Source organism: Tachyglossus aculeatus, unplaced genomic scaffold (assembly GCF_015852505.1).
Source record: "Tachyglossus aculeatus isolate mTacAcu1 unplaced genomic scaffold, mTacAcu1.pri scaffold_100_arrow_ctg1, whole genome shotgun sequence".
Classification (NCBI taxonomy): Eukaryota; Metazoa; Chordata; class Mammalia; order Monotremata; family Tachyglossidae; genus Tachyglossus; species Tachyglossus aculeatus.
In genome coordinates, this window is record NW_024044841.1 from 239,405 (window position 1) to 311,493 (window position 72,089).

General features: G+C 42.5%; 3 pseudogenes; all 3 read right to left on the minus strand.

Moving 5' to 3' along the window:
* Positions 1 to 11,229: 11,229 nt before the first annotated feature.
* On the minus strand, positions 11,230 to 12,330 carry LOC119922174 (annotated as a pseudogene).
* A 16,826-nt stretch (positions 12,331 to 29,156) lies between these two features.
* LOC119922186 lies at positions 29,157 to 38,659 on the minus strand (annotated as a pseudogene).
* Positions 38,660 to 38,851: 192 nt separating this feature from the next.
* On the minus strand, positions 38,852 to 51,415 carry LOC119922187 (annotated as a pseudogene).
* Positions 51,416 to 72,089: the final 20,674 nt, after the last annotated feature.

The window sequence follows — 72,089 nt, forward strand, 5'->3', positions numbered from 1 at the left end:
GGCTGGGCTGTAGAAGGAGAGAAGGGAGGTGAGGTAGGAGGGGGCGAGGTGATGGACAGCCTTGAAGCCCAGGGTGAGGAGTTTCTGCCTGATGCACAGATTGGTAGCCACTGGAGATTTTTGAGGAGGGGAGTAACATGCCCAGAGCGTTTCTGGACAAAGACAATCCGGGCAGCAGCATGAAGTATGGATTGAAGTGGGGAGAGATACGAGGATGGGAGATCAGAGAGAAGGCTGATGCAGTAGTCCAGACGGGATAGGATGAGAGCTTGAATGAGCAGGGTAGTGGTATGGATGGAGAGGAAAGGACGGATCTTGGTAATGTTGCGGAGTTGACACCGGCAGATTTTGGTGACGGCTTTGATGTGAGGGGTGAATGAGAGAGCGGGGTCGAGGATGACACCAAGTTTGCGGGCTTGTGAGGTGGGAAGGATGGTAGTTCCGTCAACAGAGATGAGAAAGTCAGGGAGAGGGCAGCGTTTGGGAGGGAAGACAAGGAGTTCGGTCTTGGGCATGTTGAGTTTTAGGTGGCAGGCAGACATCCAGATGGAGATGTCCTGAAGGCAGGAGGAGATGCGAGCCTGGAGAGAGGGGGAGAGAGCAGGGGCAGATATGTAGATCTGGGTGTCATCAGCATAGAGATGATAGTTGAAGCCGTGGGAGCGAATGAGGTCACCAAGTGAGTGCGTGTAGATCGAGAACAGAAGGGGACCAAGCACTGAACCTTGGGGAACCCCCACAGTAAGGGGGTGGGAGGGGGAGGAGGAGCCTGCAAAAGAGACTGAGAATGAACGACTGGAGAGATAAGAGGAGAACCAGGAGATGACGGAGTCTGTGAAGCCAAGGTCAGATAGCGTGTTGAGGAGAAGCGGGTGGTCCACAGTGTCGAAGGCAGCTGAGAGGTCGAGGAGGATTAGGATAGAGTATGAGCCGTTGGATTTGGCAAGCAGGAGGTCATTGGTGACCTTTGAGAGGACAGTTTCCGTGGAATGTAGGGGACGGAAGCCAGACTGGAGGGGGTCGAGGAGAGAGTTGGTGTTGAGGAATTTGAGGCAGCGCATGTAGACAACTCGTTCAAGGATTTTGGAAAGGAATGGTAGGAGGGATATGGGGCGATAACTAGAAGGTGAGGTGGGGTCAAGAGAGGGTTTTTTTTTAGGATGGGAGAGACATGGGCATGTTTGAAGGCAGAGGGGAAGGAACCAGTGGAGAGTGAGCAGTTGAAGATGGAAGTTAAGGAGGGGAGAAGGGATGGAGCGAGAGATTTCATGAGATGAGAGGGAATGGGGTCAGAAGCACAGGTGGCCGGAGTTGCACTTGAGAGGAGGGAGGAGTGCTCCTCTGAGGATACTGCTGGGAAGGATGGGAGAGTAGCAGAGAGTGTTGAGAGCCGGAGGGATAGAGAAGGGGGGGACGTGACTTTAGGGAGGTTGGACCTGATGGATTTAATTTTGTTAATGAAGTAAGAGGCCAGGGGGAGGAGGAGCCCGCAAAGTAGACTGAGAATGGATGGCTGGAGAGATAAGAGGAGAACCAGGAGAGGACGGAGTCTGCAAAGCCAAGGTTGGATAGCATGTTGAAGGGAAGTGGGTGGTCCACAGTGTCGAAGGCAGCTGAGAGGTCGAGGAGTATTAGGATAGAGTAGAAGCAGTTGGATTTGGCAAGAAGGAGGTCATTGGTGACCTTTGAGAGGGCAGTTTCGGTGGAGTGTAGGGAACAGAATCCAGATTGGAGGGGGCCAAGGAGAGATTTGGCGTCGAGGAATTCGAGGCAGTGGGTGTAGATGACACATTCTAGGAGTTTGGAAAGGAATGGTAGGAGGGAGATAGGGCGATAATTAGAAGGGGAGGTGGGGTCTAAAGGGTTTTTTTTAGGATGGGGGAGACGTGAAGCCAGAGGGGAAGAAACCAGTTGAGACTGAGTGGTTGAAGATGGAATGTAAGGAGGGGAGGAGGGAAACTCCTCACATCATCAGGCAGAAACTCCTCACACTGGGCTTCAAGGCTCTCCATCACCTCGCCCCCTCCTACCTCACCTCCCTTCTCTCCTTCTACAGCCCAGCCCGCACCCTCCGCTCCTCCACCGCTAATCTCCTCACTGTACCTCGTTCTCGCCTGTCCCGCCATCGACCCCCGGCCCACATCATCCCCCGGGCCTGGAATGCCCTCCCTCTGCCCATCCACCAAGATAGCTTCAAGGCCCTCCCTTCCCTCCTCCCTTCAAGGCCCTGCTGAGAGCTCACCTCCTCCAGGAGGCCTTCCCAGACTGAGCCCCTTCTTTCCTCTCCCCCTCGTCCCCCTCTCCATCCCCCCGTCTTACCTCCTTCCCTTCCCCACAGCACCTGTATATATGTATATATGGTTGTACATATTTATTACTCTATTTATTTATTTATTTATTTATTTATTTTACTTGTACATTTCTATTTTGTTGGTATGTTTGGTTCTGTTCTCTGTCTCCCCCTTTTAGACTGTGAGCCCACTGTTGGGTAGGGACTGTCTCTATGTGATGCCAATTTGTACTTCCCAAGCGCTTAGTACAGTGCTCTGCACATAGTAAGCGCTCAATAAATACGATTGATTGATTGATTGATTGATTGATTGATTGAAGGGTGGAGAGATTTCATAAGATGAGAGGGAATGAGGTCTGAAGCACAGGTGGATGGAGTAGCACTTAAGAGGAGGGAGAATAACTCATCTGAAGTTACTGCTGGGAAGGATGGGAGAGTAGCAGAGAGGGTTGAAAGCGGGGGGTTGGAGAAAGTTGAGGGGTGACTTTGGGGAGCTCAAACCTGATGGAGTTCATTTTACTAATGAAGTAGGAGGCCAGATCGTTGGGGATGAGGGATGGAGGTGGGGGAGGAACAAGGGGCCTGAGAAAGGAGTTAAATGTACGGAAGAGCTGATGGGGATGATGGACAAGGGTGTCAATAAGGTAGGAGAAATAGTTTTTCCTGGCAGAGGAGAGGGCAGAGTTAAGGCGGGAAAGGATAAACTTGAAAGTGAACAAGATTGGCCTGGTGTTTAGACTTTCGCCAGCAGCGCTCAACAGCTCCAGCATAGGAGCAAAGGAGGCAGACAGTGGCAGTGATCCAAGGCTGTAGGTTAGTGGTACAAGAGTGGCGAAGGGAGAGGGGAGAGAGTGAGTTTAGTTGAGTAGAGAGGGTAGAGTTGAGAGCAGTAATCTAGTCAAAAAGATTGGGTAGAGAGGAAAGGGAGGCGAGGTGGGGTGTGAGGCGCTGAGAAAGATGGATGTGGTCGAGAGAGCAGAGGTCTCTGTGAGGTAGTAATATGGATTTACAGGGGAGAGGAGTGTGAGTGGGGAGGCAGGTGAGAGGGTTATGATCAGAGAGGGATTTCAGAGTTGGTGAAGGTGGAGATAGTGCTACGGTAGGAGATGATGAGGTTGAGGGTGTGACCAAGTTGGTGAGTGGGCAAGGTGGGGTACAGCAGGAGGTTGGCAGCGTCAAGGAGAGATAAAAGGCAGGTGGCAGAGGAGTCACCAGGGAAATCCATGTGGATGTTGAAATCTCCGAGGATCGGAGTGGGCATGGAAAAGTAGAGAAGGAAGGTGAGAAAGGGGTCGAAATCGTTAAAGAAATTATAGGTGGGGCCGGGGGGGGGGGCGGTTGGTGATGGCTACAAGAATCTGGAGGGGGTAGTAGAGGCAAATAATGTGGGCTTCAAAGGAGGGGAAGGAAAGCGAAGAGGGAGGAGGGATAGTGCAAAAGCGACATTGGGGAGCATAAGGAAATCGACAACTCTTCCTTTTCCGTTGAGTCTGGGTGAGTGGAGAAGAAAAACCCTCCACTGCAGAGAGCAGCAGAAGAGACCGCGTTATCTGGAGAGAGCCATATTTCGGTTAGGGAGAGGAGGATTAGAGCCCTGGAAAGGAATAGGTCCAGGATGAAAGGGAGCTTACCTATAATGGAGAGGGGGTTCCAAAGGCCACACTTGGCAGCACCTGTGGAGGGAGGGGAGGGAGGTGGAGGGTGTGAGGGGTGGGGATGAGAAAGAAGAACTGGGATGGGTTGGGGGCAGGAAGAAGGGGAGGGAGGGGGTTGGAAGGGAGGAGTTGAGAGTTGGCCCTGGTACAGAGGGATTCTGGGGAGGGGGTGAAGGGGAGGCGTCGGGATGGGGGAAAGGGATGGAAAGAACCAGGTGGGAGAGGGGAAGGGAAAGTTGAGGAATGAGAAGGGCAGTTGGGAGCATGGGAATTGATAGTTCAATTGATAGATGAGAGTTGGTTACTGTCTATTACTACGTATGCCTTTATAGGCAACTTTGTGTGTGTGTGACAGTAACCACTACACTGTCCTTCTTTGTCCCTGTATGCTGATTTTTCAATTTCTTTTTCTTCTAGTTCTTTCTCAGTGACTGTTTCCAAGTGTTTTCAACTATTTCTGTCTCATTTTAATACTTCCTGCCTAACTTTAATTTATTCCAGTGACTATCTCCCCATCTAGACTTTAAGATCCTTGAGAGCAAGAATCATGTTTACTAATTCTATTCTACTCTTCCTTGTGCTTAGAACAGTACTCTGTACATAGTAGGCACTCAATAAATACTTTGGATTGATTAATAGATTTCTTCTGTTCCTTTATCTATCTCTATATGTCTGCCTTCCTCAATCTCTCTGTTTATTAGTTGATTGATGGATTCTCTTTTGTTCTGATTGTTTCTGTGTTTATATTAATAATAATGATATTTGTTAAGCACTTACTATGTGCTAGGCACTATACTAAGCACTGGGGTGGATGCAAGCAAATCGCGTTGGACATGTCCCTGTCCCACATGGGATATTTATGTCTTGTAGTTTCTTGACCTCTCCCTGAGAAGATTCATTTCCTATCCAGCTTTGAACTCCATTAATATTCACATTAAGACCTGTAAACAATCAGTATTGCTTCCATTTTATGTTTCAAATTTACATGTGCTATAGGCTTTGTAGCAAAATCGATTGTAAACTCCCATTATATTTTGAAAGCTACAAGGCAGTGAGCCCTCATTTAGTTTAGACTCCTTACACTATATCATACACCTACCATTTTAATGCCTAGCAGGGCAGCAACTAAATTCAATCGTATTTATTGAATGCTTACTATGTGCAGAGCACTGTCTCCTGGAAGGAGTACTATGTGTGAATGAGCTTTCATAAATGTGTTTCCTAGGAAAAAAATAGGTGTGTTGCAGAAATGATTGATTAAATGTTCTCCTGATAGTTCATGCACCTTCCTAAGTCCCCAAAACAGAATTAATTATTAGGCAAGAAAAATCCTCTTGGTCCCACCAAATCTGTTCTATCCTCTCATATATCCTCTACACCCTCTCCTCTCTAACCACCCCTCCTCTTTCTATTGTTCACTACATTATCAGGATAATAATAATAATAATAATAACAATAATAATAATAAAGGCATTTATTAAGCCCAAAGTCACACAGCTGACAAGTGGCAGAGCTGGTATTTGAACCCATGACCTCTGACTCCAAAGTCTGTGCTCTTTCCACTGAGCCACGCTGCTTTGCTGTGTAGGCATAGGCAAGTCTCTGCTGCAAGTCCTTTCAAGAGTTTATTACTAAAAATTATCCCTAAAACCATGGAAATCAATTGATAAAAAGAGGTGAGGATGTTTTCTTTTAGGTTCCCTGGGTAATTTTCTCCATGTCAGGTATCTTAGTGCCATTTTCTTTCTTTTTTTTAGACCCTGCTTTATGTTTTTTCCCATCATTCATTCTTTTATTCATTCAGTCGTTTTTATTGAGCTCTTACTATGTGCAGAACACTGTATTAAGTGCTTGGGGAATACAAATCGGCAACATATATTGACGGTCTTTACCCAATAAGGGGCTCACAGTCTAGAAGGGGGAGACAGACAACAGAACATCTCCATCTGGATGTCTGCCCACCATCTAAAACTCAATATATCCAAGACTGAACTCCTTATCTTCCCTCCCAAACCCTGCCCTCTCCCTGACTTTCCCAACACTATAGATGGCACAGCCATCCTTCCTGTCTCACAAGCTCGCAAACTTGGTGTCATCCTCAACTCTGCTCTCTCGTTCACCCCTCCCATCCAATCCGCCATCAAAACCTGCCGGTCTCACCTCTGCAACATCACCAAGATCCGCTCTTTCTTCTCCATCCAAACTGCTACCTTGCTGGTTCAGTCTCTCATATTATCCCTACTGGATTACTGCATCAGCCTCCTCTCTGATATCCCATCCTCCTGTCTCTCCCTACTTCAGTCTATACTTCATGTTCCTTCCCGGATCTTTTAGACTGTGAGCCCACTGTTGGGTAGGGACTGTCTCTATATGTTGCTAACTTGTACTTCCCAAGCGCTTAGTACAGTGCTCCGCACACAGTAAGCGCTCAATAAATACGATTGATTGATTGATCTTTGTGCAGAACCGTTCTGGGCATGTTACCCCCCTCCTCAAAAATCTCCAGTGGCTGCCTGTCAGCCTACGCATCAAGCAAAAACTCCTCACTCTTGGCTTCAAGGCTATTACCTCGACCCCTCCTACCGTACCTCCCTTCTCTCCTTCTATAGCCCAGCCCTCATCCTCCACTCCTCTGTTGCTAACCTCCTCACTGTACCTCGTTCTTGCTTGTCCCGCCGTCGACCCCTGGCCCATGTTCTCCCCCTAGCCTGGAATGCCCTCCCTCCACACATCTGCCATGCTAGCACTCTTCCACCCTTCAAAGCCCTGATGAGAGCTCACCTCCTTCAAGAGACCTTCCCAGACTGAGCCCCCTTTTTCCTCTCTTCCTCCCCATCCCTCCCCGGCCTACCTCCTTCCCCTCCCCACAGCACCTGTATATATATTTGTACAGATTGATTACTCTATTTATTTTACTTGTACATATTTACTATTCTATGTATTTTGTTAATGATGTGTATTTAGCTTTAATTGTATCTGTTCTGACGACCTGTCCACGTGTTTTGTTTTGTTGTCTGTCTCCCCCTTTTAGACTGTGAGCCCATTGTTGGGTAGGGACCATCTCTATATATTGCCAACTAGTACTTCCCAAGCGCTTAGTATAGTGCTCTTCACACAGTGAGTGCTTAATAAATATGATTGAATGAATGAATCAGGCCCTCAAATTGTCCTTTAAGGTTGAAGAGAAGTAGCATTACCTAATTCAAAGAGCATTGTCCTGGGAGTGGGAGGACTTGGGTTCTAATCCCGGTTCCACCACTTGTCTGCTGCATGACCTTGGGAAAGTCACCTCATTTCTCTGTTCCTTAGTTACCTTAACTGTAAAATGGGGATTTAAAACTGTTCTCCTTCCGTAGGGACTGTGTCTGACCTGATTAGCCTGTATCTACCCCAGGGCTTAGAACAGTGCTGGACACATAGTAAGAACTTTTTAAAATGCCATAAAAATAATCTATAAATTGAGAAAAGTAAAACCAAGTTTGACTTGAATGGATGGGGATCAATTAATCAACCAATAGCATTTATTACCTCTCTCTGGTCGCACCTGGAGAGTTTCCAGTACTCTTCCAGTCTCAACTATGGAAGGGAGAGTCAAGCAGAGACATACCCATTCCATTCCTAGCTTGGATAGTGGCTAGAGAGTGAGAGATAATCCCCTACAACTCAAAACTCACCTGTGCTGGGCAGCAGCAGCATGGGAGAAAGTCAGGAGAAGCAGCGTGGTTCAAGATAAGAAGCGTGGCTCGATGGAAAGAGCCCTGGCTTTGGAGTCAGAGGTCATGGGTTCAAATCCCAGCTCCACCAATTGTCAGCTGTGTGACCTTGGGCAAGTCACTTAACTTCTCTGTGCCTCAGTTATCTCATCTGTAAAATGGGGATTAAGATTGTGAGCCTCATGTTGTACAACCTTATCACCTTGTATCCCCCTCCATCAATTAGAACAGTGCTTTGCACATAGTAAGCACTTAACAAATGCCATCATCATTATCATTACTATTATTGCATGGAAGGAAACAATAGTAAACCACTTCCATATATTTGTACCATGAAAACTCTAAGGACACTCTACCAGAACGATTGCAGATGGAGGTGGGGTGATCTGGGAGAAATGTATCCATGATGCCCCTATGGGGCAGAGACAACTCGAAAGTATAAGACAAGACAAGCATTTATTGAGCCATTACTGTGTAAAGAATAATGCACAAAGAATTTGGAACAGTACAGTGCAAGAGTTAGTTGACACATTCTCTGTCCATAGTGACCTTCCAGACTAGAGATATATTCTTTCTCCAGTTCTGATGACTGTTTTATAATAACAACAACAGTAGTGGTATTTCCTAAGAGCTTACTATGTGCAAAACACTATACTAAGCCCCGGGGTAAATACAAAATACACAGGTCTGACACAGTCCTTGTCCTACATGGATTTTACAGTCTAAGGGGAAGAGTGAACATACACTGAAGCTTCATTTTACAAATGAAGAAGCCGAGGCATAGAGAAATTAAAAGGCTTGCACAGGGTCACACAGCAGGAAAATGAAAGAGCAGGGATTAGAACCTGGGTCTTCTGACTCCCATGCTCTGCTTTCACGTAGCATTTGTTAAACACTTACTACATGCCACATTAATCAAGTTTAGCGAGTTCATTCTGTGTGCAGACCACGGTACTAAGCCAAGCACTGTCTTAAACACCGGGGTAGATACAGTTTAATCAGGCCAAACCCCGTCCCTGGCCCACGTGGGGCTCAAGGTTAAGGGGTATTGGAAAAAGTACCTGAAAGATACTAGTATTTCAGATGAGAGGAATTCCTTTCAAATGAAAGGTCTGATGTCCAAATCCTAACATGGGACCATTTAGAAATGAAATAACCCCTTCAAAACAGGGAGGTCTTAACTTATTTTCCCCCTGAGGAGATGTGTTCCAGCATGCTTCCACAAGGAGGGAGTGAATGCTTCTCCACCTTCTTCCCTCCTCTTCCCAGAGGGATTAGAAGACACCTAAGAATTTCAGCCCTCCTACATGCTTGGAGATACAGACACATACCTCTGACCAAATGCAACTTGTTCTGAGAAAAATATGCCCGAGTGAAAATCCTATGGAGGGTGGCAGGTCTTCCCATCTTCCCTCCTTCTTTTATTCATTCATTGAATTTTATTTATAGCTTACTGTGTACAGAACATTGAACTGAGCACTCGGGAGAGTACAATATAACAATGGACAGACACATTCCCTGCCCACAACAAGATGGGAGACAGAGACCAATATAAATGAATAAATTACATATATGTACATAAGTGTTATGAGGCTGGGAGAGGGAATGAGTAAAGGAAGCAAGGAAGGGTGTAGGAGAAGAGGAAAGGAGAGATTAGTTAGGGAAGTCCTCTTGGAGGAGATGCACCTTCAATAAGGCTTTGAAAGGGGTAGAGTAATTGTCTGTCGGATTTGAAGAGGGAGAGATTCTAGTCCAAAGGAAGGACATGGGCCAGGGGTCAGCGACAAGATAGAAGATATCGAGGTACAGTGGGAAGTTTGACATTGGAGGAGTGAAGTTTGAGAGCTGGGTTGTAGTAGGAGAGTAGTGGGACACTTGCCCCGGCATAAAGCCTATGTAGGGCTGAAGCTCCTGGCATGTTAGAAGTGGGACTGGAGGTAAATCCAAATCTGCATGCAGTCAAGGATAGTACATGAAGAGAGTTCTTTGGGAAAAAAATCTGCCACAGGGAATCTGCCTCGGGAAAACCTGACATTAAGCACCAACCAGAGTCCACATCATTGGAATTAGATTAATTATTTTAATGTCAAGTATTTCTATTCCCACTTACAAACCTGCCCCCAAAAGATTCTACATAACTTCATTGCCTTCGATCTCATGAGGCAGGTCAGCAGCAAGGAAAGGAAAGAAGGAATAGCAGGGTGCTAACTGCAAAATAGGTGGACTTCAGGTCAATCAATTGTATTTATTGAGTGCTCACTGTGTGCAGAGCACTGCACTCAACTCTTGGCAGAGTACAGTATGACAGATTTGGAAGACATGTTCCTTTCCCACAAGGAGCTTAGAGTCTACAGAAGACGTGGCAACATATAGGAAGACATTACCGCCCAGCAAAAATAATCAATTCAACATGCTTTAAAATTACCCACATAATGTTCTGCAGTCTATGCAAAACAATCTTGAGGAAGCTTTTCTTTTTAAGGTAATCTTCAGTTCAAAATAATCACCAGTCTTCATCAGATAATGGGAAGGAAGAGCAGTGAGAACATATTATTCTTTAAAAAGAATGGGAATGAAAATGTAACACTGAAAGAAAACTCCTGCAAAGAAAATTCTCCTGTTTCATCAGAAATAATACAGCACCTTGGAAGTTGCATTTGAAAAGCAAGAGAGTTCCATAAATAAAAAGTTAGGAAAGAAAGGACACATGGAGTATGCAGATAGAAAGTGATTCAACTAACAGGCTTACCCACAAAAGTTCCCCACCAAATAGAAAGAAAGGATTCACTGGAAATGCCATAAAGAGAAAAGTCTGGAGAGTCAGATAATTTGGTAATCTGAATAGAAAAAAAATTGACTCTGTGCTCAGTTGTTACTGAGCAGAGAAGAAATCTTTCACTGAAATTTCTTTCAATAAAGAACTCTCTTTGGCAGTGTTCTGGATAATATTATCCTCTAGACAGTAAGATCGTTGTGGGCAGGGAATGTGATTGTTGTTTTGTACTTTCCCAAGCGCTTAGTACAGTGGTCTGCACAAAATAAGTGCTCAAAGAATATGATTGACTGAATGAGTAATATTGTGGGAAGGGAATGTATCTACCATCTCTGTTAGAGTGTACTCTCCAAAGTGGTTCGTGTAATGTTGTGTACAAAGTTAAGCATTTAATAAATATTACTGATTGATTAATTGATATTTAAGGAGCACGACGTGGAAAACTCAGTGGCAAGTGCTAGGGATCGTAACTACCATCTCTATTGTACTCTCCATAGTGCTTATTACAGTGCTCGTAGCGTAACAGTAAGTGCTCAGTAGTGTATGAAAATTGGAAATACAGTCAAATATCAATATTTCTCCTTTACAAAAGTGTAAAATATCTGTTCATTTTCCCTGCTTATCAGTAGCATTTGCTTTAGACTCTAGCAGGAAACTGATCATTTTCTATTATTGCCCTGAGGTTAATAAAATACCTATTTTCTATAGATATGTTACAGTTCAAATGATTAAGCTGAATTAAGCTTCATCGATACATATTTTACTTTTTTATCATAATGATTAATTCAGTGTTCAGTTTTATTTGGAAAGTGGGTTTTTCCTGAAGATTTTCCAAAAAGCTTCCTTCACATTGTTGTTCCACAGGCTATAGATAAGGGGATTTAGCATGGGACTCACAAAGGTATAGAACACTGCTATTATTTTTGATTGCTCCACAGATTTATCAGTTGGGGGTCTTACATACATTCAGGAAAGAGTTCCATAGAATACAGTCACCACTATCAAATGTGATCCACAGGATGGAGAAGCCTTTCCTCCTTTCCTCAGCAGAGCACATCCTCAAAACGCCTATCAGAATGAAGACATACGAAATGAGGATGATCAGGAGTGAGTTGGAGAGCTTAAAGCTGGCCACTAGAAAACATTGGTATTTCCATGATGAAAGTATTAGAGTAAGCCAGTCTTTTGAGAGGGGTATCAGTGCAATAGAAATGGTTGATTGTGTTGGAGTCACAGAACATTAAGTGATACATCCACATGGTTTTCATCAGCCCGCTAAGAAATCCTTATATATATGGAGCAACCACTAAGTGTAGACATACGGCCCTCTTCATTCTGCTGTGGTAAAGCAGGGGTCTACAGATCAATCAATCAATCAATCGTATTTATTGAGCACTTACTGTGTGCACAGCACCGTACTAAGCGCTTGGGAAGTACAAGATGGCAACATTTAGAGACAGTCCCTACCCAACAGTGGGCTCACAGTCTAAAAGATGTACAAATGGCCATGTACCTGTCATAGGCCATAACAGCCAGCATGTAGCATTCTGTAATCACCATGGCGATGAAGAAATAACATTGAACTAAACAGGAAGCCAAAGAAATGATTTTCTTTTCTGAGAAGAAATCCATCATCATTTTGGGAGTGGTGACATTTGTGGAATAACAAAGATCCAGAAAGGACAAACTCAGGACAAAAATGTACATGGGAATGTGAATCCAAGAATCTATCCAGATCAGCATAAGCAACTCAAGGTTTTTTACTGCTATGATGAGGTAGATAAATAGAAAGAGCACAAATAGTATAGACTGTACCTCTGGACGATCAATTAGCCCCATCAGAATAAATTCCATGACCAGGATGCCATTTCTATGGGACACTTGCTTAGGTGTTGGCATAATGTGTTCCGATTAATTAAAACAGAGAAAAAAGATGAGGATTCTATCAACCTAAGTATTATCTGACTCCTTTCTCTCTTCCACTCAAATGAGAGCACTTCAAGGAGTCTCACTTCATCTTTAAAGACAGGTGATGGCTTGCAAAATTACAGGCTGGAAAAGCCAACTTCATTCATCCATTCGGGCTGAGATAACTATTATAAAAATAATTGTAGTATCTGTTAAGTGCTTACCTTGTGCCAAGGACTGTGCTTAGCTCTGGGAAAGCAGCATGATAGAGTTCCTGTCACATATGGGACTCACTCTCTAACAGGACAGAGAATAGGTATTGACTACCCTTTTTACACATGAAGAGAGTGAAGCACAGGGTAGTTAAGAGACTTGTCCAAGGTCACACAGTTGGCAAGGGGCAGAGCTGGGGTTTGAACCTGGATCCTCTGACTCCCTGACCTATGCTTTTGAGGCTTGGGGCCCATGCCTTTGACACTAAGGCTTGCTACTTCCTTTACCACCATTATATTGAAATTTTCTCCGTGCTATGCCTGATTTTTGAAAGAACCGGTAGAATCCTAGAATTCCCAACGCTAGAATTGTGAAGGGATTCCCTTAAAGCTTAAACTATTCCCAGAGAAAAGGTCAGTATCCCTGTAGGCTGTGTTAGTTCTTCAGGCTAACAGGGCACTAGTTAGCTCAATGTTAATGATAATTATGATATTTCCTAAGTCTTTACTTCATGTCAAGCACTGATAATCAGATCAGATACAGTTTCTGTCCCACAGAAAGCTCACAGTCTGAGTAGAAGGCAGAACAGGCATTGCATTCCCATTTTGCAGCTGAGGAAAATGAGACACAGCAAAGTTAAATGATTTGTCCAAGGTCACACAGCAGGCAAGTAGCAGAGCTGGGATTAGAACTAGGTCATCTGACTCCCAGACCCGTGTTCTTTACACTAAGCTATTCTGCTTCTCAGTGACCCTTTTCCCAATACTCTTCTCCTTATTTTCATTCTCCTTCCTCTAATTTTATCTTCCTCTCCAAGCCTGTATCCAACCTGTTCATGATCAAACTTAGATGTCATCCCTCTCAATCTTCTTTCCATCAGTGTTAGCTAGAGAAGCAGTGTAGCTCAGTGGAAACAGCCGGGGCTTGGGAGTCAGAGGTCATGGGTTCTAATCCCGGCCCTGCCACTTGTCAGCTGTGTGACTTTGGGCAAGTCAGTTAACTTCTCTGTGCCTCAGTTACCTCATCTGTAAAATGGGGATTAAGACTGGGTGCCCCATGTGGGACAACCTGATTACCTTTTATCCCCCCAGCGTTTAGAACAGTGTTTGGCACAAAGTAAGCCATCATTATTATTATCATTATTATTAGCATGCTCTGATGCCAGGAAGAGGCTTGGTAATAAGTAAATCTAAGGTAATCACCACACCAAATTTAGCATGACTTTTTTTCACCTCCCTCCTTCCTATAGTTCAAGTGGAGAAGTAACTCTCAAAGGCTGAACTATCAAAGGCTGATCAAACGCTGAGCAGTCAGGTTGTTGTTGCTGTTGCTTTCTTAGCTCCCTCCTCATTTTCTGGGAAGTACATTCCTTCCTAAGTGAGTAGAGAAGAAAAAGAATGGATGAAGCATGCCATGTCTGAATGTCCCAGCTTCTGTGAGACAGTGGAATTTCTCAATGGATTTTGTTTGTTCCATTAATTACATCTTCACCTGGAAGCTGAGCGAAGAACTAGCAAGATGCTAAAGGATGACTATTTAATCTGCTGGGCAAAGATACTGACCTAGAGTTACGTAAGGACTACAACGATCCCCTTGATTTATTTTTCTTCCACTGACCTTTTGAGGAAAGAACAGCGGAGATTGGTGGAAAAGAACTGACAGGCCAAGAATGGAAATTGTGTAGTGTGCTATATTTTCACACACAGAGGAGAATATTATCTGTTTCCACAATCTCGTCCCTCTTCTAATCTTTACTACCTGCTTTCCTGCTTGTGGCCTCCATTTATATGGCTTCTGTTCTCCCTCTGCCTCCTGTCATTCCTCATATCTTTTTCGAGCTTCCTTCTCCCTTCTCACAAACAGTTCCACCCAGATCCTTCTCCTCTTATCCTCACTTTCATGAGACTTCTCTCTTAATTGCTTCTCTTCTCTGTTTATTTCACAAGACTATTATATTGCTAATAAAATGTCAAGAAAACAAAATCTATTAAAAGCTATAGAGGTGATGATGATGACAATGGAATTTATGAAACACTTAATACATGTCACACACTGTACTAAGTGCTAGGGTAGATACAAGATTATCAGATTAGACTTGCCCCAGTGGGGCTCACAATTTAAGGGACTGGGTGATAACGTCTGTATATTTTAATTCCATCATTCCCTTAAGTAAAATAGAAATGATATTATGTTTCTTCTTGCCTGGATTATTTTTAACCTGCAACTCCTAGAGAGGGAGAACTGCTTTTTATAGTTAATTAGGTTTATAAAAAAATTAAGTTAGTATAATGAAGTAGAGCAATACCATGATCAGATAGGTATATATACAATCCTAATTCAATTTTTGTGGACCAAGCATATTCATGGACATGAAGAGAAGACATTTCATATTGAGGACATGTCATAAATTTAAGGTTCGTAGAGCTCTTAATGTGGGCTAAGTATTGTACTAGACAATACTACAAGATAATCAATGTAGCTACATGTAGCTACAAGATAATCAGGTCAGACACAGTCCTTGTTCCATCTGGGGCTCAGGTCTCATGTATCCACTTCAGACTGATACCAGAGCAGCTGAAAATCCGACTGTCTGGTTATAAAATTGGACATCTGACCACCTACTGAGAACAGAATTGGATCTTTTCTGTCTTAATCACCTACAGTAAATACTACATTGGGCAAGGAACGCATTGTTTCCAAGTATCTCAAGACAATAAAAATGAAAGTCCTGTTCCAAGTCTTGCAGAAATCTATAGCTTTAGAACTACATATGGATAGGTTTTTGAGCACATCCTTTCTAACTCTTTGGACAGGCACTTTTTGAGCGGATATTATTGGAAAGAATATTTGCATTCTTATTCATTATTACAGGATTACATGAAGATGATCATAATAATGGTTTCCACGAACATGACATGGGTACAGCCACACAACAATTATTCTTCAGCCATATGTTTTCAACAGAGTTTGGCAGAACAGTGCCTAGATGAAAACTTCACACACTCATCCCTTTGTCATATCATCTTCCATTCCTCTCATTCCTTCTTTATCGATCACTGAAACTCAACCTAAAGCAACAATGGAGAAGAGAAATGGAAACATTTATGTGGATTTGATACTGGCAAACCTACCTTGGCAAGGAAAAGGTTTTCTCAAGGACACCAAAGGTCAGAGATATGTTCCATAATGGAGGATTTATACTTTGTTTATAATTCATTTCACCAAATCCTTGAAGGAGTTCTTCAATTTACCCCGGGGAAAAAAATAACATTAAAATGTTACTTCTTGAAACACCTCTCTTGAGATATATTAATTGGTTGAATCAAACTTCCTTGAAATGAGCGATTGGAGTGCCAATTAGTGTGATATCATGTGTTCTCCCCACTTTACAAAAACGTTTTTTAAATTTCATGTTGAATCACATCCTTGTGGCCAGGGTAGCATCTAAAAATTCTATTGTATTGTATGCTCCCAAGCACTTAGTGCAGTGCTCTGCACACAGTAAGTGCTCAATTAATGCCATTGGTTGAAGATTGATTGATAGACTTTAATTTTATGAACTATGCAGTAGATTTGTACTATTGATCTTTAATTTAATACAAACACATAATTATGAACCAACACCTCCTAGTGTTTCTTAGTCCTCTACTTTCAGCACTGCCTCATAGAAACAGGACATATACCAATGGCCTCTCTCTCCAGCTGTGAAAGTAATGCATTTAAGTAAAATGTCCTTGGATAGGCACAAGAATCACATGAAAATACTTATGGTCATAAATGACTATATTTAACTCTGAATCATTAATGCAGTAGTATTATTGGGGAATCCAGTGTGATCAGGGGATGTATTAGTAGGTGTATTGACATTCACAACTTGGGCATAATATACCCACAGTATATTTTTTTGATCAGATCCCTAACATTTTAAAAGGGGAGAAACTGGAGAGAGGCCAGTGAATGATAATGACTAAAGAAATATAAAATAGAACCAGTTAGGAACGATTTTGAATTTTTTTGCCCTAGAAATTTCACCACTAAGGATTTTGCTCTGTATCTTAGATTTGTTTTCCTAAATGCATTAACTGGGAAAGTTCATACTGAAACATCTAAGTCAACCCACTCATCTATTAGGAGTCTTTCTGTTGTTAGCAAATTCACAGGGAAGAGAACCATGATATTCAAAGGAGGATATTCAAAGAACATTCCTAACCACGAAGATGGATGGCAAAAAGCAGTGTGGCCTAGTGGATAGAGCACAGGCCTGGAAGTCAGAAGGACCTGGGTTCTAATCCCATCTCTGCCGCTTGCCTGCTGTGTGACCTTAAGCAAGTCACTTAACGTCTCTGTGCCTCAGTTGCCTCATTGGTAAAATGGGGATTAAGACAGTAAGCCCCATGTGGGACATGAACTGTGTCCAACCTTATTACCTTGTATCTATCTACCCCAGCGCTTAGAACAGGGCCTGGCACATAGTAGGTGCTTAATAAAAAACCATTAAAATAAAAAAGAAGGGCAGCCACCCTGTTTACCAAACCCCTTTGGGTGATGGGTCATGGACAGAGGCAGAATGGAAGGCTGGGAGACCATTGGTGTGGTCAATCAATCAATCAATCGTATTTATTGAACACTTACTGTGTGCAGAGCACTGTACTAAGCGCTTGGGAAGTACAAGTTGGCAACATATAGAGACAGTCCCTACCCAACAGTGGGCTCACAGTCTACAAGGGGGAGACAGAGAACAAAACCAAACATATTAACAAAATAAAATAAATAGAATAGACATGTACAAGTAAAATAAATAAATAGAGTAATAAATATGTACAAACATACATACATATATACAGGTGCTGTGGGGAAGGGAAGGAGGTAAGAGGTCCAGTATGACATTGCTTAGGGTCCAAATTCAAAATATAATGGGTCAACTTCCACCTTGCCCTTCCTTTGGAGATAAAGTCACTGTTGTTTTTAAGTCAAATTTATGGCTAGTCTGCAGTCCTGATGCATCTATCCCAGTGCTTAATAATAATTATTATTATTATTATAATGATGGCATTTGTTAAATGCTTACTATGTGTGAAGCAGTGTTCTAAGTGCTGGTGGAATAGAAGGTGATCAGGTTGTCCCACAAGGAGCTCATAATCTTAATCCCCATTTTACAGATGAGGTAGCTGATGCTCAGAGAAGTTACTTGACTTGCCCAAAGTCACACAGCTGACAACTGATGGAGCCGGGATTAGAACCCATGACCTCTGACTCCCAAACCCGTGCTCTTTCCACTGAGCCATGCTGCTTATGTGGAACTTAATAGGTGCTTTAAAAATGCTATGATTGCTATCATTGTTATTATTGAAAGCTACATATGTATGATGCTTGAACAAACCAGTTGTTTTATTTTTTTTATGGTGTTTGTTAAGCACTTTGTATGTGGCAGGTACTGAACTGGGGTAGATATACTGCACAGTAGGTGCTCAATAAATACGTTTGTATATAAACTGATCAGGTTGAACACAGTCCGCATCCCATTCGGGGCAAAGGGCCTTAATCCCCATGTTACAGATAAGGCAACTAAGACACAGAGAAAATAAGTGACTAGCCTAAGGTCACACAGCAGACAAGTGGCAGTGTCAAGATTAGAACCCAGGTCCTCTGACCCCCCAGGCCTGTGATGTTTACAATAGGTCATGCCGCTTCCCAGATTTCTCTGGGAGACTTGTATTTCAAGTCTCACCTATATTTTAAGTTCAAATGAAAGACTATGTGGAACATAAGCACTGGAACATTTGTCTCCCTTACCGATTCCTAGAGGAAAAGTGAGGGAATTGTTTAGTGGGTCTCAGGTGTAATGGAGATATTCTTCTCCAAATGTCCTATAGACAGGTCATCCAGGAAACTCAGTTTCTTTTATATGTGTGAAACTCCTATGTGACATCCTGTATGTACTCCTGGGGACCAAAGACAGGAATCAGGATTTAAAGGTTATGATTTATTGGCAAATGGACGTATTGCCCTTTCATTTACCAGTTTCCTCGAGGCCACTTTTACATCTTTGTTCCTCAGACTGTAGGTCAAGGGATTCAACATCAGACTCAGAAATATATAGAAAACAACTATTTTCTTGGACTGTTCCATAGATTGATCCTTCAGAGCTCTCACATACATGTAGAAGAGTGACCCATAAAATAAAGTGACACCCATCATCTGGGATCCATAGGTGGAAAATGTTTTACTCCTTTCCTCAGAAGGCTGGATCTTGAGGATTGCCATGAGAATGAAGATATAAGACAGGATGATGATCGTGAGGGAGCTGGAGAGGTTAAATCCAGTGGAGAGGAGAATAGCATTTTCTTTGAAGTAAGTATCAGAGTAAGACAGCTTTATGAGAGGTGGGTCGGCACAGCAAAAATGGTTGATGACATTGGATCCTCAAAAGGACAATCTGAATGTCGTGATTGAAACAGGCCTTTGGAGAAGCCTTATACATAAGGGAAGGCGGTGAGGCAGGTGCCGACTCTCCTGGACATTTTGATGCTGTAATGTAGAGGGTGGCAGATAGCCATATAGTGGTCATACACCATTGCTGTCAGCATATAAAACTCTGTAAGGGCCAGAGCAATGAAAATGTAGGATTAGATGAAACAACCAGCAAAGGAGATGGTCTTCTTCTCTGATAAGAATTTAGTGAGCATCTTGGGGGTTATGTTTGAAGAATACCACAGGTCTACAAATGCCAAGTTAGTGAGGAAGAAATACATGGGTGTGTGAAGGCTAGAATTAGGTGAATTAGCACACTCAGATCTAGGTTGCCTAAGATGTTAAAGAGTTGGTGATTAAAAATAACATAAAGAGGAAGCATTCAAGCTCTGGATGATCTGTGAGACCCAAGAGAATAAAGTGTGTCATAGAAGTGCAATTTCCACTGGTCATTTTTCCTGGGAACTGGGTTCAAACAACAAATGGTATTTATTGAGCACTTATTGTGTGTAGAGCACTGTACTAAGAACTTGGGTGAGTACAACACAACAGAGTAGGTCGACCACCCTGCCCAAAAGGAGTTTACAGCCTGGAAGTGAAGACAGATATTAAAATAAATTACAGGGGGATAAACTACATAAGTGCTGGGGGGCTGGGGGAGGAGTGAATATCAAAGGGCTAAGGAGCCTAGAAAATTCAGAATAGAGGCCTTTGAAAGGTAATGGAGGGCTTAGTCAGGGAAGGACTCTTGGAGGAGATTTGATTTTAGTAGTGTTTTGAAGGTGAAGAGACAGTTGGCTCTCAGATATGGAAGTGGGTGAAAGATCTAGGGCACCAGAAGAATGTGGGTAAGGAATTGGCAGTGAGATAGAAAAGACTGAGGTACAGAGAGTGGGTTGGCATCGGAGGAGCAAAGTGTGCAGATTGGGTTGTAATAGGAGATCACCAAGATAAGGTAGCAGAGAGAGAGAGCTGATGGAGTATGCTAAAACCGATGGTAAGGGGTTTCTGTTTGATGTGGAGGTAAATGGCCAACCTTTGGAGATTTTCGAGCAGAGGGGAGATATGGACTCAACATTATTTTCAGAAAAGTGATCCGGGCAGCAGAGTGACATATGGACTGGAGACAAGTCAGGAGCAGGGAGGTCAGCCAGGAGGTTGATGCAGTAGTCAAGGCAGGATATAAGTGCTTGGATCAACATTCACTGAAGTAAATAGAAATAGATCAAAAATGAAGATGAAAAAAATGGTTCTGAATTCCTTTCATGATCCCACTACCAATACCTTGAAATACCTTGGGTTGCTTTAATGGGACTGCTATTTCTCATAAGAGATAATGTACCCGAATAAAGCTGAGCAGGAGCCAGACAGACCCTAAGGTTCTCTGATTGCATGATTGCGTTGAGGGGAGAAATTCAGGACCAGGGTAGAGGGCTAACATTATGTCCTTCAAGCAATTACACAACTTGAAGCTCTGTATTTTCTTAAAAGAAAGGACCCTTTTTTGTTCTTTTTTGTTTGTAACACATTTGTCAAATGCTTACTTTATGCTAGGCATTGTACTAAGTGCTGGAGTAGATACAAACTAACCAGGCTGGACACAGTCGAAGTACCACATAGGGCTCACAGTCTTAATCCCCATTTTACAAATGAGGTAATGGAGATGCAGAAAACCTATGTGACTTGACCAAGGTCACAGAGCAAACAAGTGCCCGAGCTGGGATTAGAACCTAGGTCCTTCTGACTTGCAAACTATCCACTAAATCATCTTGCTTCTCACTTCTCTTCATCTAAAGGTCTTAAAACTTGAAAAAAATATTTCGTGATTCTCTGTAGTGGTAGTAGCACCTGGCTTCAATCCCATATTACCAAGCACAAGCAAACAAAGTAAAAGAACAGGAAAAGGAAAGCAGCATAATATAATGTTGTCCACTTGATACTCTCACAGATGTTAAGTTCATTATCGATTATTGGAGAGAAAGATAAGGGTGTGAAAAGACTCAAGAAAGGTTAAGTCCATATATAGATGGAAGGGCCTGGGTTCTTAGAGCTATAGAAGATATAACTCTAACACTGAGCAAGGACAATCTTATTACAATTCCTCCAAATGAGCTTCGTTGCCACTTTTGGAGACATAATATCAGGCTGGACCAATCACTGATCTGATGCAGTGTGACAATTCTCATGTTCTTTTGTCCCTTAATTGTAAACTATTGCAGGGAGTTGCAGTAAGCTCTCTGCGGGGAGGGAATGTATCTGTTTACTGTTGTATTATACTCTCTCAAGCACTTAATACACACAGTAATTATTCAGTAAGTACGACTGACTGCCTGACTGACTGACTGAATATGTTTTTGACAACTCCTAAGCACTTTGAGGAACTCAACTAATTACAAAACTACCTAGTGAAAACCCAGCCTTGTTTTAAAAAAAGGATTTTTGGAGCACATGAGCAAGTGATTAGATTATCATTTTCCAAATGAGTCTACAGTCTATCAGTTGCCTAACCCACTGTTTCTACTTCTATTTTCCATGACTTAGGACACCCACCTTCCAGTTCCAAGTTTTCTGTATTTACTATAAGTCTAGGTTCTGACCCACAGCAACGAAGTGTGCAGGGGATGGTGGTGATTTTTAAAGTCTGAAACAGCAGGTAAGGAGCAGGTCAGGGTAAGAATCCGGGGCTTCTGGAGAGAGTGAATTTGATGAAGGGGGTATTAGAAAACTATGAAAATTCCAAGTTAGGAGGGATGAGAAGGATAGCAGTGCAACTGACCAGGTTGGTTCCTCCACCTTTAATGTGACATCTATTTCTCGTGAGAGATAATGTGGACACGAAGCTTTCTCTCCCTTTTTTGGATGGAAATTGTACTGTTGCCAAATTGTACTTTCCAAGCACTTAGTACAGTGCTCTGCACACAGTAAGAGCTCAATAAATACTATTAAATGAAATAGCAGTTAGCACCTCTTTTCACTCATGAGTCACAATTTCACTCATTCAGATTTCACCCTAGGGACTTCTCAAAATGAGCATTGTTAATTTCTGCTCTTTCTTCATTAAGGGGAAACTCCAGGGATCAGTTCAGAAACAGATAGAAGTGCTTCTGTATTATTCTAACTGGGAAGCCATTGATCTAACAATGGGAATGCCTTCTTTTACAAGAATGTTCTGAAATTCTGAGGAGTTTGCAGTAAATCCTTCATTTTCAGATTACCTAATTTAGAAATTTAAGTAGCATTTAAATGCACGGAGTTTGAAGAGAGGGTTTAGCCTGGTTATTAGCCTGGTTATTAGTATGTTAGCCATGCCCCATGTTGCTAATTTTGTTTCAGAACCTCAAATTAAAATGCAAGAGTGTCAAGCCTCCATTTCACCTCTGCCTTCAAAAGACCCATCGAAGGGGACATTGGAGGGGTTGTGCATATGGGAATGGGGTGTGTGTGTGTGTGTGTGTGTGTGTGTGTGTGTGTGTGTAGTCCGGCATGGGAGTATGGGGGCAGATATTTGCTGTCTTCTGAATGCCTGATGGATGTCAGGGCTAACAAGAAAAATGGAGGGAGTGGTGAAAAATGGAGGAAAGATATGGAAGAAGATGGAGGATGATGAAAGAAAAAGGACAGGAAAGTAATCAAGATATGAGAATAAAAAAGGGAGAACCAAAATAGAGTTTGAAGAAATACCATATAATGATGGGGGAAAGAAAAGGGGCAATCAGGAGAAGCAGGGCTCCCTAGTGGATTGGGCACGAGTCTGGGAGTCAGAAGGAACTGGATTCTAATCCTGGCTCAGCCACCTCTCTGCTGTATGACCTTGGGCAGGTCACTTAACTTCTCTGTGCCTCAGTTACCTCATTTGTAAAATGGGGAGTTAGACTTTGAGCCCCATGTGAGGCAGGGACTGTATCCAATCTGATTATCTTGTATCTACTCTGGTGCATAGTACAGTACCTGGTGCATAGTAAATGCTTAAAAAATATCATTAAAAAAATCAGAGACAGAAAAAGACAGGGAAGAGGAAACACTCAAGAATCCTTTGAATTTTTCTGAGGATGCAACTAGGCTGTCAATATAGCTAAGATTTCCTTCTTGTAACTATATATTTTACCTATCGTTGACAATTATCTTCAAATATCATAAGAAATGTGTTCACTAATATTTAAAGATAATTTGATATGAAATAATCATGGGCTTTTGTGGAATTCATGTATACTTCTTGTCTCTAAACTGAACACTTAGCCTTGTAGGTAGGGTGCATCCTTTGTGAATTAAAATGTTAATAGGAGATTTTAGATGTTATTCTGGAATTGCTGATACTCTAAATCTTGATTCACATTCCAGGCTGATAACTGACAAAAATAATAAAAAAAAGAAAAACAATTTTAACTACAGCCAGGCAATCTTTTTTTATTCCAGATTCTAATTATAGAAAAGCACTGCCACATTTTAGACCTATACCACCCACCCTCTCTTCAAACTCCATGCATTTAAATGCTACTTAAATTTCTAAATTAGGTAATCTGAAAATGAAGGACTTACTGCCAACTCCTCAGAATTTCAGAACATTCTTGTAAAAGAAGGCATTCCCATTGTTAGAACAATGGCTTCCCAGTTAGAATAATACAGAAGCACTTCTATCTGTTTCTGAACTGATCCCTGGAGTTTCCCCTTAATGAAGAAAGAGAAGAAATTAACAATGCTCATTTTGAGAAGTCTCTAGGGTGAAATCTGAATGAGCGAAATTGTCTCATGAGTGAAAAGAGGTGCTAACGGCTATTTCATTTAATAGTATTTATTGAGCTCTTACTGTGTGCAGAGCACTGTACTAAGTGCTTGGAAAGTACAATTTGGCAACAGTACAATTTCCATTCAAAAAAGGGACAAAAAAGCTTAGTGTCCACTTTTATACTTTTAAAATGATATTTGTTACACTCTTACTATGCATCTAGCACTGTACTAAGCGCTGGGGTATAAACAAGTTGATCAGGTTGGTCACAGTCCTTGTCCCACATGGGGCTCAATCTTAATTCCCATTTACAGTTAAAGTAATGGAGGCAAAGAGAAGTGAAGTGATTTGCCCAAGGTCACATAGTAGAGAAGTGGCTCAACCAGGATTAAAACCCAGATCCTCTAACTCCCAGGTCTGTGCTCTATTCACTAGACCATGTTACTTCTCCAATTATATAATAATAATAATAATAAAATGGTATTTGTTAAGCACTTACGATGTGCAAAGCACTGTTCTAAGCGCTGGGGGATACAAGATGATCAGGTTGTCCCACGTGGGGCTCACAGTCTTAATCTTTATTTTACAGATGAAGTCACTGAGGCACAGAGAAATTAAGTGACTTGTCCAAAGTCACACAGCTGACAAGTGGTGGAGACGAGATTAAAACCCATGAACTCTGACTCCCAAGCCCATGTTCTTTCCACTGAACCACGCTGCTTCTCGGGAACAACAAGCACCAGATAAGAGCGGGAATCAATCAATCATATTTATCAATCATTTACTGTGTGCAGAGCACTGTACTAAGCACGTGGGAGAGTAAATTTTTACAATATAACAGACACATTCCCTGCCCACAGTGAGCTTACTGTTTAGAGGGGAAGACAGACATTAATATAAATAAATAAATTAGGGACACGTCCATAACTGCTGTGGGGCTGACGGTGGGGATGAATAAAGGGAAGCAAAAGGGCTTGAGGAGACTGGAATTGTACTAGGATCTCTGGGAAGGAATAGGCAGAGCTCCATGAGCCTAGGATGGTCTGAAGGGGGAGAATCCAGAATGAACTAGATTCCCAGCCCATGGAATTGAAAGCCAGGATCTCATATGCAGACAGGTCCACAGGAACAAGGATGTTCCTAAATTCTGAGGAATCAGCACCAAGTCCTTCATTTTCTTTTTAGGAATTTAAGTAGCATTTGAGTGCACAGAGTTTGAAAAGAGGGTGGGTGGTATAGATTTAAAATGTGGCAGTTCTTTTGTATAACTGGAGCCCAGTGACGGAATATTGGGGGAAGGTACCCTTCGCCACACTCAGTATCTTTGCAAACAACCTTGAAGAGACAATGTAGAATTAGAACAGCCCGTTCTGAAATCTGTAATTAACTATCCTTGTAAGCACTCAATAAATATTGTTGAATGATTGATTGATGTCCCTGTAGGTTGGAAGCAAAGGGAAACAATTTTGTTGGATTTTTACTTTTTGAAATATGTCCCTTATCTTTTTTTGTCTATTTTTCTATTACTGTGAGATGCAGCAGTCCTTCACTAGAAAGAAAAGAGTGATATCCTTTTCCTATAACACTCTGGATATTTGAATTAGACAAGACTTTTTTTCTCTCAGAGATGAAGGGATCCTGTAGATTAAGAGCTGTGGTCTTAGAACAAGGCAGATCTTATAAAGTCTTTTCTCCAGGTAGGAAAATTCCTTGAGCTTGTATGGAGTGATCGATCAATCACCCAGTTATTTATTAATCCCACTAGACTCTGAGCCTTGTGTGTGATAGGGACAGAGTCTGACCTGATTATTTTGTATCTACCCTGGTGCCTGGTCCATTATTATTATGGTTATTATTATTATTACAATGGATCAAGCACTGTGCTAGGCACTGGGTAAAGTACGATGAAGATAGTATTTATTAAGCACTTATGTGAGCAGAACACAGTATTAATGCTTGGGAAAATACAATACAATAAAACTGGTAAGCACAATCTCTGACCACAACGGGTTAGAGTCTACAGGGTAAGACAGAATATAAAATAAATTAACAGATGTAGTTCCTACTCTAATCGATTCAGAGTTTAAGTAGGGGGAGGGGAAGTGGTCACAGTATTCATAGAAAAGGCTACCTCTCAAAAACTACTTAAGTCTTTGACTGCATTTAGTTTGTACATGGTATTGGTTAAGCATTCACTACATGCCAGACACTGTATTAAGCAGTGGGGTAGATACAAGCTAATCAGGTTGCACACAGTTTATGTCCCACATGGGCTCAAAGCCTCAATCCACATGTTTTAGATGAGGGAACTGAGGCACAAAGAAGTTATGTGATTTGCCCAAGGTCATATAGCAGACAAATAGTGGAGTCAGGACTAGAACCCAATCTTTCTGACTCCCAAGCCCATGCTATATCCACTAGATTACTCTGCTTCTCAATTTGCACCCTTTATTCACGTCTCCCTCAGCCCCACAACACTTATGTACATAGACATAATGTATTTATTTGTATCAATGTCTGTTTCCCCCTCTAGAATGAAAACTAACTGTGGGCAGGGAACTTGTCTACAAGCTCTGTTACATTGTACTCTCCCAAGTGGCCAGGACTCTGCACCCAGTCAGAGTTCAATTAATATAATTGGTCGATTGATTGATTGAAGACTACAATAACCCAGGAACTGTTCAAGCAGTTAATCACCTTTCTAGGACCAACTACCTGACCAGGCTGTCAACTGTTTCCTTGAACAGCCTTGTTCTAAAATGATTTAGAGGCTGTGAGGATGACTCTAATTTGTTCCCACTCAGGATGGGGAAAAGCCCATTTTCTTCCTCTAACAGGTGGGAGGAGGAGCTGGAAATAGAGCAGGGGATGGAGCTGGGTATCAGAGAAATCCTGAAGGGTGAGAAAATTCAAGGATGAAGGATGTCCCTGAAGCAACCTTCTAGAGCGACTATTGTAAAAGATAAGGCAAAGTGAAGTGAAGTGAAGTGAAGTGAAATGAAGTGAAGTGAAGTGAAGTGAAGTGAAGTGAAGTGAAGTGAAGTGAAGTGAAGATAAGGCAAATGTCCACCCAGAGCTTCCAAGGGTGGAATTCATTCATTCAATAGTATTTATTGAGGGCTTACTCTGTGCAGAGCACTGTACTAAGCATTTAGGAAAGTACAATCTAGCAAGGAAGAGAGACGATCCCTGCCCACAATGAGCTCACAGTCTAGAGGCAGGGAAACAGACAACAGCATAAATAAACAGACTTGATCTTGGGCCATGCAGGGACCCAAACCCATTTACCAGAAATTACAATGCCCCCTCAGGAAGCATCTCTGATGTGGAATAGCAATCAGTTAATCAATGGTATTTATTGAATGCTTACTATGTAAAGAACACTGCACTAAGCACTTGGGAGGGTTACAGAATATAGAAGTGGATTTTCTTTTAACATGATAGTATTTCCTTTGTCTTTCAATTAACTGGTCTGCCATCACCAGTTTAAAGCGTTGTTGTTTTTCAATGCTTAATGAGACTTGACTGGAATCATATTTGTCATTAGCATTAATGATTATGTTATGTCTTCTCATACAGATCAATTTTAGATTGAGCAACTTGGGTTCTTAGACATGAGAGGCATTAAAATGCTACACTCACTATAAAAAATGGCAAAATGTCTTAAAGACAGAAGAGAATAATTTACGAAGATATGTGATAAAGTGAGCCGAAATGATACATTTGACTTTGCTCATCTTGCCCAGTTTTACATTGCTATATTTTAGAAAATCAATCACTCATAAAGAATTCAGAATAAAGGCATTGGACAGCCAATATCCTTTTTCAGGCAAAGGAGGGAGAGTTGGGGATATGCATCCAGATTTGCTTTCATGTATTTTTGTTGGCCAACACCAGGCATCATTCCATTACCCTTCCTAGAGTCTCTCACTATTGCTGTCTGCATATTTTTCTGTCAAAGTCACCCATTGGAATTACAATAGACACAAAGGAAATTAAAAACAAATTTATCATGCTTGTTTGCTAAAATTAATTTGACCCTTTTACACTTTGATTTGCATGCCCATGTTAGAGTGTCAGTGTCATCACTAGAGCTTTTTAAGTGATTGTTTCTTTAATTGTCTGAAACCATTTATTTAATGAAGACTCAGCTAGAGGCAAGGTAGTGAACAAATGAAAGGTGTGTTTTCTCTAGAGCAGAGGATCCAAAAGTCTTTGACTTTGAAGCCTTCTCTGTGAAGACCAGATCTTTGGTCAGCTGGGTATTAACCAGAGAGTAATCCACTGTGGGAGCTGGAAAGTGCATGATACCTTTTTTAACCATACAGTTTATGATAATATCAGAAAAACAATTTCAGGGCCAAGGTCTCTGAGGAATATTTTGAAGTTGTTGAAAGAAGCAACTTGGTCAGGTTATAGTCATATTTATTCAGGACTTACTGTGCTCTTTGGAGAGTACAATACAACAATAAACAGATACATTCAATGCCCACAATGAGCCTACATTCTAGTTGGATATATCCAGGTTTTTCCATGTAAAAGGGGGAGGTTAAAAGATCTAAGAAATGGATCTGAAGGATTTAAAACCAATATAAAACAGAGTAAAAGAGGGAAACAGAGGAATCAGAGAGATGAAATGAAGGTCTGAGTTTGATTGTGAAGGACCACAGGGTGATGGGCAGAGGAAGACCTGTGTTACTTCAGTTGATTCGGATGCACCAGGGAGCACATCTTTACTGGAGCTTGCCCAGGTGAACCATGGCATCCAACTCAGCTCTGGGGAGAAATTATTGCTAATGAAAGCCGATATACACACCAAGAAGGATGGCAGGGAGGACACTTGAGGAGCAACAGAATAAGTACATACCAAGGTCAGGATGGGGGAGTACTTGCAGACTGGCCGGCTGGATTATGGGTTCAGAAGTGCATGGGGCTACCCAAATGGACTAACGATACCAAAAGAGGCCAAGGCACAGCACCCCAAGCGTCTCACTTGTACCATTAAGTCCTCTAGAAGTATTGAGGGAAGTCGTACAGCACAGGACTGGGAATCAGGAGACTTGAGTTCTAATTCCAGCTCTGTCATTTGTCTGCAGTGTGACCTTGGGCAAGTCACTTAGCTTCTCTGTGCCTCAGTTTTATCACCTGCAAAATGAGAATTAAATGCCCTTTTTTCTTTCTCTACAACTGTGATCCACAAGTGGCAGGGGGACCAAGTCTGATCTGATTGAACTGTATCTACCATAGTGCTTGGCACATAGTGAGTACCTAACAAATACCACGAACATCGTCATCACTGACTTGGAATACTAAAAAATGTTATCATGTGAAACACAATTCAACTCAAATGCCTCTGCCAGATAGCAGATTCGAGGAAGTTGGAGGGAAAGGAAAGAGAAATTTTATTTGGTCAACAATTGAAATTTGAGAACTCTGCATCCTTCACATCATTATTCCTCATGATGTATATGAAAGGGTTCAACATGGGGCACACAGAGGTATAAAAGAGAGAAATGATTTTCCCCTGTTCAACTGACTGCTTGGTGTGAGGTGTTAGATGCATGCAGAGAAGAGTCCCGTAAAATATGGTGACAGTGGTCAGGTGGGAGCCACAGGTGGAGAAGGCTTTGAGTCTCCTTTCAGCTGAACGGATCCTCAGGATGGCAGCAAAGATGAAACCATAGGAGATGAGAATGATCAAGAGAGAGCAGATGAGGTTGAAACCAGCAACCACAATCATGGCAGTTTCTTTTACGAAGGTGTCAGAGCAAGACAGGAGTAAGAGAGGAGGATCTGTACAGTAGAAGTGATTGACTTCATTAGAACCGCAAAATCACAAATGAAGCATCAGCACCATCTGTATCAAGCCATTAAGGAAACCATAGACATATGGAGCCATCACCAGACCGATGCAAACTCCCCTAGATATTTTGCTGCTGTCAGCAGAGGGCTTCAAATTGCCACGTAGCAGTCATAAGCCATGACCTTTAGTAGATAGTATTTGGTGATGTCCAGAGAGACGAAAATAGTAAACTGAATGAAACAATCAATAAAGGAAATGGTCTTCTTCTCTGATAAGAAATGCACCAGCATCTGAGAGGAGATATTGGTGGCATAGCATAGATCCACGAAGGAGAGGTGGCTGAGGAAAAAGTACATGGGATTGTGCAGTCTGGGAATGATTCGAATAAGAACAATCATGCTGACATTCCCCACAATGGTGATGAGGTAGATGGTGAGAAATATTACAAAAAGGATAGGACGCAGTTCCACTTGAACCTCCAGCCCCAGGAGAATAAATTCATTCATTTCTGTATGATTCCTATTAAACATTTTGCTCATTAAAATTTAATCAACTAAAATACAAAAAAGGCCATTAATAGGCCATAAAATACAAAAAAGGCAAAATCTATAGATTTGGACATCATCCAGGAAGAGGTGACCAAACAAAGAGCTTACAGATGAGAGGGGGAGACAGACGTTAAAAAATATAACAGATGGGGTTGTACCTAACTACTGTGGGGCTGGAGGAGAGATGAATATCAACGTTCTTAAGGGAAACAGACCAAAGTGTGTAGGTGACATAGAAAAGAGGGTTTAGATGGAAAAATTAGGGGTTTGCACACAGTGTGCTTTGAACACAGCAAGTGCTCAATAAATGCAAATGATTGATTGATTGATTGATTGTGCTAGTTGGGGAAGGCCTCTTGGCGGTAACATGGCACGACCTTGATTCAGAGATGACTCTGGAGAGCAACTGCTAGTATTTCCAGGAAACTGAATCAACTGAAATAAAATAAAATCCTGACAGGATAGCAAGATGATGATCATCTCAAAAGCTGTGGTGGATTATATTTGCCAGTGAACTGGGAAATCTAAGGGACAATGGAATCACAAAGGAGTAAACATATACAATAACAGTTTAACCTCAAGCTGTCCTTCATTACTGTACAATATAAATTTTAGAAACAGGTCCATAAGGTTTACAGTAATGCCACATACAGATGAACTGATTCCAAATAGGCATACCCTGACTTTCCCATCACTGTAGACGGCACTACCAACCTTCCTGTCTCACAAGCCCACAACCCTGATGTCACCCTCGACCCCAGTCTCTCGTTCACCCCTCACATCCAATCCGTCACCAAAATATGCTGGTCTTACCTCCACAACATCGCCAAGATTCGTCCTTTCCTCTCCATCCTAACCACTACTTTGCTGGTTCAATCTCTCAGCCTATCTCGACTGGATTACTCCATCAGCCTCCTCTCTGATCTCCCATCCTCCTGGTTCTTCCCACTTCAGTCAACACTTCACGCTGCTGCCCGGATCATCTTTGTGCAGAAATGCTCTGGGCATGTTACTCCCCCCTCAAAAAACTCCAGTGGCTTCCTGTCAACCTACGAATCAAGCAAGAACTCCTCACTCTCGGCTTCAAGGTTCTCCATCACCTTGCCCCCTCCTACCTCACCTCCCTTCTCTCTTTCTACAGCCCAGCCCGCAACCTCCGCTTCTCTGCTACTAACCTCCTCACTGTACCTCGTTCTCGCCTGTCCTGCTGTCGACCCCTGGCCCACATTATTCCCCTGGCCTGGAATACCCTCCCTCAACACATCTGCCAAGCTAACTCTCTTCCTCCATTCAAAGCCCTACTGAGAGCTCACCTCCTCCAAGAGGCCTTCCCAGACTGAGCCCCCCTTTTCTTCTCCTCCTTCCCCTCCCCACAACACTTGTATATATATTTGTACAGATTTATTACTCTCTTTATTTTACTTGTACATATTTACTATTCTATTTATTTTGTTAATGATGTGCATATAGTTTTAATTCTATTTGTTCTGATGACTTTGACACCTGTCTACATGTTTTGTTTTCTTGTGTGTCTCCCCCTTCTAGACTGTGAGCCTCTTTATATGTTGCCAACTTGTACTTCCCAAGTGCTAATACAGTGCTCTGCACACAGTAAGCGCTCAATAAATACGATTGAATGAATGAATGAATGAATGAACCAGAAAGGAGAGTGGTACTGTCTACAGTGCCAGGAAATTCAGGGGAAGACAAGGTTTAAGTGGGAAGAAGAGTTCAGTTTTGGACAAGCTAAATTTGGGGTGTTGGCTGGACATACAAGTTAAGATATCCTGAAACCAAGGAGAAAAATGAGACTACAGAGAATTGGAAAGGTCAGGGCTAGAGAGATAGATTTGGACATCATCCAGGAAGAGGTGATAGTTGAAGCCATGGGAGTGAATGAGTTCTCCAAGGGAGTGAGTGTAGGTGGAAAATAGAAGGGAATCCAGAACTGAGCCTTGAGAGACTCCCACCCTTAGAAAGAAGCTGAGAAAGAAAAGTTTGAATAACGCTTGAAACAACCTTTAACGCTTGAAACACTTTAAGTCTAAATTTCCAAAATATGCGGCCCTATCATAATGTTGCCCAATTTCTAAAATAAGCTATTTTCTACACACTACAGAACTCAGTTACATCTGCCATACTAAAATCCCCAGGAGGCATGGAAAATTTCCCACAGGTTCTCAAGGGAAGTCTTGATGGGATTGTGTTACTGTTTCCTGATGGAATTGTGTTCGTGTTTTATATACTTCTTAGGGTGATGACCCATTTCTCCTTTTACAAATGCTGTTCCTATAAAACAAGGAATTGGTGTCTGGATTCCACATTCAATTGAGAGAAAATGCAAATCAAAATGAAATGTCCAAACATGAGAGATATCCGTAATATTTTTGAATCTCTGAGAAAAGGAGTCTCTGAACATCCTTTTGATAGTTATTTTAGCCTGTTTTATTTAGGCTGTAGAATTTGACCGACATGCCATTAGAATTTAAAAATTGCATACATAAAAGGAGATCATTAAATGAATATTTAAGAAGTTTGACTAAAGAATGAACCCTAGTAATGATATACATGACAGAACAAATTAAATGTCATTCCCTTTCAACTTAACCATTCATTCCTTTACATTTAGGGAATGGAGTTTGGTACCTACGTAATTCACAATTTGTTTATAGCATCTCCAAAAGAGTCAGGATTAGGGATCCATTTAGTATTCCAGAAGGCAACTCTGTCTGTTGTGCCAATAATTCTAGTTTCCCTGGTGTCCTTGTTAATTATCAGATATTCTAACTTGGTGTTTCTGGACATCATTTCCCTTAAACTCATGGAAAATAGAGAAAGACTGTGCCTATGATTCATTCTTTACCATTTGTTACTGACCTCAGCTGACATATCCATTTCTATCACGAGGGGCTAATGGAAACAACCAATAACTTGAAATAACCCAAAAGATGTTTAGGCTAGATCTAGTCCAGTGACACATTCAGTCCATTTCTGATCAATACTATTTTGTAGGATGGCATAGCAATAGGTTAATCAATCAATAATATTTATTGATTACTTACTGTGGGCAGAGCACTATATTTGGTGATTTGGAGAATACAATACAGTGGATTTGGTAGGAACAATCACTACCCTCAAGATGCTCTTAATTATTATTACTGTGGCATTTGTTAAGCTCGTCCTATGTGCCAGGCACTGTACTAACCAATGGGGTAGGTACAAGCTAATCAGGTTATGCACAATCCATGTCGCTCACGGGGATCAGTCTTAACCCCCATTTTACAGGTGAGGTAACTGAGGCACAAAGAAGTTAAGTGATTTGCCCAAGATCACAAAGCAAAAAAGTGGCAGAGTCGGGCTTAAGAGCCTAGGTCCTTCTGACTCCTAGGCACATGTTCTATCTACTAGACCATGCTGCTTCAGCAATCCACCTCAATATCCACAAATGCTGAAAGGGCCATATTTCACCATAGTGAGTTAGATGTGATTTTACCCTTCTTCAGAGGTCTTTTAATTGACAGGACTTTATATATCTCGGAAGTTCACATCGTCAAATGTCTTTCCTACTTGTTCTCAAAGTGAAGTTTTGAGAAATTATGAGAAGCCTTGTGGCCTAGTGCAAAGAGCACAGGCCTGGGAGTCAAAGGACCTGGGTTCTAATCTCAGCTCCACCACTTGTCCGCTATGTGACAAGTCACTTCACTTCTCTGTACACTCAATTATCTCATCTGTAAAATGAAAATAAGGACCATGAGCCCTATGTGGGACCGGAACTGTGTCCAACCCAATTATCTCATATTTACCCCAGTGCTTATTACAGTGCCTGGACCATAGTAGGTGCATAACAAATACCCCACTTTTTTCACAAAAAAAATGGTGACTACTGTCACCTTAAACATTTCCACATTTCAGAAATGTTCAAGTTTTTAACTGTTCCAGCATAATGAACTCTGAAGTTTTACAGAAAAAAAATTCTGGTGTATTTAATTAGTTTTAGCTTTTTTAACCCATTGATGATAAATCACACCACCAGTCAATAACTATCTCATTTGTGAAAAATAATCTGGCATCCACATGTTGATTGATGAATGAGACTCGATTTATTCCTTTAGCTGTTGGTACAATCATTTGTTTATTAATGGTAGTTATTCTCCACTTATAATGTACTCAGCACCAGGATAATGTGAAGATATAGAATCTGGCCAGTTCTGGAGTTACAGTGGTGAATAAAGTGAGAAGCTGTGTGGTCTAGTGGATAGAAAATGTGCGTGGGAGAAAGAAGGATCTGGGTTCTAACCCTGGTTCGACCACTTGTCTGCTTTGTGAACTTGGACTGATCACTTAATTTCTCTCTGCCTCAGTTACCTCATCTGTAAAATGGGGATTGAAACTGTGATCTCCATGTGGGACATTGACTGTGCACCAACTTGACTAGCTTGATACAACCTGATTGTATCCAGCCCAGTGTTTAGTTCACTCCCTGGCACATTGTAAGCACTTAAACAAATACCATAAAATTTATAAAAATAAGTTAATTTAGCACTCCATCTTATACTTGCTCGAGTTCATAATACTGAGCCATGTAAATGAATGTATTTATTTTGGAGATATTAGAAATTGAGAAAACAATCAAAACCTTGGGTTTAGGATCCAGAACACAGATGTAGATAACATGAGAGACAGAGATGTCACTGAGAGACTGAGAATAGAGAAAATCTTGGTCTGTGTCATGGGGCTTGTGTCAAGGTTTCAATTTGGAGAGAAATGATCTTGAGTGGAGAAGCAGCATGGCCCATTGGAGACAACATGGGCCTGGGTGTCATAAGGACCTTTGTTCCAATCCTAGATCCACCACTTGTCTGCTGTGTGACCTTGGGCAAGTCACCTAACTTCCCTATGCCTCAGTTTTCTAATCTGTAAAATGGGAATTAAGAATGTGAGCTCTATGTGGACAGGGAATGTGTCCACCCCGATTGTCTTTTATCTGTCTCAGCACTTAGGAAGGTGCCTGGCACAAAATAAGTGCTTAGTGAATCTCACAATTCTTCTTCTTCTTCTTCTTCTTCTTCTTCTTCTTCTTCTTCTTCTTCTTCTTCTTATTATTATTATTATTATTTTACGGTGAATTGAGGTAAAGCAAGTTATAGCCTACTAGAATAGCCCTACTTGTATTTCATCTGACCAGGAGCCTGGTTATTATAGCATCAAACTTACTAAAGTGTGCAGTTTTCACCTATAAAGAACGCGTTAAACCTAATGTCCTTCATCATATTGCTTTCTGTGATCACAGGTGAGCCAGATGACTAGGCTACAAGTGAAAACCTAGATGTTGACACCGATTCTGGATGGCCGGGAGAGATGTCTTCAAAGAGCAGGAGTCAATGGAACTGTAACAGGTAAATCAGGGCCATTATGCAGAAGAAGATCAATGTAATGGTCAACAAGCTCTGATGTTCACTGTTATCTGAAAGGATGACCGAGATAGACCTGGCTATCCCTTTTAAACAGGAATTCATTCATTCATTCATTCATTCATTCAATCGCATTTATTGAGCATTTATTGTGTGCAGAGCACTATACTAGGCACTTGGGAAGTACAAGTCAGCAACATATAGAGACACTCCCTGCCCAACAACGGGTTCACAGTGTAGAAGGAGGAGACAGACAACAAAACAAACCATGTAGACAGGTGTCAAAATCGTCAGAAGAAATAGAATTAAAGTTATACGCAAATCATTAACAAAATAAATAGAATAGTAAACATGTACAAGTAAAATAGAGTAATAAATCTGTACAAGTATATGTGTATTTATAGGTACTGTGAGGAGTGGAAGGAGGTGGGGGGATGGGGAGGAGGAGAGGGAAAGGGGGGCTCAGTCAGGGAAGACCTCCTGGAGGAGGTGAGCTCTCAGTAGGGCTTTGATGGGGTGACTAGAGCTAGCTTGGCGGATGTGTGGAGGGAGGGAATTCCAGGCCAGGGGAAGGATGTGGGCCAGGGGTAGACAGCAGGACAGGTGAGAACGAGGTACAGTGAGGAGGTTAGTGGCAGAGGAGCAGAGGGTGTGGGCTGGGCTGTAGAAGAAGAGAAAGGAGGTGAGGTAGGAGGGGGCGAGGTGATGAAGAGCCTTGAAGCCAAGAGTGAGGACTTTTTGCTTGATTCATAGGTTGACAAGCAGCCACTGGAGATTTTTGAGGAGGGGAGTAACATGCCCAGAGCGTTTCTGCACAAAAATAATCCGAACAGCAGAATGAAATATGGACTGAAGTGGGGTGAGGCAGGAGGATGGAAGATCAGGGAGGAGGCTGATGCAGTAATCCAGTCGGGATAGGATGAGAGACTGAACCAGCAAGGTAGCGGTTTGGATGGAGAAGAATGGGCATAGCGTGGCGATGTTGCAGAGGTGAGACCGGCAGGTTTTGGTGATGGATTGGATGTGTGGGGTGAACAAGAGAGCGGGGTCGAGGATGACACCAAGGTTGCAGGCTTGTGAGAGGGAAGGATGGTAGTGCCGTCTACAGTGATGGGAAAGTCAGGGATAGGGCAGGGTTTGGGAGGGAAGATAATGAGTTCAGAATTGAACATTTTGAGTTTTAGATGGTCAATCAATCAATCAATCAATCGTATTTATTGAGCGCTTACTATGTGCAGAGCACTGTACTAAGCGCTTGGGAAGTACAAATTGGCATCACATAGAGACAGTCCCTACCCAACAGTGGGCTCACAGTCTAAAAGGGGGAGACAGAGAACAGAACCAAACATACCAACAAAATAAAATAAGTAGGATAGAAATGTACAAATAAAATAAATAAATAAATAAATAAATAGAGTAATAAATATGTACAACCATATATACATATATACAGGTGCTGTGGGGAAGGGAAGGAGGTAAGACGGGGGGATGGAGAGGGGGACGAGGGGGAGAGGAAAGAAGGGGCTCAGTCTGGGAAGGCCTCCTGGAGGAGGTGAGCTCTCAGCAGGGCCTTGAAGGGAGGAAGAGAGCTATCTTGGCGGATGGGCAGAGGGAGGGCATTCCAGGCCCGGGGGATGACGTGGGCCGGGGGTCGACGGCGGGACAGGCGAGAGCGAGGTACAGTGAGGAGATTAGCGGTGGAGGAGCGGAGGGTGCGGGCTGGGCTGTAGAAGGAGAGAAGGGAGGTGAGGTAGGAGGGGGCGAGGTGATGGAGAGCCTTGAAGCCCAGGGTGAGGAGTTTCTGTCTGATGCGCAGATTGATCGGTAGCCATTGGAGGTTTTTGAGGAGGGGAGTAATATGTCCAGAGCGTTTCTGGACAAAGATAATCCGGGCAGCAGCATGAAGTATGGATTGAAGTGGAGAGAGACACGAGGATGGGAGATCAGAGAGAAGGCTAGTGCAGTAGTCCAGACGGGATAGGATGAGAGCTTGAATTAGCAGGGTAGCGGTTGGGATGGAGAGGAAAGTGCGGATCTTGGCAATGTTGCGGAGCTGAGACCGGCAGGTTATGGTGACTGCTTGGATGTGAGGGGTGAATGAGAGAGCGGAGTCGAGGATGACACCAAGGTTGCGGGTTTGTGAGACGGGAAGGATGGTAGTGCCGTCAACAGAGATGGGAAAGTCAGGGAGAGGACAAGGTTTGGGAGGGAAGACAAGGAGCTCAGTCTTCGACATGTTGAGCTTTAGGTGGCGGGCGGACATCCAGATGGAGATGTCCTGAAGGCAGGAGGAGATGCGAGCCTGGAGGGAGGGGGAGAGGGCAGGGGCAGAGATGTAGATCTGGGTGTCATCAGCGTAGAGATGATAGTTGAAGCCGTGGGAGCGAATGAGGGTCACCAAGGGAGTGAGTGTAGATTGAGAACAGAAGGGGACCAAGCACTGAACCTTGGGGAACCCCCACAGTAAGAGGATGGGAGGGGGAGGAGGAGCCTGCAAAAGAGACTGAGAAAGAACGACCGGAGAGATAAGAGGAGAACCAGGAGAGGACGGAGTCTGTGAAGCCAAGGTCAGATAACGTGTTGAGGAGAAGGGGGTGGTCCACAGTGTCAAAGGCAGCTGAGAGGTCGAGGAAGATTAGGACAGAGTATGAGCCGTTGGATTTGGCAAGCAGGAGGTCATTGGTGACCTTTGAGAGCGCAGTTTCCGTGGAATGAAGGGGACGGAAGCCAGACTGGAGGGGGTCGAGGAGAGAGTTGTTGTTGAGGAATTCTAGGCAGCGCGTGTAGACAACTCGTTCAAGGAGTTTGGAAAGGAATGGTAGGAGGGATATGGGACGATAAGTAGAAGGTGAGGTGGGGTCAAGAGAGGGTTTTTTTAGGATGGGAGAGACATGGGCATGTTTGAAGGCAGAGGGGAAGGAACCAGTGGAGAGTGAGCGGTTGAAGATGGTGGGCAGACATCCAGATGGAGATGTCCTGAAGGCAGGAGGAGACATGATCCTGGAGGGAGGAAGAGAGAGCAGGGGCAGGAATGCCCACGCTGGTCTCAGTCTGTACTTGACTGATCACTGTTCTCCGACAGGACGACCCAGACAGCCCGAGCATTAGGAGACTTTTTAAATGGGGACGCTTGTGTTGGTTTTAAGCCCATCCTTGGACTGAATACCGGTTTGGGACTGATCATCCACGGTAGGAAATTCTCAATTTCCCTGGGTTGAGGGATTAATGGTGTCAGAGATCTCAGTGTCCCTGGGTTGAAAGCTTAATAGAAGCATGATCCTTTACTGTTAATGTTTCTGTTCACTAATAAATGTAGACGTACTGGAATATTGAATATCGTGGCTTATTCCATCGATAAAGTTGAATCACAAACCCCTTTGTCCCTAATTGACTCTATTGGGATGTACCACTGGCCCAAAAGGAAATATAAATCCTGAGGAATGTCTGGGGCTTTGGTGGACCAGGACACTTCAAAGGATGGAAAACACTAGAAATGAACACGTTAATACCCAAGCAATTCCATTCACACCTAAATCATATATCATACCTAAAATGATCAACAAAGGCATAGGAACATCCATTTTACTGAAAAGAAGTAGCTGGACAGTTTGAGTCTTAATTTAGATGCATGCAAATAAGCCGATGGTTTACATGCCTTTTCCAGGTCTGCATAAAGATGCAAGCCCACTGAACCTGCAAAACAACTAAAATGAAGTTCTTCAAATACTGTATACAAAATAAAAGATGCCAATAAAAATGCAAAAATAGCATGGATATTTCCTCTTCTCCGAGTCATGCATCTGCCTGGATTATTACAGTTAAAAAAAGTCTCCAGGCTCCAGTGCATCAGGACTTTGGTACTAGGTAGATGTAATACCCACTGAAATTCCCAAGCCATCTTGGAGCGTTTACAATGGCTAATTTTTTTAGATCCTGAGGGACACTGTCCCAGGTCTATAATTTATACTAATTATTTCTTCTAAGAGGTGGCCATTAAAAATCTGATAATTAAAAGTGTAGCACAGCTTAGATTTAACTTAGCCTGTCCTTACATATGTTCTAGGGATATCCTTCAATCAGACACATAAATGATAATTTTAATTGTGCACCCATCAACTTGTGAGTGCTATGAAACTCTAATCACCTTGCCCACTTGGGAGATGGGATTTTTCTAGAATGTATTATTTGGTGATTGCCTTTTTGCCCATTTCATTTTCTGGTTTCTTAAGGACCCATGTAAGGATGACATTTTAGTCACCCAGTACCAGAGTAGGATGAAAAATCTTGAACTAACAGTATGGGATCTCCTTTGGGCAAGATTGAAAAGTAGAAAAATTGTAGATATCCAGTTCCTTCAAGGGTGACAATCCTTCCCTCAGTGTTCTCAGTTGTAAAATTTTGTCCATGATGGGAACTTTTATTTTTCTTTACATTCTGTCAACATCGGAATGAATCAAGGAAAAAATGAGCAGGTTAAATCACCAACTGATCGAACTCTTTCAGGAATATATGTATTTGGGAAATTAAACTATTAGAGTTTTGGGAAATTGTCACAGTGACCGTTTAAAGAAGGAGCAGACATTTCTGGGACTCAACTTATTCAACTGACATCTAAGAACTGAGATAGAGAAGCACCACAGCCTAGTAGATAGAGCACAGGCCTGGAAGTGAGAAGGACATGGGTTCTAATCCCACCTGCACGACTTTTCTGCTGAGTGATCTTGGGCTAGTCATTTCATTTCTCTGTGTCTGTTACCTCATATGTAAAATGGAGATTAAGAATGTGAGCCCCATTTGGGAAATGGACCGTGTCTGACCTGGTTATCTTGTATCGAACCCAGTGCTCAGAACAGTTCATGGTACACAGTAAGCGCTTAACAAATACCATTTGAATAAAACAAAAATTGGTAATAGAATTTTAACCTGATGGAGAGAGTCTGAAATGGTGTCAGATATTTCACTCTGTTGCTATGTCAGGCACATAACAAGAGTTCAGTCTTGTTCAGGAAACTGTAGATGGCTGTCACTTTGGTCAAGGGAGCATCTGGTTGTGATCCCTGTGACCAGCTGCTCAGTTACTCCTCTCACTGGTCACTAGTTTCACCCACCTACCCCCAAAATAAATTAAAAAATCACACACACACACACACACACACACACACACACACACACACATATGCAAGCCATGTCAATCAGAAACTGGTTGGCCATCTCACTTGAGGAAAAAAAATACCTCCCTGAAGACCAATTTTAGTAGTCATAAATTTCCGAGTTTACAGAAGAGCAAGCACTGGGCAAGGGTCAGGTGGTAGGTTCTCACTGAGGGAAGGTCTTTGAGATCTTCCCAGGCATACTCTCAAACAGTACTGCCCTCATTTTATGAATATGGTGATGTCTGTTACTTCATGAGTTACAAACACAAATAATGAGAGAATTTCATTAGGCTTTACTATGTTTTTCTGCTTTCCAATAAGAAAATCAGCTTTGTCATTAAGGAGAGCACTAAGATTTTAGTTAAGATAAATGGCATGGACTCTGGAAACTCTAGTATCTTTTGTCAGGTGGTCCGGAAGCCTGCCATATACACAGTATTTGTTAAATCCTATCTATATGCTAGGCATTTTACTAAGCCCTGGGTACAAGATAATCAGGCTGGACATAGTGCCTGTCCCACATAGGGCTCACAATCTTAATCCCCAGAGCAGCATGATCTAGAGGATAGAGCAGAGGCCTGGAAGTCAGAAGTACCTGGGTTCTCATCCCAGGTCTGTCACTTGTCTGCTGGTGATCTTGAGCAAGTCACTTCATTTCTGTTCCTCAGGTACCTCATCTGTAAACCGTGGATTAAAACTGTGAGTCCAGTGTGGGAGATGGACTGTGTATAACCTGATCATCTTGTATCTACCCCAGCACTTAATACAGTATCTGGCAACTTCACCGATACTTAAAAAAAAATTATAGATGAGATGACAGAGTCACAGAGAAGTTAAGCAGGTTGGACACAGTCCCTGTTCTGCATGGAGCTCACAGTCTTAATTCCCGGTTTACAGATGGGGTACCTGATGCTTAGAGAAGTTAAATGACTTGCCCAAGGTCAATCATTCATTCATTCATTCAATCGTATTTATTGAGCACTTACTGTGTGCAGAACACTGTACTAAGCACTTGGGAAGTACAAGTTGGCAACATATAGAGATGGTCCCTACCCAACACCGGGCTCACAGTTTAGAAGGGGGAGACAGACAACAAAACAAAACTTGTGGTCCGGTCTCAAGTCATCAGAATAAATAGAAGTAAAGCTAGATGCACATCATTGACAAAATGAATGGAATATTGAATATGTACAAGTAAAATAGAGTAATAAATCTGTACAAACATATATACAGGTTCTGTGGGGAGGGGAAGGAGGTAGGGTGGGGGATGGGGAGGAAGAGAGGAAAAAAGGGGCTCAGTTTGGGAAGACCACCTGGAGGAGGTGAGCTCTCAGTAGGGCTTTGAAGGGAGGAAGAGAGCTAACTTGGCAGATGTGTGGAGGGCGGTCACACAGCAGGCATGTGCAGAGCCAGGATTAGAACCTAAATTAACGCAATCCAACAACCACCAATACCACTTTCTCTCAACTTCTGCATGTATATCAATATATCTGTAGAATCAATTCCATATTCAGTTTCTTCAGCCACTTTATCCTGACATATTTTGACTAGTACCAACAATAATAATCGTGCTGTTCATTAAACACTTACTATATGCAAAGCACTGTACTAAGAGCTGGGGTAAATCCAAGATAATCAGGTGAGACATAGTCCCTGCCCCACAATGTGCTCACAGTCCATGTAGGAGGGAGAACAGGAATTGAATCCCCATTTTACAGATGAATAAATTGAGTCACAGCGTAATTAAGTGACTTGCCCAGGGTCACCAAGCAAACAAATGGCAGAGCCAGGATTAGAACCTAGATCCTCTTACTTTCAGGCCTGTACTCTTTCATCTAGGTCACACTGCTTCTCTAAATTTATATCCTTATTCTTCCTCTTACTCTTATCATTTGCACATACTTCAAGTATACTTGTATCCCACCATAGATTGCAAACTTTTTGAAGGCAGAAAATGTCATAGAAACAACATTGCCTGGTGGATAGAGCATGAGCCTGGGAGTCAGAAGGACCTGGGTTCTAATCTCAGCCACCTCGGTTCTAATCCTGGCCCCACCACTTGTCTGCTGTGTGATCTTGGGCAAGTGACTTAACTACCCTGTGCCTCAGTTACTTCATATGTAAAATGGGGATTAAGGCTGTTAATCTCGTGTGGGACATGGAGTGTGTCCAAACTGATTACTTTTCGAGTCCTCTGCACTCAGCAGCTGCTCAATAAATGCCATCATTTGATTGATAATGACTATTCTGAATCATCGCACCAGTTCTACTCCATTGCACCACTTTCTGTGCAAGCCCTTAGTCTTCCCTAGCTTCCTTTCCCCAGAGAAAGGATGCAAACAATAAAGCCTCTCCCTTAGTCTCCTCTCAGGGGCATTCCAAGGATGAATGAGATCAGTGGAGGAAACAAGCTCTCAAATATTTATAGCGCATTAACTTTTCCCAAGGTGTTTACCATCACTTTAAGTAATGACTCATCATCATCATCAATCGTATTTATTGAGCGCTTACTATGTGCAGAGCACTGTACTAAGCGCTTGGGAAGTACAAATTGGCAACATATAGAGACAGTCCCTACCCAACAGTGGGCTCACAGTCTAAAAGGGGGAGACAGAGAACAAAACCAAGCATACTAACAAAATAAAATAGAATAGATATGTACAAATAAAATAAATAAATAAATAAATAGAGTAAAAAAAATATGTACAAACATATATACATATATACAGGTGCTGTGGGGAAGGGAAGGAGGTAAGATGGGTGATGGAGAGGGGAACAAGGGGGAGAGGAAGGAAGGGACTCAGTCTGGGAAGGCCTCCTGGAGGAGGTGAGCTCTCAGCAGGGCCTTGAAGGGAGGAAGAGAGCTAGCTTGGCGGATGGGCAGAGGGAGGGCATTCCAGGCCCGGGGGATGACATGGGCCGGGGGTCTTATCAAGACTCCTGGAAAACTTAATCTAATGTGAAGTGGTAGAAACTCCCTGCTTAGCCAGGAAAATCAGGCTCCAGTCTGGATTCAGGATCTGACTTACAACAGAGGAGAAAGACACAATCCCTTTATCTCGTATAGTTTGTGATCTTATTGGGGAGAGAGGAGAATATAAATTGCCAAATTTACAGTAAGTAATTAGTTTCCTCATTTGTATAATGGAGATAACTTTCCTTGTTCTAAGCCACCTGACCAGAAGGCAAATAGAACAAATGAGAATACAGTTGGGTGACAGGTAATTCTGGAACCTCGGGGAATTTTTCCTTTATCATTCCCATTTTATAGGTGAAAAAATTGAGGTTCAATATCACAAAGCAAACTAGTGGCACAAGAAATAAAACTCCTGCTTTCAGTGTGGTTTTGGGTACAAGAAAAAAATGTCCTTTTCCTGAGAGTGTCTATACCTGTCTATATTGGCACGGAAATTAGAAAGGAATATCCACAGGTACTAGTTTCCAAAGGCTACCACACCTTACTGAGAATTCTGTTGAATTTGGAGTCTGAGCAGTTAAGAAGTTAAACCGACAGACCTTGGTAATATTAACAAGAGAAAGTCCTTAACTTGACCTCTTTTCCCCAGTGCGAAGAACAGTCCCTAAATCCCAGTGGTTGTTATGGATCCCCACTCTAACAAGCTCCACTGGGCTTTATTAACATTGATTGGATGCCCCGAGATGGGCAATTACACAACTTGAAACCACTTTTCCTTCTACTTCATAAATGAGTTACAAAGAACCTAATTAGACCCAACAGACTTTAAATAATGACACTTTTGGTGTGATAATTAATCATGATCCAACCTATCTTTGTAGTACCAGTTCAGGTCTGTTTGCAATAACCATAGAGCTCTTACTCTTAGGAAGGGACTATTGGGTAAGTAGAAAGCTTTTTCTAGGATAAGTTGCCAAGGTCTCCTTCAGCAGGAGTAAAACAGTAACTTACCGAATACCTACGAGCTTTTCCCATTCGTTGTAAAGGAAATCATTCCTCTCTGGAATTGGTGGCCACGGATTAAACAAATTAGCCAAGGGTCAGGAGATGAGAAAGTATCAACCAGTCACTTAATCACTCATATTTATTAATAATAATAACAATGATGAAATTTGTTAAGGGCTTATTATATGTGAAACAGTGTTCTAAGTGCTGGGGGGGATACAAGGTGATCAGGCTGTCCCACGTAGGGCTCACAGTCTTAATCCCCATTTTACAGATGAGATAACTGATGCTCAGAGAAGTTAAGTGACTTGCTAAAGGTCAGCAGACATGTGGTGAAGCTGGGATTAGAACTCAAGACCTCTGACTCCCAATCCCAGGCTCTTTCCACTGAGCCATGCTGCTTCTCTATTTATTCATTCATTCAATCATATTTATTGAGCGCTTACTGTGTGTAGACCACTGTTAAGTGTTTACCATATGTACAACATGGTACTAAGTACTTGGGAGAATACAGTACAACAGAGATGGTAGACATCTTCCCAGCCGACGAGAAACTTACAGTCTAGAGGGAGACGAATAACCAGGAATTTGGAAAGGGAACTGTCAAGTGAATGGAATGCAATGGCTTAATGATGGTATTATCAATCCACAAAGAGTGCCATTATAGTGAATGCCAACCTCTGGGTGCTTTCTATTCCTGCCCTGCTTAGCATCAGAGCAGCATAACCATGACTGTATTACTATGGTAATCAGGCAGAAACTCCTCACCCTGGGCTTCAAGGCTCTCGATCACCTCGCCCCCTCCTACCTCACCTCCCTTCTCTCCTTCTACAGCCCAGCCCGCACCCTCCGCTCCTCCACCGCTAATCTCCTCACCGTACCTCGTTCTCATCTGTCCCACCATCGACTCCCGGCCCACGTCATCCCCCGGGCCTGGAATGTCCTCCCTCTGCCCATCCGCCAAGCTAGCTCTCTTCCTCCCTTCAAGGCCCTGCTGAGAGCTCACCTCCTCCAGGAGGCCTTCCCAGACTGAGTCCCTTCCTTCCTCTCCCCCTCGTTCCCCTCTCCATCACCCATCTTACCTCCTTCCCTTCCCCACAGCACCTGTATATATGTATATATGTTTGTACATATTTATTACTCTATTTATTTATTTATTTATTTTACTTGTACTTATCTATTTTATTTATTTTATTTTGTTAGTATGTTTGGTTTTGTTCTCTGTCTCCCCCTTTTAAACTGTGAGCCCACTGTTGGGTAGGGACTGTCTCTATATGTTGCCAATTTGTACTTCCCAAGCTCTTAGTACAGTGCTCTGCACATAGTAAGCGCTCAATAAATACGATTGATGATGATGATGATGGTTGTTACTGTATATTTATTGACAGAATATGTCTCTTTATTGTTATATTGTACTCTCCCAAGCTTTTAGTACAGTACTCTGCACACAGTAAGCACTCAATAAATATTACTGACTGAATGACAGATTGACGACTGTCCAGATGCTTTCACCTCTAGAGCTGCCATACTGTCCCGCTAGCCAACTTTCCGGAAACTAAAGCTCTACATGCTTACACAAATGCCATTTTTAATAATAAATTAATCAATCAGGCAATCATTTATTGTGTGCTCAGTGTGCAGAGCACTGTACTAAGCACTTGGAAGAGTAAACTTAACGAAGCTTGTAGAGACATTCCGTGCCCACAAGGAGCTTGCAGTCTAGAGAGGGAGATAGAGATTAAAACAAATTACAGATACGTACCTAAATGCGATGGGGTTGAGAGTGAGGTGAATAATGATTACAGAAGAAAGAGGGAGTAGGAGATAAGAAGGCTCATTTTCCTCACAGCATGGTCTATTTTTATCCTGTGTTACTGCATTAGGCAGGGTGTGGATTCCCTCACTATAGTACAACATAGAGAAATGGATCTACAACAGTCAGTCAGTCAATCATATTCCTTGAATGCTTTCTGTGTGCAGAGCACCGTATTAAGCACTTAAAGAGTACAATATAACAATAAACAGACACATTTCCTGCCCACAATAAGCTTACAGTCTAGAGGGGACAGAATGTAGAAGTAACTAAGTGTAATATACTCACTGTACTAAGTGCTTTGGAAGAACGGAGGGAAAAAAGAGGAAAAAGAGAGGGAGAAGTAAAAAGAGAGTGGAAAACAAAGAAAAGCATAATCCGAGGGATTCACAGAAAGACCCCTAGCACAGTTGTTTACAGTTGTTAATTGGTAATTACCTAAGAATTTGAATTTGAAATAGGCTCAACTTCATGCCCCCTAGTTCTCTTCCTTCTTGGGATTTTTCATCTGTGAAGCTTGAAGAAAGCAGCTACGCCTTTCCTTTGATTCAAGGCGCCATCATGTGGCCAATATGGATTATGCTCTATTCGTTCCTTGTATTTCTTTACTGGACAGTACGGTCATCTCCAAATGGATATAATGTTCAGCACCGTTCCGCATAGACCTTAGTATCGCCCTGGATTTCACAAATGTCAATGAACATTACAAGGATTCTGAATTACAAAATATTTAGAGAAATTCAATTGTAAAGCCCAAATTATCTTATACTAGAATTTCTCCCATAGGTGCTATGGGTGACCGTCTCAATCAGATATAACTCCTTGTAAATAACAAATTCATTTGCACCATTACAAGCAGCAAACTCTTACCATCTGCATCGAGCTTATTATATTTCCCCATTTGTTTTCTGCCTATTGACTCGGATTCCTGTTTCTGCTGGTCCAACTCACTGGGTATTTATAAACATATACACACTGGAAAACGACATGATTTCTAATTGAGCTTTTCAGTCCTAAGCGCCACTGTGGTCATGTTTTTATTAGTGCAAGGCTGATAATCGCAAGGTGTGGGCTCAGCAGATACAGCAATCCATTCAGAGGCACACATCCACAAGCCCAACTCCAAGCCTATCCTGGAAATCAGTCGATGGATGGGTGGTGCTTTTGGAGCACTTACTATGTGAAGAACACTGTACTAAGCACTAAAGAGAGTATAATACAACAGAATTGATTGGCACATTCCCTGCCCACAATGGAAACCTAGCAACACGTCACCCTGACAGAACAATCCAGTCTCCAATCCCAGGCTTTCAGGACATATGTTTTACTCTATCCTAATCCTCATCAACAACTTAATCAATCAATCCATCAGTGATATTTATTGAGTGTTTGCTGTGTGCAGAACACTGTCCTAAGTTCTTTGGAGAGGACAATATAATAGAATTGGTAGATACAATCCCCGTTCTCATGGAGCTTACAATTTAGTGGAAACAAGGTCTAACCTTGATTTTACTGATGCAGTTCTCCCATGGTTCTCTTCTTATTTCCAAGGCTGGTCTTTCTCAGTGTTCTCCTTCTGCCTCTCAAGAGTGTAGAACTATGCTCTACACACAGTAAGTACTCAGTAAATACTCTTGAAGGATTGACACACAAATAATTGCACTATGGTCCCCCTTTCTCCTCTCCACAAGTCCAATAGATGGACTCCAAGTTTTCCAAAGCACCTTTTATGGGATTTAAAATGAAGCTGAGAACACCTTTTGTTTGTTTAGTATCTGTTAAGCCTTTATTATGTGCCAGGCATTGTACTATGCTCTGGGGTAGAATACAAGAAAATCAGGTTGGACACAATCCATGTCCCATATGGGGCTCATAGAATTAATCCCCATTTTACAAATGAGGTAAATGAGGCACAAAGAAGTTAAGAGACTTGTCCAAGATCACACAACAGATGAGTGGTGGAGCGGAGATTAGAACCCAGGTCATTCTCACTCCTAAGACCTGTGCTCTATTCATTAGGCCACATAGCTTCTCATTCTTGAACAGTGATATTCACAAAGATCAACCTGTCACAAACCCTGGAACAGTTGAAGCTTCTTCAATGATAGTTAACCCACTTAGAAACAACTAATAATTTGGATCAAATAATTTAGTCCAGTCAAACTTCAGTTTTATCCTTCAAAGATACCTATGAAATATCTGAAGTTGTATATTACTCAACAAAGTCGTTCTCTGGTACCCTCTCTGTCTGACTCTCACCACAATGTACATACAAACGATAGGAAGGTTGTTCTTAATTTTACCGTTTCTCTGTGTTGACCTTCATTCTCTTATACATCTGCCACTAATCAACCACAACCTAATCCCAACAGAGGGACTTTACAGCCTAGATTCCTCAGGCACCAGATGGATTTCTTGAGAGATGGAACAGAAAACTTTGCTAATTATGTTGCCAGGTCTGAATTCCTTGCTCTGGGACATTCCCACATCTCTCTTCAGGAATTTACTGTTAACTCTGAAGCTGCCTCCCAGTCCTTCAGCTTCATATCCTGGGACACATTCTTTAAAGAACCTCAAGCCTCAGTGATTTGAGGTTCTATGAAAACTATGAAAATATTATCGTGATTTCTAGCAATTCCCTCTTGCAGAGCTTTTGTTTATGTGACTTTTTATGTAATTTGTTTATGTGACTTTGTGTTTATCTGACATTAACAGGTAATAATTATTTTGCTACTCTCCCAAGTATTAAGTACAGTACTCTGCACACACTAAGAACTTAGTAGATACTAAGAACTTAGTAGATACAATTGATTGAAGAATGTGGGAAGCGTATCACCTATTGGATAGGGTATGTACCTGGGAGTCAGAGGACCTGGATTCTAATTCAAAGTCTGCTACTGATATTCTGTGTGACCTTGGGCAAGTCACTCTGTCCCTCAGTTTCCTCATCCACAAAATGGAGATTAAACCCCACTCTTTCCTACTTGAACTGCGAGTCCTCTGTGCACTGTGTCCAACCTGATTATTTTATATCCACCCCAGTGCTTAGAGCAGTGCTTGACAAATAGTAAGTGCTTAATAAGTACATTATTATTATTATTATTATCGTATTAAGAGGCCTGTTTCTGTTAGGACTTCTCTGGTATTTGTTAAGTGCTTACTGTGTTCCAGGCACTGTACCAAGGACAGGGGTAGATGCAAGCAGAGTGGCTCAGTGGAAGGATCCCGGGCTTTGGAGTCAGAGGTCATGGGTTCAAATCCCGGCCCTGCCAATTGTCAGCTGTGTGACTTTGGGCAAGTCACTTAACTTCTCTGTGCCTCAGTTACCTCATCTGTAAAATGGGGATTGAGACTGTGAGCCCCCTGTGGGACAACCTGATCATCTTGTAACCTCCACAGTGCTTAGAACAGTGGTTTGCACATAGGAAGTGCTTAATAAATACCATTATTATTTTTATTATTATTACAAGGTAAACAGGTTGGACATAGAGCTCACAGCCTAAGGATACAGGTCTGTACTGTCATTGTACTGCACTGCTACTGATAGATCTCTGCAATCAATCAATTAATGGTATTTAGTAAGCACTTAATGTGTGCAGAGCACTGTATTACTAAACACTTGGGAGAGTGCAATACAACAGAGTTGGTAAACATGTTCCCTGCTCACAACGAGTATACAGTCAATCAATCATATTTACTGAGTGTTTACTGTGTACAGGGCTTTGTACTAAGTTCTTGGGAGAGTACAACACAACCATATAACAGGCACATTCCCTGCCCACAACAAGCTGACCGTCTAGAGAAGCAACGAGGATTAGTGGAAAGAGCATGGACTTGGGAGTCAGAGGACGTGGGGTCTAATCCCGCCTCTCCCACTCATCTGCTTTGTGACCTTGGGCAAGTAACTTAACTTCTCTGTGCCTCAGTTACCTCACCTGTAAAATGGGGATTAAGACAGTGAGCTCCATGTGGGACAACCTGATTACTTTGTATCTACCCCAGCATTTAGAACAGTGCTTGGCACAAAGTGAGTATTTATCAAATATCATTATTATTATTATCATTATCATTATTATTATTATTATTATTATTATTATTAGAGGTGGTGGTTTGCTACAAGCAGCAGTTAGGAAAGAACCTCAGCTGCTGAGTGTGTTCAGAAGATTTCTTTCTGAGAGAAATGGCGCAATCTTAGCTCTCTTACTTACCTGTAGAGAACCATCTTCCTTTGAAAAGTCCAACAGAGGGAATCTTTCACCTCCTTGTTTCTCAAGCTATAGATCAGGAGGTTCAACATGGGTATGATGGCTGTGTAGAAGACAGACACCACTGTATTCACAGTCAATGAAAGGCTCACACCGCATCGAATGTAGATAAAGAAGAGAGTTCCATACAAGATGGTGACAGTGGTCAGGTGGGAGGCACAGTCGAGAAGGCTTTCCGTCTCCAGGCGGCAGAGTGAACCCTCGAGATGGCAATGAGGATGTAAACTTAGGATACCAGGATGGCCAAGCCACTACATAGTCCTAAGGTGGCAGCCAAGATGAAAAGGAGCCACTTACTGACATGGAGGTTGGCACAGGCTAGGGCTAAGAGTGGAGTGATATTGCAGAAATAGTGGTTGATGACATTTGGGCTGCAGAAGGGTAAGTGAAAGGTCGATGTTGTGTGGGTCATGATGCTCAGAAAGCCCAGCACGTAAGGTGCCATCACAAGCCACACACAGACCTCTGGGAACATGAACACAATATAAAGCAGTGGGATTCGGTTTGCCACGTATTGATCAAAGGCCATGGCAGAGAACAGGAAACATTCAGCAGCCATAAAGAGGCCGAAGAACCACATCTGGACTGCACATTGCAGGAAGGAGATGGCTTTTTTCTCCTTCAAGAAGTCAGTCAACATCTTTGGGACAACAATTGAGGAGGAACAGGTGTCTGCAAAGGCCAGATGGCTGAAGAAAAAGGACATGAGGCTGTGAAGATGGAAATCTACTCTGATCAGTTTGATCATCCCCATGTTTCCTACCAAGGTGACAAGATAATAAAATAAAAGCATTTAAAGAGGATGATTTGCATTGAGGCTGATTTGTTAGGCCCAGAAAAACAAACTCTGCTGTCCTGGTTTGATTCCCCTCAGTCATGTAGCTGATGCAATCTGTCTAGAGAAACAAAAAGACAGCTGCTGTTAATTTAGGAGTTAATGGAAATAAGTATGTTTGTAGGTCTAGAATTAAATTTCCTTCCATTTCCTTTTTAAAAATCACACGGACCCTTTTCAGGAAATGAAAATACTGTATGCTAGAGATCTCAAATCATCTCAAATCACACTAAAATACTACAATATTTTACTCAATTCTTTTGGTGGGAAATTGAGTATTAGTCTAAATTTTCTTGTGGGACTTTCATTTCTTTTGTATTGGTCCACCCCTGGATCACCATAGTCATTGCTTGTTTCTGCAGGGGGTCTCATGGGGCAGGGCAGTGGGCTGAACGTAGGTGAGACATGTCATAGGAAAGACAATTCCCCCAATCAATTCTAAGATGGTGTCATTCTCCCAGACCCTGAAAGGAACTGGGTTAAAAGTATTTGGGGTGGTCAGTGGTTAATACAAAATCTCTCTTGAAACTTTATATTTTCTAACTACACAATTTCTTGTGGGAGCAAATTCCCATGTTATTGATTTATTGAATGGAATATATAGATTAATATTCTTTGATTTATTGAAACAATATGACCTGGTAACATCAGAGGACCTAGGCTCTAATCCGGCTCTGCCACCTGCCTGCTGTATGACATTGAGCAAGTAACTTGACTTCTCCGTGCTTCAGCTTTCTCATCTGTAAAATGAGGATTCAATACCTGTGACCTGGATACTGCTAGAGTTTTTCTCCGGGGATTAAATAATCATTTGGTATGATTTCTGTTCAGTTATTTAAAGAAAGAAGAAATTCTTGTTTTTAATTACCACTTTAGGTATTAGGAAGAATTTTCAAAAGCAGCAGTAGAATTTGAGTGTTTAGGAAAACACTTTTTTCCTAAGTGTGTAATAGAGATAATAACACCTTGAGTATATCATTTGCAACAAAATCCTCTGACAATTATTACTTAAATTGCTTACTTCACCTTGATTTTCCATTCGTCTTTAAACAATTTTTTTCCTGTTCTTCTGCTAGAGAGTAAGAAAAGAAGTTCCTCTAGTCGCAGCAGGAAACACACTGAACCACATTTAGGTGAATGCTGCTTGAATTTTAAGAAGTAGCTAAAGTTTTACAGTTGCATCTTACCTAGCCAGACATGAGTCTAAAAAAGATATGTAAATGAGTGAAATGCTAGTATTAACTTTGCCTAGAGACATTCATGTTCTTTAATTTCTATTAATTTCCCTGAAAACTACAAAAACACCACAAGGAGGAAATCGTTGTAGCTTCTATATGCAAGCAAAATGCACCTGTTACAGCTGTGGTAGCTTGATGCAATTCCCTTGACAGCTTCAGAGAGGAAGGGAAAAGAGGGAGAATAGAAGGGAAGGGTACAAAAGGATTTTACAAAATTGCCAAACCCCAAAGGGAAAGGGAAGGGAGGGAGGCATGGAAGAGAGCATCAGGCCCTTAGCTTTTTCAATTTCAATTCTTGTGAAGTTCCCTCCATGAATTTGTCTGTCTCAGCCCACTCTGTGTCTCTAATTTCTCACTCTCTTCTGTTCTTATGGAAAGTCCTTGTGGGCAGAAGAGATTATGACTTTTCATTCTGGAAATAGGAAGGGTGACAGAGGACCTGACAGGTATGGATAAAATCACAAAAGGGAAGGGGATACGGAAACATGGAATTGTTGGTCACCACTTGCCTGCTGTCTGACCTTGGACACCTCTCAATTTCTCTATGACTCGGTTATCTTATCTGTAAAATGGGGATTAAGACTTTGAGCCCCTTGTGGCACTTGGACTGTGTCTAGCAGGATTAACTTGTATATACTCCACAGTTTAGTACAATTCCTGGCACACAGTGAGTGCTTAACAAATGCCATAAACAAAACCAAACAAAAAGAAATCCCACAATAGCAGCACTTAGGTGTCCACTTATCCAGTTCTTTGTCAGGCAATCTGTTTTTTAAACTGGTCTGTTTCTGTCCATTGTCTGGTATGGTTGTGACACCAAATCAATCAACCAATTGGAGGTATTTATTGAGTGTTTGCTTTGTGCAGAGCACTGTACTAAGCGCTAGGGAGAGTACAATACAAAAATGTTGGCAGACATGCCCCCTGCCCACAAGGAGCATGCCTTTATGTCCAGGGAATTTTATTAGTAACAATAATAATAACAGTAATAATGATAACTGTGATATTTGTTAAGCGCTTACTACATGCCAGACACTATACTAAGGGCTGGGGTGAATACAAGTAAATAGGGTTGGACACAGTCCCTGTCCCACCTTGGGCTCACAGTCTTAATCCCCATTTGATAGATGAGATAACTGAGGCACAGAGAAGTGAAGGAATTTATCCAAGGCCAAACAGAAGACAAGTGGTGAAGCCAGGATTAGAACTCATAACCTTCTTACTCCCAGGCCTTTGCTCTATCCACTGCTTCTAAGTTTTGATTAGTTTTCTGGCTAGAAAGCCAATGCCCATGATCACAGGAATCTGGGAAGGGAAGGCAAAGGCCCTGGAATGAGGGAGCAGGGGAAGGAATCAGGCATCTCCCCGGAAAAACATTATTAGATTGGATAGACTCAGACAGATGATACATGGGATGTCCCTCTAGACTCTAAACTCACTGCGGGCAGGGAACGTGTCTACCAACTCTATTATAGTGTACTCTCCCAAGGTCACAGATGAATAAAACAGAAACAGCATGCAGAAAGACAGACTAACGTCAATGAAAGCAAAGGTCTTGGAGCAAGGGAACAAGGGAATGAATCAGACATCTCCCCAGAAAAACACTATAAGATTGGGTAGACTCAGACAGACTGTTGCAAAATGATACATGGGATATACATGCACATGCAAACTCATTGTGGGCAGGGAATGTGTCCACTAAATCTGTTACAGTGTACTCTGCCAAGGTCACAGATAAATAAAACAGAAACAGCATGTTCAAAGACAGACTGATGGTGACCCTAAATATAAATTGCATTTTACTGATCCCTGAATCAAATGGATCAAGCTTAATTATTTTTACATATTTATTCTTTTTTATCTCAGCTGAAAAGTGACATTTTAATGGCCCTCAAAAAAGTGGTCAATAAGTAGGTCAAAAGTTCTGAGAGCTCACCTCTAGGAAGATTCCTTATTTTCTCCACTTAGAATATTTTGAGGGAAGTAACCAAGCTCCTGAAGCTTCTGGCCAAACTTAGAAGACAGAAAGGAGAAGGGCCTTTCCTTGCTTTACCTATCTTGAGGTGGAAGTAAATTTATTCCATATCATCTGAAGCCTGGGATTGTCCAATTAATAATAAATTATAATTTATTATGATTTATTAATTATAAAATAGAGTCCCCCTTTCCTCCCCTGGCTCCTAGGCCACACACTTGGAGAGACATTTTTCTCAGGGGTTTCAGTAAATTGGATCCAAGTAGCTGAAGAATCACAAACCCAGAGAGTTTCCATGTGGTGAAGAAAAAAAGGTTACCATGACCTTTCTGGTATTGGGGTTTTGAATTTTTCCCCAAAGACCTGTTTTATCATTATTATCATTATCAGCATTATTATTGATAATAATAATTGTGGTATTTGTTAAGTGCTTACTATGTGTCAAGCATTGTGCTAAGCACTAGGGTAGAAACAAGATAATTGGGTCAGCAGCATGGCATAGTACCTGGAAGTCAGAGGACAATGGATTCAAATATCAACTCTACCACTTGTCTGCTGTGTGACCTTGGGAAGTCACTTCACTTCTCTGTGCCTCAGTTACCTCATGTGCAAAATGGAAAATGGGGGTTGAGACTGTGAGCCCCACATGGATCAGGGATTGTGTCCAACACTTTATGCATGTACCACAGTGCTTAATACAGCACCTGGCACACAACCAAATTCCACAATTATTGTTTTTCATTGACTCATTCATTCAACTGTATTTATTGAGCACTTACTGTGTTCAGAGCTTACTATGGGACAGTACAATACAACAATAAATAGACACATTCCCTGCCCACATGAGCTACCAATCTAGAAAGCAGGGGGAAGGGCTCACATGGAGCTCACAATCTAAGTAGGAGAAAGAAACAGGTATTGAATCCCCATTTTGCAGACAAGGGATTAGAGAAGTTAAGTGACTTGCTTTTTTAAAGTTAAATAATTTTCCTTATACAAATTCCCTGGAAGAGCTGTGACTATCATCAATTTAATTTCAAGTCTGGCCCAAGATTGACATCAGTCAACCATCCCCCTCTCGGGGTCAAGGAACACCAGGGACCGGGGCAGGTCCTCCCCACTCATTCAGACAAGACAGACATCACTCTCCTCTTCCTCTCCTTCAGCCCCTAACACAGCTTTCTAAGATCCCCAAGTTCTCTCCAGTGTGAAGGAGAGAGATGATGGGAGAAAAGGACAGAGCTCACTGTATTTTGCAGGAATACTAAGAGAAAAAGCACTGAAAAAGCCCAAGTTGATTTTCAGAAGATCGGTAGAGACACCAAGCTGAAGGTCCATAAAGCGTTGGAGTGTTAGACTTTCTGTACAGCTGTAAGACCTGGACGTACCCCAGAAGACCAATTGGACTTACTAAACAATCTTCCAGCATCAACTACAAAACAGACTCAACGTCAAATGGTGAGACCAAGATTATCAACAATAAAGTATGCAGTCACTCGTAAACATTGAGGTACTGTGACAAATACTGGAAAGCAGCAAGGCTCAGGGGCTAAAGCACAGTCCTGGGAGTCAGAAGGACCTGGATTCTAATTCTGTCTTCACTACTTGTCTGCTCTGTGAGCTTGGCCAAGTAACTTCACTTCTCTAGGCCTCAGTTTCCTCTTCTATCAAATGAGGATAAAGACTGGAGCTCCATGTAAGACACGGACTGTGTCCACATTAATTAGCTTATATCTACCCTAGTGCTTAGTAGTCCCCGGCACATAGTAAATGCTTACCAAATACCAAAAAAAAAAACCCAAAGCCCATAGCTTCCCCTGATAGAGTAAGCTCATTATGGGCAGGGAATGCATCTGTTTATTGTTATACTGTGCTCTCCCAAGCACTTAGTACAGTGCTTTTCAAACAGTAAACTCTCCATAAAAATGATTGAATGAATAAATGCTAAGATATGTGAGGAGTATGGGTAATAGCAGGATACCAAATCAGTTCCTTTATGGGGAAATGAAAAGGTGCAGCAACCAGGAAAGAAGTTGTTCTCCTTGAACAAAAGCTACACCCAGATTAGAATCCTAAAAAGCAGGCTCAAAAAACAGATAAGCACTCAATGAAACAACCATCTTACTACATCACATGTCTTTATGAGCAGACAGTGAAGAAGGGTTAACCATGCAGCAGGCTTTTCATCCACACTCGCAAGAATAGATGGAAGCTCAGTGTCTCTAGTGCAAAAGTAAAGTCTAAAGGTCACGGTGAGGCATTTCTGCAATGAGAAAAGCAGGGTGAACATGGTGTGGACAAGGGGTGTGTCAAGAGGGATGGTGTCTGTCATAATTTAATGAGTAGCCTACTGTCCGTTGGCACCGTATCTGGGACTGGAGAGAGTACCATGATGCTAAAGTATGTGTTTCTGACACTCCAATCACTTACAGTCAAACAGCAAAGTTGTGCAAACGCAAGTTGTTTACAAGTAGTAGAAGAGGGAAGAAAAACCAAGATAGAACTGGTTATGATAAGAGTAAGGAGAGGTGGGTAAGTGAACTAATAAAGATATGAATGCCATCAATAAGGAGCAGCAAATACAGAACCGCCGAGTTAGCCACCAAGATGCACTATCTCACTGAGGACAGGAATTTTGTCTACCAACTCTATTGTACTGTGCTTTCCTAAGTGCTTAGTACAGTGTCCTGCATGTAGCAAGTGCTCAATAAAGTGTTCTAGACTGTGAGCCCATTGTTGGGTAGGGATTTGTCTCTGTTGCCAAATTGTACTTTCCAAGCGCTTAGTACAGTCTTGTGCACACAGTAAGTGCTCAAAACAATAAGATTGAATGAATGAATAAATACCACTAGTTGACTGAATAATTGATTGGGAATGCTCTATCACCATTTTCTCCCTCTCTTTTAAATTCTTTGCTTTCCTAAGATAGAATTTCCACCAGAAATGTAAGGCAGAGAGAAAAAAAAAACTTCCGAGTAAAGGAAATCCTGAGGGTGGGGAAAAGACACCATGGGACAGGAGAAACATTTTTCAGGAAACCAATGGCCTCCAAGTCGCCAATAAGTGAATCAGGCTTAATCAGTTAACAAAATCCAACATAATACTAATAATATCATAATTTCTGATATAATCATTAATTATAAACTATAATGATAACATAATTATCATTTTACCAACTTTATAATACCGTGCTTTCCTATTCCCTTAGTACAGTGCTCGGCACCCAGTAAGCCCTCAGTACTGTTGAATGATCGATGATGATGGTATTTTTTAAGCACTTACTAGGTGCCAAGCATTGTACTAAACACTGGGGTAGATACAAGATAATAATAGCGAAGACAGTCACTGTCCCAAAGGGTGTTGACAAACTGAGGGGAAAAGAGAACAGATATTTAATCTCAATTTTACAGATGAGGAAACTGTGGTACAAAGGCTCTCAGTTGGTGTGAGCCTTTGACTAATAGTCAGAAGATCTAGAGACCCCGTCCAAAATCCTCCAGGAAATAAGCAGGAGACATTGGGCGTGTCACTTAATGGATCTACTTAGTCCGTTTTAAAGGACTTGGCAGGTGGCAAATGGGGAGGAGATTTTAAGGAGCAGAACATAAATGATGCAAGGATTGGAAAATCAGATCTTGAAGGAAAGGTTAAAGTGAGATAGTTTCACTTAGCAAAGTGGAAGCTGAGGGCTGATGTAATAATAACTGTCTCCAAGTATAGGAAAGCCTAACTCACTGAAAATGAGCAGAGGACCAGGATGTTAAACAGGAGAGCATGGGAGAGAGCAATAAATGCATTCATTCATTCATTACATTGTATTTATTGAGCACTTACTGTGTGCAGAGCACTGTACTAAGCGCTTGGGAAGTACAAGACAGCAGCATACGGAGATGGTCCCAACCGAACAATGGGCTCACAGTCTAGAAGTGGGAGACAGACAACGAAACAAAACATGTAGACAGGTGTCAAAATCGTCAGAATAGAATTTGTAGAAATAGAATAGAATAAATGCATCAGGGAGAGTTTTTCTAAGGGTTTCCTAAGAAGCAGGTAACCTAGAGTGGTGGAGCAGCATAAACGTCCAAGAGTGGGGGAAAAAGTCCAGAGTTTGTGAGCATTAGATTGTAATCCCTTGAGGGCAGAAACTGTGTCCTTTGCTTCGGTTTCAGACTCCCACGTCCAAGTTACGGACTGTTGGATTGAAAATTCCAGTAGTGCGTTCATATGATCAGGAACAGAGGAGATTTCATCCAGATTGGGGAGATAGGACTTTAAGTGTGTGTGTGTGTGTGTGTGTGTGTGTGTGTGTGTGTGTGTGTGTGTGATTCTTCCCCAATCCATCAATCAATCAATCAATCGTATTTATTGAGCGCTTACTGTGTGCAGAGCACTGTACTAAGCGCTTGGGAAGTACAAGTTCGCAACATATAGAGATGGTCCCTACCCAACAGTGGGCTCACAGTCTAGAAGGGGGAGACAGAGAACAAAACCAAACATATTGACAAAATAAAATAAATAGAATAGATATGTACAAGTAAAATAAATAAATTAATAGAGTAATAAATATGTACAAGCATATATACATAAATACAGGTGCTGTGGGGAAGGGAAGGAGGTAAGACGAGGAGATGGAGAGGGGGACGAGGGGGAGAGGAAGGAGGGGGCTCAGTCTGGGAAGGCCTCCTGGAGGAGATGAGCTCTCAGTAGGGCCTAGAATGGAGGAAGAGAGCTAGCTTGGCGGATGTGTGGAGGGAGGACATTCCAGGCCAGGGGGATGACGTGGGCCGGGGGTTGACGGCGGGACAGGCGAGAACGAGGCACGGTGAAGAGATTAGCGGCAGAGGAGCGGAGGGTGCAGTCTGGGCTGGAGAAGGAGAGAAGGGAGGTGAGGTAGGAGGGGGCGCGGTGATGGAGAACTTTGAAGCCGAGGGTGAGGAGTTTCTGCCTGATGCCCAGATTAATTGGTAGCCACTGGAGCTTTTGAGGAGGGGAGTAACATGCCCAGAGCGTTTCTGGACAAAGACAATCCGGGCAGCAGCATGAAGTATGGATTGAAGTGGGGAGAGACACGAGGATGGGAGATCAAAGAGAAGGCTGATGCAGTAGTCCAGACGGGATAGGATGAGAGCTTGAACAAGCAGGGTAGCGGTTTGGATGGAGAGGAAAGGGCGGATCTTGGCAATGTTACAAATGAGAGTGCCTCAAGGTTGGGTGTTATCAATCAATCAATCATATTTATTGAGTGCTTACTGTGTGCAGGGCACTGTACTAAGCACTTGGGAAGTACAATTTGGCAACATATAGAGACAGTCCCACCCAACAGTAGACTCACAGTCTAGAAGGGGGAGACAGAGAACAAAACAAAACATATTAACAGAATAAAATAAATAGAATAAATATGCACAAGTAAAATAAATAAATAAATAGAGTAATAAATACGTATAAACATATATACATATATATATGTTATACTTCAGAAAGAGCTCCAGGAGCAGATGGCCCAGGGGATGGGTGTCTTCATGGAAAGTTTATCCTCGGGAGGAAGAGGAAGTAGAGGAGGAGGAAGAGAAAGCATCAGGAGGGGAAGCATTGTTCATCAGTGGGGTTCTTGGGGAGGTTCGTTCTTCAACCACAATCCAGGGGACCTTAACCTCAGAACCTTGCCAAAAATCCCCCATCCCCCATCAATCTCCCACCCCACCACCCCTAACCCCTGCAAGCTGGTAGGCGGTGGGCGTGAGCCCCTTTCCCAGGGCCCTGTCTTCTTTCTAAGTTTCTGTTCAGGCATTTTCTCCCCGGAACAGTGGTTCTGCACAGAAAGTTCCCCGAGAAGCAACTTCGTAGAAAACCCCCGGGGTGGTTTCTTTCTCCCCGACCCCTCGAGGTGTCCGAGTGTACTTGGCAGTTTCCCTTGATGAGGATTTTTCGGTCCTCCCAGGAAGGTCCTTGGGGGAAGTGTCATAGTGGGGACGTGTGAGGATGTGTTGCTGGGCGGGCCACTTGCCCAGCTCGGGAATCTTCTAGACTGTGAGCCCGTTGTTGGATAGGGACCATCTCTATATGCTGCCGACTTGTACTTCCCAAGCGCTTAATACAGTGCTCTGCACACAGTAAGCACTCAATAAATACGATTGAATGAATGAATGAATGGACCCAAACTCCCTGGATGCCACCAGACTATAGGTGACCTGGAGCTATATAGCCCGTTGTTGGGTAGGGATTGTCTCTATTTGTTTCCAAATTGTAGTTTCCAAGCGCTTAGTACAGTGCTCTGCAATAGTAAGTGCTCAGTAAATATGATTGAATGAATATGGGTTCATCCCAAGGCTTTTCTGAACAGGAGAGAATTTAACAAGGTCCACACTACCATGATCTGTTCCTCCAGATGTCTGTGATTGGGGCAGAGCCTTGGGCTTGAGGGGCAGCTCAAACCTGACTCTACTTCTCCAGCAGCTTCAGTGAGGTCAGTTTCCTTTCCCTGGGCATCCTCTCCCCTCCTCTCCCTCCTTGTGTCCAAAGAATTCTTCCATAGGGCAGCTTTCTCTATCCATACTCTGCTACTCACCAGTTCCAGACTCCTTCTCACTGCTTACTGGCCAATCATCCTGATCTGTAACTAGACTGTGAGCCCGCTGTTGGGTAGGGACCACCTCTATATGTTGCCCACTTGTACTTCCCAAGCGCTTAGTACAGTGCTTTGCACACAGTAAGCGCTCAATAAATACGTTGAATGAATGAATGAATACAGAGTATGCATTCACACATTCAGTTGTATTTATTGAGCACTTTCTGTTTGCAGAGCACTGTACTAAGCGCTTGGAAGGTACATTATAGCAATAAACAGACACATTCCTTGCCCATAACGAGCTTATTTTCTGGAGTAGTTAAATGACTTGCCCAAGGTCATAGCGCAGGCAAGCATCAGAGGCAGGATTAGAGCCCAGGTCCTCAGACTCCTAGGTCTATGTTCTTTCCACTAGGTCAATGCTTTTCAAACCTAAGGTCTGTAATTCATTCATTCATTCATTCAATCATATTTATTGAGTGCTTACTGTGTGCAGAACACTGTACTAAGCGCTTGGGAAGTACAAGTTGGCAACATATAGAGATGGTTCCTACCCAACAACGGGCTCACAGTCTGTAATTGAGGTGCTATTTGTATGAGGCATTTAGTTGGATGATGAATCTCTCTGGATGCCATGGTTATTCTACCAAGACTTAGTAGAAGAGGTTGAATTACAACCCAACACGGTGACACCTCTCACTGCCAGTCAGTCCTATGATACAATCTGATGCCAGCCTGGTGTTCTCCTCCCATGTATATTCATGCAGCCTCGATGGAGGCACAAGGACAGCCCCTCCGGACCGGGCAGTGGCCGCAGAGCTTCCCAGGCATTATGAAGGTCGGAGGTGGGAGACGTAGGTGGAGGGGGCTGCCCCTACTCTGGAGTGCCACTGGCCCAGAGAACCAGCATGGCATAGTGGATAGAGCAGTGGGCCTGAGAGTCAGAAGGTCATGAGTTCTAATCCCAGCTCCACCACTTGTCTGCTGTGTGACCTTGGGCAAATCACTTCATTTCTCTGTGCCTCAGTTACCTCAACTGTAAAATGGAGAATGAGACTGAGCCCCCTGGGGGACAGAGTTAGTATAGTGTCTGGCACACAGTAAACACTTAGCAAATACAATTATTAGTATTTATTTTTTCCACAGTTATTTTGAAATAAAAAGGAAAAAAACCAACATGAAGCCTCTGGTTTCATCTCCTCCACCCACCTCAGGGTCTTAGTACAGTGCTTGGCACACAGTAAGCTCTTAACAAATACCACTATCATTATTATTATTATTATCACAGTTGTTTTCAAATAAAAAGAATAAAAAGCAACATGACGCCTCTGATTTAATCTCCATCATCAGCCCCAGGGCCAGGGCCAGAGGATCCTCATATAATAAGCGCTTAGTAAATGCCATTGATTGATTGGCAGGTGTTTTCCTGCTTTCCCAGCTCATCAGCCTCAAAGTGAGGCAATGAAACAGAATCGCCTGTTGGTGGCAGTATAATCACACATAGAAGGGGTCAAAGTGGCAATTCCCTTCACTGAGATCATTCAACTGTTTCTACTTTCTGAAATCCTCACAGGCAGCACACTCTCCTCATCCTGTTCTGAGTCCTGAGAGGTTGCAATCTTGGGGAAATCTCCTTAAAAGCGCATCTAGCCCCCACCCCCACCCCATCCCCCGGCCCATCCAATCTTGGAGAGAGCGGTCAGACATACTGTAATGATCAGTGCCTGGCACATAGCTAAGTGCTTAACAAATGCTGTAATTATAATTATTCATTCATTCCTTCATTCATTCAATCGTATTTATTGAGTGTTTACTGTGTGCAGAGCACTGTACTAAGCATTTGGGAAGTACAAGTCTGCAACATATAGAGATGGTCCCTACCCAGCAATAGGCTCACAGTCTAGAAGGATTATTCATATTACTAATGGATACACTCTAACTGCGTTGTGGGCATGGAACACGTCTACAGATTCTGTTTTATTGTACTGTCCCAAGTGCTTAGTATGGTGCTCTGCACAAAATAAGCACTCAGTGAATACCACTGATTAACTGTAGTTTCATGACTTTGTGTTATTCTCTTAGAGACATCTGTCAAGAACAGACACAATCATATGTTCTTTGGGTTACACGGCTACCACCTTAGGAAAACTGGCTATTCATCCAGTCTAACATCAGATGGTTTTATTTTTACCTAGTCTCACCCCCACTCAGAATAGATACCACACCAGAGATCTTTTAATCTGACATGTATTTTTTAACCTCGACTATAAACTCCTTGAAGGCAAGGCTTGTTGACTACTAATTCTATTGCTCTGCACAGAATAAGCTCTGAATAAACACTATTGAGGGATTAACTGATTACACTCCCAGGCTCCCTCCTACTCCAAAGTGGTGTCCATGGTTACAGGGATTTGAGAAGGGAACATAATGACTCTGAAGCAGCTCTGCCACTTGTCAGTTGTGTGACTTTGGGCAAGTCACTTAACTTCTCTATGCCTGAGTTACCTCATCTGCAAAATGGGGATTAAGATTGTGAGCCCCTCATGGGACAATCTGATCACCTTGTAACCTCCCCAGCGCTTAGAACAGTGCCTTGCACATAATAAGCACTTAACAAATACCAAAATTATTATTATCTTATTATTCTAGGGTTCTGAAGTTCTCCATTAAATGTTCCTTTTTTTCTGATATTTGTTAAGCGCTTACTCTGTGCCAGGCATTGTTCTAAGCACTGCGGGAGACACCAGCTAATCATGTTGGAAACAGTCCAAGTCATAGGAGAAGCTGCTTGGCTCATTGGAATGAGTCCGGGCTTGGGAGTTAGAGGTCATGTGTTCTAATCTCAGCTCTGCCACTTGTCAGCTGTGTGACTTTGGGCAAGTCACTTAACTTCTCTGTGTCTCAGTGACCACATCTGTAAAATGGGAATTAAGAATGTGAGCCCCATGTGGGTCTACCTGACAATCTTGTATCTCCCCCAGTGCTTAGAACAGTGCTTGGCACACAGCAAGTGTTTAACATATACTATCATTATTATTATGAAATATTGTATATCCTGAGTAATGCACAGAACAGAACAGATGTCTATTACTTCCAGGTAGGCAAATAAGCCTCTTGGAATTCTCCTGAAGTGTCAAATGTGGCTTCTATTTTTTATGGTATTTGTGAAATACTTACTATGTCCCAGGCATTGTACTAAATGCTGGGGTAGATACAAGCTAATCAGTCTGGACACAGTCCACGTTACACAGTCTTAACCTCCATTTTAAAGATAAGTTACAGACAACAATGACTTTACAGTCTAAAGGGGTAGTTAGTCTAATATCATCTCTTAGACTGTGAGCCCACTGTGGGGTAGGGACTGTCTCTATATGTTGCCAATTTGTACTTCCCAAGCGCTTAGTACAGTGCTCTGCACATAGTAAGCACTCAATAAATACGATTGATGATGATGATGATGATGATCTCTGCCCTTGCCTGCTGTGTGATTTGCGGCACTTCACTTTACTGTGCTTCAGTTCCCTCACCTACAACATGGGGATTCAATGACTGGTCTCCCTCCTAGTTAGACTGTGAGCCTTATGTGGTACCCAATTATCTACCCCAGGGTTTAGTACAGTGCTTGGCATATAGTAAGTGTTTAACAAATTCCATAGTTATTACTGCTATCAACCAGACATTCCTCCAGTATTAATAAGAATCCCATGGCTTCTGACCTCATACAACTGCTTCTCTCCTCCTCCTTTCTGCTGTGTGACTTTGGGCAAATCATTTAAATTCTCTGTGCCTCAGTTCCCTTCTCTGTAAAATGGGGATAAAGACTGTGAGCCCCATGTGGGACAGGGACAGTGTCCAACCCAATTTGCTTGTATCCATCCCATCAATTAGAACAGTGCCTAGAACATAATACTTACTTAAATACCATTATTATTATATCCTTTTTTTCCAGGTCAGGCAGCTATTCCTCATTCTAGTCAAAAGATGGCAAGCAAGAGCAGGACCAGTAACCCTAGGCAGATATAGGATATGTGTAGGGTGCCAATTTCTTATTTTGAGTGCCTTCTCTGGTCCATGAATAATTGAATCACAAAACTGCCGCCAGTGATTTATCTCTACCGGTATAAGTATACTTAAAAAATATAATTTCTTTGGAGTATCAGGTACTAATCTGAACAGGAGTTGTTCAGGCCCTGGGTAACTATCTGACCAGAGATTTTGAGAAGGTTTCACGGTTCCCAAAGACAGTGAGAGTGGTGATGATGATGGTATTCGTTAAGTTCTTACCATGTGCCAAGCACTGTGGCGTGGTGAGGAACTTTCTTCATGTGTTTCCAATGTGGGATCTATCATTGGCTGAGCCTCAGTCATTTCAATCTCACTAGTGTGCATGGATAGGCTCTCACTGCTATTTTTTTTGAGGGGTGGGGGGCATTATATATGTAACAATAATAATAACTGGTAATTGTGAAGTGCCTGCCAGGTGCCAATCACTGAGAAGCAATGTGGCCTAGTGGATAGAGCACAGGCCTGGGAGTCAGATCGACCTGTGTTCTAATCCTGGCTCTGCCACTCATTTGCTGCAAAAACTCCTAACTCTTGGCTTCAAAGCTCTCCATCACCTTACCCTCTCCTACCTCACCTTCCTTTGCTCCTTCTGCAGCCCAGCCCCCACACTCCGCTCCTCTGGTGCTAACCTCCTCACTGTGCCTCGTTCTCGCTTATCCCACAGTCAACCCCTGGCCCAAATCCTATCTCTGGCCTGGAATGCTCTCCTTCCTCAAATCAGCCAAAAATCACACTTCCCCCCTTCAAAGCCCTACTGAAGGCTCACCTCCTCCCAGAGGCCTTCCCAGACTAAGCCCCCTTTTCCTCAGCTCCTTCTCCCCTTCCCATCACCCTGACTCATTCGCTTTGCTCTGTCCCCTTCCCACCCCACAGCATTTGTGTATATACATATATATATTTGTCTATAATTCTATTCATTTATATTAATGCCTGTTTACTTGTTTTGATGTCTATACATATTGATGCTATTGATTCCTGTTTACTTGTTTTGATGTCTGTCTCACTCCTTCTAAACTGTGAGCCCCTTGTGGGCAGGAATTGTCTCAGTTGCAGAATTGTTCTTTCCAAGTGCTTAGTACTGTGCTCTACACACAGTAAATGCTCAAGAAACACGATTGAATGAATGAATGAATGCCTTGTGACCTGGGGCAAGTCATTTAACTTCTCTGTGCCTCAGTTACCTCATCTGTAAAATGGGGACCATAAGACCATAAGCACAACATGGGGTATAGACTGTGTCCAAAGTTATTAGTTTGTATCTACTCAAGCACTTGGTAGAGTGCCTAGCACATAGAAAGTGCTTAGCAAATTTCTTGAAAAAAAAGCAATGTACTAAGCAGTGGGGAAGATAAAAGGTAATGAGGTTGAATACAGGCTCTGTCCCCCATAGAGTTCACAGTCTAAATAGGAGGAAGAAGAATGTGTGGTAAGGTACTAAATTAATGTAAAGTCAGAATGATGATGGTGCTCAGTATCTCTGCATCAAAAACCTATGGTGCTACACAACAAACAAATGATAAACGGTCCTTAGCCCTTAAAGGGCTTCCGTTGAATTTTCATCACCCTCAGTCTCTCTTTCTCTCTCTCTCTCGCTCTCTCTCTCTCACACACACACACACACATACACACACACACACACACACACACACACACACACACAGAGCCCTATGGCTCTCCCAGGCAGTGATGACTATAAGAGAAGCAGCTACAGAGAAGCAGCATGGCTCAGTGGAAAGAGCCCGGGCTTTGGAGTCAGAGGTCATGGAGTTCAAATCCTGGCTCTGCCACTTGTCAGTTATGTGACTTTGGACAAGTCACTTAACTTCTCTGGGCCTCAGTTCCCTCACCTGTCTAATAGGGGTTAAGACTGTGAGCTCCCCGTGGGACGACCTGGTTACCATAAGGCTCTAACGGGCCCAGGGTCAGGCCAGAGGGAGGCAGGAACCGGCAAGGGCCTTCTGCTGGGCCCATGCCAACTGGGCCTCACTCTGGAATCCCCAAAAACATGAGACATGCCTCCTCAAGATGCCCCACGAAACCTGACCAGACATCCCTGCAGAGGCCCAGTGAGGAGCGGCCCACATGAGACCCACTTTGGAAAAGTGTTACCTCCGCATAAACTGCGGGGGCAATTTTCGTCCTTAACCCCGGCCTGTAGTTTTTCTAATAGGTCATGAGCTGGAATCAGGAATAGTCTGTCAGCTCCTCCTCTAACCTGCAAGAGCCTTGTGGCAGGCATCATTGATTCATTCTTCCAGTCGTATTTATTGAACACTTACTGTGCTTGGGACACTCGATATAACAATAAACAGATACATTCCCTTCCCACAACGAGTTTAAAGACTATATCCTCTATATATTTTATTTCGTATACTACTCTTCGAGATGCTTACTGTGTGATCTGCATACAGTATGTCTTCAGTAAACACTGCTGATTGGCGGGATGTCTGATAGCTGGGCCTCCATACATTCTAAATTCCTCCAGAAAAGAATTTACAATCCTTTCTGCAGTGGTAGCAAACTTGTGACAACAGCACCAGAGCAAAGTGACTAATGTCGTTGAAGAGGCCGTGAAAGAGAGAGGGCAGATAGCTGAGACACAGAGACCCATACCTGCTAAAACTGTTGCTCCTGCTTTGGCCAGCTTCTTCAAGGGAAAAACATATGTGTAAGTGCTTCTGAGTGGGTGTGACTGTGTGTTGTTGCAGGTATTAACGGTATTTGTTAGGTGCTTATTATGTGTCTAGCACTGTTCTAAAACCTGGGGTGTAAAGTTTATCAGGTTGGACACACTCCCTTTCCCACATGGGGCTCACAGTCAAAGTTGTAGGGAGGAGGATTTAATTCTCATTTTACAGATGAAATAACTGAAATGCAGAAAAGTTAAGAAACTTGCCCAAATTCATGTAGCAAGCAATTGGCACAGTCAGGATTAGAACCCAGGTCCTCGGACTCTCAGGCCTATGTTATTTCCATTAAGCTATGCTAACTCCTAAAGCAGCATATGTTTGTGTGACGGGGTGTGTGTGTGTGTGTGTGTGTGTGTGTTATTCTAACATGTGTGGCTCTCTGTCTCTTTCTCTGTCTCTGCCTGGAAGCCTCCATATAACGCAGTCTTTCTCTGCCTCTATTTGCTCTGCTTTTCCACTTTTTTCACATCGGACATCTAAGCCCACCTGCCACAAGCCACATAAACAATAATAATAATAATAATTTTGGTATTTGTTAAGTGCATACTATGTGCCAGGCACTAAATTCTGGGTGGATATAGCAAATCAGGTTGGACGCAGTCCCTGTCCCGCACAGTCTTAATCCCCATATTACAGATGAGATAACTGAGGCACAGAGAAGTGAAGTGAAGTGACTTGCCCAAGACCACACAGCAGACAAGTGTCAGAGCCGGGATTATAACTCATGGTCTTCTCACTCCCAGGCCCGGACTCTATCCACCACACTATGCTGCTTCTCAACATCACATCTAATCCCACTCTATGCTCCAGAAAACACAGTTACTTCAGGCCTGGGCCTGTTTCTCTTGCCTACTCTCAGCCTCTTTGCCCCATTGAATTCCTGTCTTCGGATCCCCACAATTTATATGGTCAGAGGCCAATTGGGGTTGAAATCGTTTTTTCATTTGCACAGTTCATTTCATCTGGGAGTTTGAGAACCTTCACTGGTATGCTTAGAAAGTTTACCCTAATGCATAGATCTATTTCTCCTGGCCAGGCCTAATGGATTTATGGTTCAAGAGGGGGTGTTGTTTGTTGAGAAGCAGCGTGGCTCAGTGGAAAGAGCACGGGCTTTGGAGCCAGAGGTCATGGGTTCAAATCCAGGCTCTGCCAATTGTCAGCTATATTACTTTGGGCAAGTCACTTAACTTCTCTGCACCTCGGTTACCTCATCTGTAAAATGGGGATTAAGACTGTGAGCCCCCCATGGGACAACCTGATCACCTTGTATCTCCCCAGCGCTTAGAACAGTGCTTTGCACATAGTCAGCGCTTAATAAATGCCATTATTATTATTATTGTACCTTACCACCTTTTGGCCACCTCCAGACTCACCTGGCCACCAACACTCACCAACTGATTGCTCCGTTGATTTGGCTGAGAGTCAGAAGGTCTTAGCTGCCACTGTCAGTGGAAATCCCTTTGTCTGTGCATCTCAGTGTGGCTTAGTGGAAAGAGCACTAGCTTGGAAGTCAGAGGTTGTGTGTTCTAAGCCCAGCTCTGCCACTTGTCAGCTGTGTGAATTTGGGCAACTCACTCAAATTCTCGGTGTCTCAGTTACCTCACCTGTAAAATGGGGATTAAGACTGTGAGTCCCACGTGGGACAACCTGATTACCTTGTATCTACCCCTATACTTAGAACGGTGCTTGGCACATAGTAAGAAGTTAACAAATACCATTATTATTATTTTTATCTCCCTCAGGGGGAAATTCCCCACATCATTTAATCAATCAATATCATCAGTATTATCAGCATTTACTGAGCGCTTACTAGGTACATCATCAATCGTATTTATTGAGCACTTACTATGTGCAGAGCACTGTACTAAGCGCTTGGGAAGTACAAATTGGCAACATATAGAGACAGTCCCTACCCAACAGTGGGCTCAAGAAAACAGTACAATGGAATTAGCACACACATTCCCTGCCCAAAATGAGTTTATAGTCTAGAGGAGGAGACAGACATTAATATGAATAAATAAATAATTGATTATATACAATTTAAAGATATGTACTTGAGTGCTGTATGGTAAGACACTTACAGAGACAGACTATATGGTAAGTGCTGTGGATTTGGAGGTGAGGTGAGGTGAAATATCTGAAGGTCACAGATTCTAGTGCATAGATGATGCAGAAGGGAGAGTGAGCCAGGGAAAATAGGGCTTAATTGGGGAAGGCCTCTTGGAGAAGATGTGACCTTAATAAGATTCGACCTTAATACTGGTCTGCCCTTGTAAGCCCACCTGCCCTTTTCTGGAAAACCTATCCACAAGGCCCTGGGTCCATCTTTCCAGGGTGGCTCATATCAATATGCATACATAAACTTATGGTTGTCCTTCATATTTGTCAACCAGTCGGTCATATTTATTGAGCATTTACTTTGTGCAGAGCACTGCCCTAAGCACCTGGGAGAGTACAATATAACAGTGCAACAGACACATTCCCTGCCCACATTGAGCTTATAGTCTATACCCCGTAGATGGCAAAATGTGTGTATGGCTGAAAAAACCATTGAAGGATCCACGTCCCAGCACCACTGTGTACACCAAAAGATTGTCCCTTGTTGTGTTGTCATATTTAATGTTTGCAACACTGTGGACTGTTTATTCTCTTTTTAATAGTGTTTGTAAGTCACTTACTATGTGCCAGGCACTGCACTAAGCTCCAAGACAGATACAAGATAATCAAGTTGGACATAGTCCTTGTTCTACATAGAGCTCATAGTCTTAATCCCCATTTTACAGATGAGGTAACTGAGGCACAGAGAAGTTAACTTTTCCAATGTCACACAGCAGGTATGTGGCACAGCCAGGATTAGAATCCAGATCCTGTGACTCCCAGGCCTGGGGTCTTTCCACTAGGCCATGCAGGCTTCTTTACTCCTTTGGCCTCCTTGTCTCTTTCTCTTTTTACTTACAAAAGTTTTGCCCAAAGAAAGTGACTGCCCTTCCTTGATGGCAGTGCACCATGTTGGTCTCTCCTCAGCAATGGACTCCAAGTTTTCAGCCCGGATGTAGCATTGTCTGAAGATTTGTTTTATCTTGTCCTTAAAATATTTCCCCTGTCCTTCTTTCGTTCAGTTTCCAGATTTCAGTTCATCATATGGTGGTTGTCCAAGCATCTCACTGTCACTCATTCTCCTTGCATGTCCCATCCAGCATAGCTATGTTAAGGTGAGAATCAAACCACTGCTGTCAATACCTGACTAGAGTATCTAGTTGGTGATTTGTTATTTAGGTTTTGCCAAACAGTCATGGAAGGACCATTGAAAATGGAAACAAATAGAGGTACAAATCAGGCCAAGAACTCTGGAAGATACCTGAGAATTCTCACGTGAACCAAGAACAATATTTGTGCTTTGCACCAGGATGTGTCGATTTGGAAACTCATCCTGAGAACTCCATTAAAAGAATTCTTTCTGCCCCCCATCATTCCCAGAATCAGTGGTGGCTCACGCAGAATGACTAGCAAAATAAAATAACACCTTTCCTTCATTCATTCATTCTATTGTATTTATTGAGCACTTACAGTGTGCAAAGCACTGTGCTAACCACTTGAGAGAGTACAATGCCCCTACCATGGATCCTAGTTACTAACAAAAAAAGACCCAGCAGCTACATAAGACATCAACCAGGCTAAAGGCAGAGGTAGACTTCACGGAGAGAGGAGAAAGATTGCTTGGGAGCTAGAGCTCTCTGGATAGCTGGGTCTTGCCCACAGTAGAAATAATTTATTCATTCAATCGTATTTATTGAGCACTTACTGTGTGCAGAACACTGTACTAAGCCCTTGGGAGGTACAAGTTCGCAACACATAGAGATGGTCCCTACCCAACAACAGGCTCACTGTCTAGAAGGGGGAGACAGACAACAAAACAAAACATGTGGATAGGTGTCAAGTCATCAGAATAACTAGAAGTTAAGCTAGATGCACATCATTAACAAAATAAATAGAATAGTAAATATGTACAAGTAAAATGGAGTAATAAATCTGTACAAACATATATACAGGTGCAGTGGGG